General features: G+C 41.9%; 4 protein-coding genes across 5 annotated transcripts in view; 2 read left to right on the top strand and 2 right to left on the bottom strand.

The window, feature by feature from the left end:
* aftpha (aftiphilin a) overlaps positions 1-9711 on the top strand; it is an 18946-nt gene extending 9235 nt beyond the window's left edge. Inside the window, exons 5-10 of one of the 2 annotated variants that reach the window (XM_071529345.1) lie at positions 574-630; positions 2483-2605; positions 3127-3187; positions 5195-5278; positions 7367-7490; positions 9486-9711. In XM_071529345.1, the coding sequence (XP_071385446.1) occupies positions 574-630; positions 2483-2605; positions 3127-3187; positions 5195-5278; positions 7367-7490; positions 9486-9627 (591 nt within the window). In that variant the 3' untranslated portion in view covers positions 9628-9711. The remainder of the gene's footprint in view (positions 1-573; positions 631-2482; positions 2606-3126; positions 3188-5194; positions 5279-7366; positions 7491-9485) is intronic. The other variant, XM_071529347.1, reaches the window with a different exon arrangement.
* Positions 9712-13650: 3939 nt separating this feature from the next.
* Positions 13651-18768, bottom strand: LOC139652314 (SERTA domain-containing protein 2-like). Its single transcript, XM_071529337.1, has one exon. The coding sequence runs from the start codon at positions 18766-18768 to the stop codon at positions 17746-17748; it is 1023 nt and encodes a 340-aa protein (XP_071385438.1). The 3' UTR covers positions 13651-17745.
* A 29628-nt stretch (positions 18769-48396) lies between these two features.
* On the bottom strand, positions 48397-55020 carry rab1aa (RAB1A, member RAS oncogene family a). Its single transcript, XM_071529335.1, has 6 exons — positions 54867-55020; positions 54006-54078; positions 53773-53868; positions 53510-53605; positions 51210-51341; positions 48397-49845 (listed from the first exon to the last, which is right to left on the bottom strand). Exons 1-6 carry the CDS (start codon positions 54878-54880, stop codon positions 49648-49650), a joined length of 609 nt encoding a protein of 202 aa, XP_071385436.1. The 5' UTR covers positions 54881-55020; the 3' UTR covers positions 48397-49647.
* A 3138-nt stretch (positions 55021-58158) lies between these two features.
* Positions 58159-70957, top strand: LOC139652321 (actin-related protein 2-B-like). Its single transcript, XM_071529348.1, has 6 exons — positions 58159-58276; positions 61126-61236; positions 64760-64975; positions 66926-66998; positions 69532-69668; positions 70534-70957. The coding sequence occupies exons 1-6, from the start codon at positions 58229-58231 to the stop codon at positions 70780-70782; spliced, it is 834 nt and encodes a 277-aa protein (XP_071385449.1). The 5' UTR covers positions 58159-58228; the 3' UTR covers positions 70783-70957.
* The last annotated feature ends 1132 nt before the right edge of the window (positions 70958-72089 follow it).

The following is a 72089-nucleotide window of genomic DNA, read 5'->3' as shown; positions in this document are numbered from 1 at the left end:
TTCTTATATTTTTTCCCCGTGTAATGACAGGTTTCTTTGTGCTGCATGTGCTCTCTCAGATGAATCCAGAACAGCGTCAGTCGTACAGTCTGCATCCAATCTGCTTTACGAAACACAGTCAGACTTCATGTCCCTTAACCTTTTTCTTATTCTGTCCATTTATATTTCATGTGTGATCTTTCATTAGTGATGTTCAGTCAGAAACGGGCTGCTTTTACCACCTTTGTTTCTGTGTTTTGGTTTTTAAATTGGTGTTCAGGCAGCATTAAAAAGGTTTTTGAAAGTCTTAAATCTGGCTCTCTGAAATCTGCAGAGACCCTGTATGAAGCCTGTCTGCAGAAATGTGTTTTAAGCCGTGATTTAAAGGTGCATTAAGTAATCTGTGATCTTTATCGACCTCTACTGGTGACTTATGGCAACAACATCGATATAACTTATCTCCTCCATTATTTTCAAATGGTAGATATCTCCGTTTGGAATCAAACTCTTCAAAAACACTTCATAGCATTCAGTTGACAGCAGCAGTGTGTGTGATGGAGCTGAGCTTTCTAACCTGCTGTTTGTCACCTTCAGCTGTTCACAGGACAGAAGAAGCAGCCGGTCATCGTCCCGATGTACGCAGCCAGCCTGGTGAGTCAGAACCTCACCAAGCCCAAACCTTCATCACCGAACCACACCCAGTCAACACATTATCATATGTCATATGTTCCCCGTGTCTTTTAGTGCTCCACAGTCGATTATGCACAATGTTATATAGCGATTTTAGAACCACAATCAATAACCATAGAGCCAATACCACAGCTGGAAATAGTCAAGATATTGATATAAAATGCCAGAAGTGCAGTAAAAGAATTTTCTTCTTAAATCATTCGCTGTGTTTACATGGAGCCTTTTATTCCACTAGTCATCAGAAAGCTGGCCCAATCAGAATAAACCGGCCGTTCAGAATGAAATTGGATTGAGACGGGTGGTGTAACCCTCTTACAATCCGTTCCATGGATAAGATTTCATCATGTAAACGCTCATTCCAATCACTTTCTTTGGTTGGACTATCCATACTCCTTCTGCCCACACTCGCCCATTTGACCTAAGTGATGTTTTTATGTGCTGACTCCGCTGGGCCAGTTTCGGTGTACGCCGGTAACAATCACAAGTAGACTCAAGACTTGATTTTGAGTTTTTGCATTCAAATATATGACAAGACACTAAACACTGACATACTACATATACATACTGTTGGACAATGTTAGACAACACTAATCTATAGTACAATACAAAATCAAACAGATCAAAACAGACAAGCAAAAAAAGATCATTTACAATACAATTCAATCATATAGCCTATTTTCCAAATGTGATCTTATAAAGATCCAGGGTCCATCATCTCCATGGTCATATTCAAAGAGGGCTGAGGCTGCCTGTTCCAGTGACAATAAATCCATGAAGTCTTTTAACCAATTGTCAATACTAAAGCAATTTGATTTATGTAATTTCCAATTCATCATAATAATATGTTAAACTGACAAAAAAGCTAATGTAATGATGCGGTATGTAAGCGTTGACTGTATATTTTCTACCCTTGTGCCTAAGAGGCAGACTAATGGGCATTGGGGTATTTTCACATCCAGAATAGCTGTATGTTATGATAAATCTGTTGCTTCATCAAAAAGAACAGCAGTAAAGAATTAACAGTGCCAAGCGCCTGACGCAGGTCCATTTTTTAAAAACCTAAGTCCATATTAGAGAGCTGGATTCCATATCTTGTGGATGTCAGAGACTTTTGCTCTGATTACATACATTGGAGCATGTGAACACACGCCATGCGATCCTCACAGGGACTCTTCAATCGGAAGGATTTCCTTCAGAATGAATAAATATGGCTCATGTAACCGCAGCTACTGGGACCAATAATCACGATCACAGCATCTAGCAGGATTATCATTTCATCCATAATGTTGCAGCCTAATATCAGTCTGAGAGTTATAACTGACAGCTGATGTGAGTGTTCATCACTTACTGATATCAGCTGTGTTGATTCTTAGGAATAAATGCCCACCACTAGCACTACATTCTGGTCATAAACACATTGAAATGGGCAGTGAATATTTAATGATATTTTATTTTAACCTATTTGTGAAACACGTGTGGTTTTATGGTTTTAGGGAGAATGTGTTTGATGTTACAATTGTTCTAATTTCCCGTGCTTTCTAACTGATGTCAGTCTGCTGCAACATGCTTTGATTCTTATTTCATTTGACATGTCTGTTGTTTTTATGTGCAAATGCGTATTAAGAAAACTTGATCTGGCAGAAACAAATGCTAAAATGCAATGCAAATTTTTATTTTTTTGGTTTCAGTCAAGTCAAATTTATTTATAAAAGCGTTGACTATGGATATGTCTCTCTCCCTCTCTCTCTCTCTCTCTCTCTCTCTCTCTCTCTCTCTCTCTCTCTCTCTCTCTCTCTCTCTCTCTGTCTTTCAGGGGATGCTGGAACCGACCAAAGAGCCCGTGAAGCCGATCTCTGCGGCGGAGATGATAGCTTCTATAGCACAAGCCCCTGCAGCGGGTCCAGAGAAAAGCTCCTGCCCCCCAGACACGGTCCAGGTGGGACTCCTGCTGCTCCTCATGTGACCTTCAGTTCTGTCAGGGTTTCCTGCACTGCTGTGTAGAAGAGCATTGACAAAAGAATATCGCTGCTTTGACTGAAATATACTAAACAAAATACAGACTTTCCTTGAGACCAAAGCAGTGTCAAACAGTCAGATTACCTTTATTGTTAATCTACTAATTTAAGATTTAAACGTTTCCTTTTTATTGTCATTGTACAACAAAATTGTGTTGCAGCTCCCTGAGTTTGATACACGACAAACTAATGGATAATAAACAAGTAATCTAAACAAAAAAACAGAGTGCAAAACACAGTGAGTAAAGTGCATTGTCTAATTAAGAGCAGTTAATTTAAAACTTTAAAAGCAGTACAAAATAGAAATTATTCAAGAACAGTCAGTATCATGTAAACAGTCAGATACATTGTAATATTGTGTAAGTATTAATTATCTCCCTCTCTTCTTCTTCTCTTCCTCTATCTCTCTGTTTGCTCGTGGCTCTTCCTGTCTCTCCAGCAGGAGGTGCTCCCACCCGTCCAGTTTGACTGGAGCAGCAGTGGCCTTACCAACCCCCTGGATGGTAGGACCCCCCCCTCCACCCCCCTCCACCTCCTCCACCCCCCTCCACCTCCTCCACCTGTCTGGTTTCCCCTGTCCTCCTCCTCCTCTCTCTCTCTCTTCCTGTTTCTGCCTCACTCTTCATCTCCTCTCACTAAAACCCGTCCTGCTAACCTTGTTCATATCTCATGAAAAGCTTTAATCAGGGCCGGAGCTTTACCATCTGCTGCCCACCAGCCACAGTGGGTTCAGTCCAACGGTCACCAGCCACTTTCACTATTTTACTAGCCAACTAGTTGTTTAGAATAGAATGAGACTCCAAATGAAGGTTGGTTGTCTGTGGAGAAGACTAACTTACCAAACACAGACAAATATTTCCCAGCATTTGGCTGGAGGCTGCTGGTAATCTCCCTCCCTGACTGAATTTGTAGATGTCAGATTGACATTTGTTGCTTCATAAATATCTTCTTCATTAAAGGAAAAACCCCCCTAAAACACTTTAACACTTAGAAAAAAAGCTGTGTTGTTACATTCCTGTGTTCTTCCTGTGGATAACCGGTCAATCGCAGACGAGGTGACGTCAGGTTTTGGTGTCAGTCCCGCAGAATCAAAGAGCGAGGGCTTCTTTCTAGAGCCGCCATTTTGCACCAAGAGACGTTCAACAATCATAACAGGGAGAAATCCATCGTAGAAGAGGAGAGAGACCAGTTTCTCCACCCACAGGAGCAGGAGAGAGACCAGCATGCAATGCAGCAGAGAGACAGGCTGGGGTCTGAGTCGTGGCTGTGATCGTGGACATTAACCCACAGCTGAACAATTAAGCTATCTATCTGCCCATATGCCCACCTTTGATTGAAAGCAACAAGTTCAATACCCGTTCTCTGCGGGTTGTTGAAAGGCATTCTGGGAAACGTAGGAAATCACTAACTGGCAGGTTGAGGGTAAATGGGTTTAAATGACAACACTTCATCACAAAATAACTCCTGGAATGATCTGAACATCACAGACTGATGAGATCTAGCAGTGGAAGAGGATCAGAGGGGGATTCTTCCTTTAAACCCACAGACTGCTTGAATATTATCAGTCTAGCTGCAGCTAATCTGTCCTGCGGTAATGAAAACCAACAGCTAGTTTGCATGTGGATGTTTGACACTTAAAGCTTCATCCAGGCTCATTGCTCATCAAGCCAAGTATACCCAGCTGCAGCCCGCGGAACGGGGCGGGGCTACAGATCGAACCTGTAATCCCGCTCATTGATGATGTCATTGGTTTAGAGGTGGAAACAGGGCGGGACTACAGATCGCCTGTAATCTAAATTGAGAATCCACTATGGTTGGAAACGAGGGAAGTAGTGGTTTGTTTACTTAGCGGTAGTTATTCAATTTAGTTTCCTACCGTACAAATATTCACAAACACCCTGCTGCATGGAAGAAAAGTCAATAACACCAGCAATTAAAATAAAATGTTTTTATGGTGAAATATATTTATTACCTTTCGTATTTCGAGATAGAGAGAGAGAGACAACATTACTTTTCACTCACTACAGTACTCACTATTCAAATCATCACAATGCACCATCGACAAGTATAGTTAACTTCAAGGCTATCATTACTGGCTCACTAGCTGCTAACGTTAGCTACAGATCGCTAGCTGCTAACGTTAGCTACAGATCGCTAGCTGCTAACGTTAGCTACAGATTGAACCTGTAATCCCGCCCGTTGATGATTTCATTGGTTTAGCGGTCGATCTGTAGCCCCGCCCCGACCTGTAGCCCCGCCCCGATCTGTAGCCCCGCCCCGTTCTGCAGGCTGCAGCTGGGTGCTTCTCCATCAAGCTGTAGAAATCAAACAACTCTTAACACTTTGTTAACATTTCTCTGTTAGTTGCCTCGACTCTCTGACCGCTGACCGGCTGCATGTGTCTCTCCGGTTGGTTTCTCTCTCTCCCTGTCTCTGTTTCTCTCTCTCTCTCCTCTGTGTTTGTTAACCTTGGCCGCCCCCTGGGCCTGCTGACTGTGCTGGCTGTGCAGCGAGTGGCGGCTCCTCTCTGTTAAACCTGGATTTCTTTGGCCCTGTGGAGGACTCGGGCTCCAGCAGCGCCCCCTCCATCCCAGGTCAGCAGCCGCTCACGGGCTTCTCCTCTTCTCCTCTTCTTCTTCTTCTCCTCTTCTTCTCCTCCTCCTCTCCGCCTCGTTGCACCTCCTCTGCTCTTCATCTTAGTATTAACCTCTCGGCTCTGCGGTTCCCACGTAACCCTCTTCTGTGGGACAGTCCAGATCAAATCAGAAACATTGTGACTGTGGTCTGTGTTTAGGAGTGACTTTGTTTTGGTGCCTGGAGCATTTTGAATTCCCTTTAATTCCCATATCTTCATATGTCAGACTGGCCTGCTATCAGACAGAAATATGGCCAGTGTCTGAAATTTGACTTTTTGGCTCACCTTCTAAGGGCTGGAAAACAAAAAAAAAAAAATTAATTCACATACATTTGTCATAGAAATGTGTCGCCCTACGTTTGCAATTCAATTTCGTGTGCAGAATCAGGTACTGTGTGAAACATTCAGTAAAGAGAAAAAAAACAGAATTAGCGTTTTAAGGTGGATCTTTTTAGGCGTGAGCAGCAGCAGCTGGTATTAGTCATTCTGTCAGCCCCCAAAAATTTCAAGAAACCCCCCTGTGCATGTTGAACTGCGGGATGCAGAGATACAATTGCTGGTACAATAAGTTCCTCAGGCTGCCATATTGGTGCTGAAGCTCACTTGGTATGGTTCTGATCTGGCAAATTAGACTTTTGTATTTGTTTCACAGAGCCAAATAGGTCGCAGCTCACAAATTATGTGCACGTTTTGTCTTGGTCTTCATATTTCTCTACATGGGAATGAAGTTGAAGAGTAACTAAGACCCAAATCTGTGTAAAGCCTGACATCTAATGGTGAAAAGCACCAAAGATCAGCCAATAGCAGATGGCAATATCCGTTGCATGCTTTTTACCAGTAGATGATGATTATTTTCTTTTATTTTCGTGTCATGCACACAAAGTGCCCCACCATCATGGGTTTACAAGACACCAAAGTTACAGTTGCAGCGGTCATACATTTCATTACAGTTCATTTCATTACAAAATTACAGATTATTATACAGCTCGGTCTTCAACAAAATATTCTGCCTTCTCTCCCAAGCTTGGCAAATAAAATCTGCTACAAAAAAGATTCCCTTCTTGAAGCACAACTAAATTTTTTCATAATCATCCAGCCCAAAGAAATCAACATAAATAGAGGACATTTTACTAAAAAGTAAATCCCTTATGTCCTCGTAGACAGGACAGTAAAGCAAGAAATTAACCTCATTCTCAATTTCACCTAACTCACATAGCAAACAAAGTCTATCCTCCTCTGCAGTGGCGTTAAACCTGCCGGTCTCTGGGCTAATGGTAATGTTCCTGAACATAACTGTGCACATAGGGATCTTTGTCTTTTGTTTAAATTATACTTCACATAAGGTTCTACACTGTAGCTACTCTTTATGAGACAATAAGTTCGTAATTTTTGTTTATACCATATATCAACAGACCATTTTTCTTTATATATGAGAAACATTTTACTCCTAATCTCCTGAATATCACAAAGTAACCTGTTCTGGAAAATGAATGACAAATCACTGGCCCAGGGATGACCATGCCAAATGTCCCAATTAAATATCTTTTTAGTGAGTCTCAGATCAGACATCTTCACAAGTCTATTCCAAAGCCGAAGCATTTGACCTATATGTAGATGTCAGGCTTCACACAGATTTGGGTTTGTTACTCTTTAAGTTTCAACTGCCGTACCATCCAGACTGAGGAGAAAAAGCAGGAAAGGTTTGCAGAGGTTTAGATGCTACTGTTTGTTTGTATCCAGGGTAACAGGCAGCCAATCAGGAGCCTGATTGACACAGAGCCGTTGTTTTGGTTTGATTTGATTGGAGTTGGAGAGAGTGCATGGTAGCCAGCAGGGACAAAGTCTGAGAACAGATAAAGATCGAAGACCAAAGTATAACCGAGGCGTTCAGATGTCATCGTCTCAAAAGTCACTCCCAGTGTGGCAGTGAGCGTTATTGATTTGTCCACCAAAGATCAATTTGACTCGGTGGGACTCGGTGTGATGGATCTTCTCCCCCGGCCGGGACGTCCTGTGCCTCTGTGATGTTCCTCTCCTCTCCCTCCAGGTGTGGATCCAGAGCTGTACGAGCTGACGACCGCCAAGCTGGACCCCGGCAGCTCCGGCAGCAGAGTGGCGGACGCCTTCGCCCGCCTGATGTCCACCATGGAGAAGACCAGCACCTCCACCAGGTCAGAGGTCAAAGGGCAGGGGGCCGCGGGGTCACAGGCAGACAGACAGGAGAGCTTTTTTTTTAGAGATGATCCTGTTGTTTAAACTAGAAAGCTGCAGCAGAAAGACAATCCAACCTCAGGAACCGTATTAGTGATTTCAAAACGTTTTGCCTGTTGTCATTAATTGTAATTCTTCATTCTTATACATTCAATTAAAGTTCTTCATGATGTTCTGCAGATAAATGTAGTTTAGTTCAAAGTTGAACTGAATGAGTGTGAAGACTAAGTCGTCACAATCCTGGCTCCTGATTGGCCGACAGCAGCGGCTCCTCTAATTCAAATGAGATAAACCTGCTGAGTGGAGGCTTTCCAGTTCAGATGCTGCAAACTGGACCCTGATTTTTTTTATTTTTTTTATTTAACAAAAACATGACCTAAATCACCAGAAGACAAACAAACAATAAACACAAATCAAAACTTAACACACTAAGTCACACTAAAACAAACCAAAATAATAAACACAAACACATACCATATATCATCACAACATATATCAGTAGGCCTAACAAGCTAAATAAGTAACAAAACATTAGAGGAGAAAGAAAAAAAAACAACTAATTTTCAAATTCTACACTTAATGTTTTTTTTTTAGTTAAATACAAACTTCTTACCAGCCTTCCGCTTCAATAAACCTTTCCCACCTTTCTAAATGTTTTTTAACGTCATCATTTGTGTTTGCAATATATCCTTCCAGAATAAAATGACGTTTAATGAACATTCTAAATTGATTGATATTCAAGGAATCCACATCAGCAGCTTTAAAAATAAATCTTTTCCCTCACAAAATAATCAGATTAATAGTATAACTGCTCGTCTCTGTAACATCACCCAATACACCCATCACAGAGAAAAAATCTGTTTGAAAGCGCATGATTTCAGTCATTCTTTAGTGAGGGAGCCAATCAGGAGCGAGTCCAGCTGTGATGCGTTTCCTGGAGTTGATCTGAAACTGACTGGAAAAAAAGGATTGAGTTTTGAAAATGCAATAACTTTCAAGTTAACCACTGAAACACAATAAAATATTAACATCTTCATTAAGCATCTTGGATGATATTTGTACATAAATAGAGGAAAAGTTGAATTCCTCTAACATGGGACCTTTAACATTGAGGTGGTTAGAAGCAGGGAGAGCTGCAGATCTGAGGGTGAACACCAGGTGGAGCTGTTTCCACAGGCACCGGCTCAGTGTCAGCTGGTGGGCGGAGCCAGAGGACAGAGAGGAGAGGGGTGGAGGTGTGGACAGACAGAGAGGAGAGGGGTGGAGGTGTGGACAGACAGAGAGGAGAGGGGTGGAGGTGTGGACAGACGGAGAGGAGAGGAGAGGGGTGGAGGTGTGGACAGACAGAGGAGAGGGGTGGAGGTGTGGACAGACAGAGAGGAGAGGGGTGGAGGTGTGGACAGACACACCTCATCACATTATTGTATCTTCATTTTCTAGATGAATCGCTGAATAGAGATTCATATATTTATTTTTCTTCACATTTCATCATATGTTCTCATTTGTTCTATATTAAATATCTTTATATGTATACGTTTTTATTCATTATATATGTCATATTCTCTATATATTTTCATGTCGTACATATTTTTCACTCATTTTTTTGGTTGGTCTCATTATGTTCTGCTGTTATTTTAGACAGCCTCATGCCTGCATTTCATATAATTTCATATCTTTCATTCATATATTTCTACTTAATCTGTTCTAGGGTTGCAGTTGTGTTCAGTACCCCCCATTTGCTCTATTCTTATTTCCTATATTTTGTTTGCTGTATTGTGTTATTATGGTGCCGCTGCAACAACCCAGTCACCCCATGGGGTTCATTAAGCTTTCATCTTTTCTTATCTTATATATGGATAGAGAGATGAGAGGGAGAGATGTATAGATGTGTTTTTGAGATGTGGTGAGATTTCTAACTTCCTGTTTGTCTTCTTCTTCTTCTGCTGTTGGAGCAGGAAGCCGAGGAAGGAGGAGAACCTGAGCGAGGAGGCGGCCAAGGTGATCGCCGGCCTGCCGGACCTGTCCTTCATGCAGGCCAAGGTGCTGATGTTCCCCGCCACCCTGACGCCGCTGGGCTGCCAGGCCACGCCGGACTGAGGCCCCGCCGGACTGAGGCCCCGCCCCCGGTCCTCTGCTGGCCCCGCCCCCGGTCCTCTACTGGCCCCGCCCCCTGTCCTCTACTGGCCCCGCCCCTTGTCCTCCTCCTCCGACCCACCTCCACCCTGACCCTTTTCCCCTGGTTCCCCTGACTCCGCCCCCTGCCTCCCCTGGCCCCGCCCACCACCTCCTCCTCTCTCTCTCTCTCTCTCTCTCTCTCTCTCTCTGTCCTCTCACTTGATCAAACTATTGTCTTTTTTCTCGCTTCCATGTTGTGGCTTTAGGTTTTTCCCCCCCCTGCCCCGCCCCCTCTTCATAATTTTTTTTATTTGCGCTTTTGTTTTTTCAATTTTAAATGTTTTTTTAATTAAGCGAAGCATTTATCCACCATGGGAAATGGATCAGAAATGGAGGGGGTGGGGGTGGGGGGGGATGCTCAGCCAGCGACCTGCACATGTAGTGGAATAACTTCAGATAATTTATAGAGCTGTTAATTTATAGAAGAAGGTTTAGCAGAGGAGTGCTGTTCATATTTAGAAGAATCATGTATATAATCAGGGACAAAAACTTCATTTTCCCGCTGTTTGTTGTTTTTGTTTTTTTAAATTCTGGTTAGTTTTGTAGGAAGATTCTCTGGCTGTGTGGGACTGAGTCTGTCTGTCTGTGAAGGAAGCCGACGTTCTCTGAGCGAATCAAAGTCAAGTGGAATATATGACGCGTATAAATAAATACATTTATATGCATATATAATATAATATATATATATATATATATATATCGACTTGAAACCACACTGCCTGCAAAATCCAGCTGAATGTTTCCCTGTTGTGTTCATGGCCTTAGTTTTTACTGGTTTCCCTCGATCCACAGTAGAGCGTAGATTTTATCCCGAACCTTTGATTTTTTTTTTTTTTTTTAACCCTCGGCTACAAAGCGCTGTCCTTGCTGTATGTTTGTTCATCTTGTAATTTAACTGTAGCGTTTTCTTCTTCTTCTGTTTTTTTTTTAAAATCTAGAAATATATCTCCTCCCTCATCCCTGCAGTCCATCCATCTCATTAGAATGAACGATGGCCGTGTTTCGTCTTCAGGTTGAGAAACTGAGAAACACCAAGCGAACGCTGCTGTGCACCGACTGGCCAAAATACCTGGAGCAGCTGATTTCCATAAAACATAAAGAGCTGTCACATACTTGTTGGGTGAAACCTGCAGCCTGTTCTTCTTCTTCATCTCATATCTCCGCTGTTTTGTGACTTTCACTTCACGTGACACTTTTAGATTATGGCTTGTTTTTTGTGATGAGCATGACAATTAATCATAGTCATAATAATAATTTATGAGTGAGGTTGTCAGTGGACCTCTGCTCCATATGGATTCCAGTGAGTGAGAAGTGGAAAACTGAACAAAAAAAAAAAAGATGATTGAAATTGAGCATGACATGTTTGTGACTGATTGGATTATTGCCCAAATATGATCATCTTTGTTGTTTAGTTGCAGGAGAATCCATACTGAGCAGAGGAACAACTCAAAGACTTTCTGTTTCAGTTGAAGATTGTACTCAGGTACTACTGACATGATGGCAACATTTGATTCACAAATTATTATTTAACAATATGATTACCAGTCAATTATGATTAATTGTCATGCTTATCCAAAAAACAAGCCACAATCTAAAAGTTGCACCTGAATTGAAAGTCACAAAACAGCAAATATAATCCCATGAAGAACAGGCTGCAGGTTTTGCTGAACAAACATGTGACAGCTCTTTATGTTTTCTGGAAACTGCTGTTCCAGTTATTTTGGCCAGTGAGTGTAGATCAGTGTGTGATCGGTCTGTCAGTTTTCTCTCCAGCTAACTAACCGTCATATACCAAGTTCTGTTCTAAACATGTCTGGCTGGTTGGTGAAATGGTGAAAATGTGTTTGAAAATGTTTTGGGGAATTCACAGATTTAAAAACAAAGTTTCCTGCCTTGTTTGTGTTCAATATCTAGTTCTTGTTTTTTTTTCCCTCACTGTTCTTCTTGTGGATGGGTGGATGTGTGGAGGGTGGGGTGGAGGGTGGGGTGGGGGTGGGGTGGGACATCTTGGGTAAAACCACTGAAACTCTGAAGGTCGACTCACATTACAAGGGAATTAAGGGACCAATATTTCTGCTTCCAGGGTGAGGGTTTCGTACACTGTTCCTGATATGAAGTGCTTTCTGTTCCGCCTCATTCTCTGACTTTTATGTTTTGCGATTTTGTTTTTTTTGTTTTTGTTTTTTTTTGGTTAAACTACTGTCAGCCCCGTCTCCCAGGAGGATTTTGCACATTGTAAAGATGAAATGGATGTAATCATAGTTCACTGTGGCTTTAGACTGTGTACAGTTAAACTATGGACTGTAAAATGTACGGGAAAATTCCTATGGAAAAAAACTGAATCACTTGAAGAGCCTGTCAAAAGGTTAACGTGCATGCCCGGGTTCTTTTGAGACTATAAGTGTGTAAATTTTACTTTTAGTGTACACAAGAAATTAAAATAATTTAAGAGAAAAGCTGTGTTCTGCCTCCTTCTTATGCGGAGTTCTGTAGATTCACAAAGTTTCCTTTAGCGCCGCACTGGGCAACTTCGCACTCTGGCGCCCCCAAGTGGCAGCGAGAGATAACTGTTAAAGTTTGAAGTACTTCATTACCCAGAAATCAAGTAACATCAATAAACTTCACACTCTTCGGACGTAAATGTCTAAGGGTGAATGTTTCCTCTAAGCCCTTACACCTTGAGTTTCCCTTTTAAATTTCCCCTTAGGCAGCTTCAAAGACAGAAAAAACATTTTTTTCCATACAATACTTCAATGTCTCATCCATATTGTGTCTCTGCTGTTCCAACACTTCACTGAAGCTCCAGCTGCTGATACTGAGAGAAATATTCAAACCAAGACGCTGCTCCATTACATCAAATGGAAAAAATCTAGATGTTTGTGCTTCATTTTATCTACATTTCCCCGTAGCTCAGCCTGACATGTTTGGTGTTTGGAAACTTTAGGATCTTGACTAGAATTTAAAATAAAGTTCTGTGGATTTGAACAAAGCTCGACCACAAAACACGCGTTTGAAATGATCGACCCGCCCGCGGGACAGAGAGGGTGGAAGCGTTACAATAAATGTCCAGGACTTAGTTTCCACTTCAAGGCCTCTTGGCTGTCAACTGAAATCTGAGGAAAAGAGATGTCACTATGAAAAAGTTACTTAAATTTTGCCCTCTCTATCAACTATTCTTCACAGCATGTTCAAGAAATTATTTTCACAAGCTCACAGCCTGTCCACGAGACTCATGAAAATATTTATTACAAGCCTCCTGGGTCCAAACAGGGAAATTGAAGAAGAGGTGGAGGTCACATGACTTGGACTCGAGTCACAGTTTTAATTGCTTGAGACTTGAAGCATGAAGAGAAGACTTGAGACTTGACTTGGGTTCTGGTGACTTGGGACTTGACTCTGACTTGTACTCTGATGACTTGAAAAGGTTTCTAAAGTCTTGACTTGAGATCTTGTGTTTGTGTAAATGACTTAGATTGAAAGTGATGAGATTTGTTCCAGCAGACGACTGAATTTAAATTCTGTTTTCTGAATTTGTATGGAATGATTGAATTTATTGAAGTTGAAACTGATTATAGAAATCAAACTCATGATGCTCTTACCAAGTTTTTATCCTATTAAAACCATATTGTATTGAAAAGTCCGAGATACTTAGTTTTCTTTACAATATTAAATTGATACTGGACTCTTGATTTGTTCTGACTTGACTTGCTGTTCTACATTTAGACTTGAGACTTGACATTAATGACATGGACTGGACTTGGAAATCTACATTTAGACTTGGGACTTGTGCCTCAAGACTTGAGACTGACTTGGGACTCAAGTGACTTGACTTGGTCACACCACCTGTCTTCAAGTCGTTCAGCTTCACTTCCCAGATGTGCGACTTCTTTCTCCACAGAGAAAGAATAAAAGAAAGAAATGAGACAGAGGACAAAGATGTGACCATTTCCATTTATTGTAGAAAATAAACTTACTAAAGTGTAACCCCATCAGAGCAGAATCCTCATTTCAGACATTCAAATATACTTTCAGAAAAAATGAAAAATGTAATATATTGCATAGGACAAGGCACAGATTGAAGGTCGGGCATGAAGCTCAGTTCAGGACAGATGAGTCCAGCTGACTGAGGACCGAGGACACACTGATGTCCGCTGCAAAAAACGACAACAACAAGAACAACAACAACCCCCCCGCAGCTACAATGACGCTATGAACCACAAACAAAGAAGATGAACATTTGGTTTAATCAGAAATGGCCGCTCTGCTTTCTCCATTCAAACAATCACCCAGAGTTCACCCAGATTAAGTATAAAAAGCTTCTCGATTTGTATTTTTACTCCATGAAGATAATAAATTTAACAGAGTGGAAACTTGGCTCCGTGTCAGAGAGCCTCGGTCTGGACCAACATCCTGGACTCAGTTTTTCAAAACTCTTCTGATAGGATTTCAGTAATCAGATTGGATTAAATCTGAAAATTGGGTTTTCCGAAACTGATAAATGAGATTCTGATCATTCTGGTTGGCTAATCCAATCCTGACTTTATTTTGGCTATCGCTGCTCATGCTAACTACCCAGTTCTTCTTCTTCTGTTTATTCCAAACAAACTAGAAACACAAAATCACTGTTGGATCACTGTTGAGTCAGAGCAGAGAGAGGAGCAGGATGGATATTTAAAAAACGTTGAGGATTATTACTTTAATGAAGCTGAAATGTTTGTGTGTTTTTCAGAACTCAAAGTCAGATCAGCAGCTTTCAGGATGATCTTGATCCACTGAAGGATTCAGAGACAGAAGAAGCTTCATATAGAACCAAGACACTGAAGTCTGAACATCATTAATATAGATTAACAATATGATTTAATGTTTACATTTTATTAAATGAACAAAGTCTCATACCAGCTGCTGACCTGCTCTGCTGAACTTTTAGTTTTAAAGATCATTGAATTAATGAAAGAAAACAGTTTGCACAGAAATTAGAAGTTTGGTTCTGAATTATTTTTGCCTCCAATGAGAATTTTGTCTTTTAGTTCTTATGCATAGTAAACTTGTGCAGATAATTGAATAAAAGTAACACACAAACTGTCTTTTACTCTTCTCCATCCTGTTCCCTCGTGTCTTTTTGTCCAACAAGCTGCTGGATCATCATCTGTCCAGCAGGTGGAGTGACAGAGGTTCATTTAAAGTGGATCTGGATCAGAATGATGGTTTTGAAAAACTGAGTCCATTTGATGAGTTAGTTCAAGAATCATCAAAACCTCGTAGTGTTTATCCACTCTCTCTCTCTCTCTCTCTCTCTCTCTCTCTCTCTCACACACACACACACACACACACACACACACACAGGCTGTGGCATAGGTTGAATTGAGGGCGTTTGCATTGCTGAAATGCTAAAATATATTACACAGTATAAAATCCAATCATTTATTAAATGACGAACATTTCATAAAGGAGACTTCCACCAAAAATGACTTTTGAGTTGCCATTCTGCAAAAGTCGACATTTTCCTAAAAGTTTCCCAAAGCTTGTTTGTTGTCTGATGAGGTTTGACTTTGAGTTTTGAAGACGGAGGAAAACGATCCTTCAACATTCTGCGTTCGCACAACAACAACAACAACAACAACAACCTAAAGGTCAGTCCTGGCAGTTCTGCCCTGCAACAGAATACATCTGATGTTCTGTACAAACAAAATATTAGTGTCAGAGTCACAATAAATATTTTGTACACTAGAGCTGAGAGATAATAAATAAGTTTGTCAGAAACAGACAGACAGACAGACAGAGGGTGTCTGGTGAGAGTGAAGGAACAGCAAGAGGGAAACTCCCTGCTGTCAGGTGAAAACACTTCTGACTCAAAGTGAAGGTTCACTTCATCAGTTACATGCCCAGTTGAAAATACCGTAAGCATTGTTCATTCGTTCCTGAACAACAGACTTTTTCTAGATGTGTGGTTTTCACCTGGCAGGATGTAGTTTTAGATCTACAAACATTTTTCAGAGGCAGAAATAATCTGATTGGTTGAGATAAACCTCAGGGGGCGGAGCCAAAGAACCACAAATTTTCTGTCTATAACATTAAACTGAAGCTCAGTGAAAAAGACAAGAGGTAAGAGAGGAGGAAGTTAATATTATGAAGCCTAGCGCTCTGCTGCTAACTGAAAAAATACAATCTACCATACTAAGTTACCTAGGTTAGCTAGTTAGCTAGCTGACCTTCAAGTTCAAACTAGCCATACTGGCCTATACCTATCTAGTTAAAGAGTAACTAAACCCCACCCAAATCTTTAGTGAAGCCTGACACCTAATGGTGAAAAGTAGGGTACAACAGGTGGTGACATCACCTGGCACAAAGACCAGCCAATAACAGATGAGCAGTGCAGTACCCTACTTTTCACCATTAGGCGTCAGGCTTCACCAAAGATTTGGGTTTGGAGTTTAGTTACTCTTTAAGCTAGTTAGCTAGCTGCTGAGCTTCCAACAGTGTGAATGGAAAAAGTCATTGGCATTTATATTTTTATTTTCACCAGAGTGCCTTCTTTGCTAGTTAGCCAGTTAGCTAACTTGCGTTCTGAAAAACTGTGGTTCTTTGGCTCCGCCCACTGAGGTTTAACTCAACCAATCAGATTATTTCTGCCTCAGACAAACGTTTGTAAAACAACAATCTGATTTTTACCCGACGACAGAGAAACTGTACCAACTACAGTGTTCAGTAACAAAGTCGATGTGTTCAGATGCAAAGTGCTACACAGCAACATGATGCTGGATTCATATTGAATCAATAACAAGCGAAAAGTTTGACTTGCTGTGACTCGTGTTGCCCTGACTTCTCACTGAGGAAATGCAAAAGTAACCGTGTTTGAAAGAAGAAATGTTATTCCTTGAAACAATGGAAGATTTGAAGAGTTTCATTTCAAAATGCAATATCCACCAGAGTGACACTGACAGCACACATCTTAACTTTTTAAAAGATAGTTAAGTTCTTTGCTGACAAAATGAAAACCCTTCTGCAGACTGGATCCTCGAGGTTTTCAAGATCCTGAATGATGAACTTCAGGTAATGATCAAAATGGTAAATAGTATTTTGGAATGAAACCCATAATGTTCATATTGCTGGCTGATGAGCAGAACGTGACGTTTGACAGGTGGAAAAAGGCACTGAATTGTCTTTTTTTTTTTTTTAAATGCATTTGAGATTTTCTCTCATTTGGAAAAACATGCAGACAGTAGAAAAGTCTCTGGTGATGCGTTACGTTTCTTACAATTCTCGGACAGCGGTAGAAAACTGGCTGGGTCCTTACAGAGGCTTTATCAACCTGTGTGTTAACCTGTGGAAAAGTACTGAAGCATAATAATACTTTATGCAATGAATCTACCTAATACATAATCTACATACAAGGCTGTACCAACAAAATAAAGTTACGTTTGTACTTCCACTGTGTTTTTACACCTTTGTAAGAACATTAATTATAAGGTAGATTTTATTAAAAGCTAGCACAGTATTATTGTGTGCTTCCAGTACTTTTCCATAAGTTTACACCGTGGTTAAAGGTGCTGCGTGTTATTTTTTAAACATCAATATATCATCGTCAAATTAATTGTGCTCCCTTGGTATAATTACCGTAAACCAATGAAAGCATGGTGGAGACGACTGTTCTCCTCTGTCTCACTCCAGCAGTATTGTTAGTTCTAGTGTTTCTCCACATTAAGACTACATTTCCCATCAGCCCCGTTGCTTCCTCCGTTTGCTCTGGAAGAACAGAACCTCTTCCTGTTGTTGTGCCGTAAAGCGATCCAGCAGATTTCCCTCCAGATCCACCAGGTGGAGAAACAATGGAGGATGCAGAGTAGAGGCTGATAGAGGCTGACACTGATGGTCTGGTTTGTTTACGGTAATTATACTAACGTCTCAAATTGAATGTGTTGATGATTTATTGATGTTAAAACGCCACACCTAGCACCTTTACCACCTGCAGTAAGGCCGCTGTAAAGTCCATTATTACCTTAAACTGTACAAAACAACAGATCTAGAAAAGTCTCCCGTCCCTCAGCTGCCCACCAGCACCTCCATGATGTGGTCCAGCTCAGCCAGGTCCATTTTGAAAGGCTGGTTCTGGGCGCTCCCCGCCCCCGCCCCGCCGTAGCCCGACATGGACCTGACCAGCTCGTCCGCCATCACCACGGGGGCCATCTTGGACGGCGGCGCTCCGGGGGGCGGAGGGCAGGGGCCGAAGTCGTACATGGAGGTGTCGATGTCCGTGAAGAGGACGTCGTCCAGCGCAAAGTCAGTCAGGAAGCCGCCCGGCGAGGACGAGGACGAGTCTGTGACGCAGGGAGGAGGAGGAGGAGGAGCCGGAAGTTTCTCCAACCGGATCTCCTCCTCCTGCGAGCCCCGCCCCTCCTCCTTCATGACCACGTCTGCAAACAGAACCCGCGCCGCCGGAGGAGGCGATGAAGGCGGACCGGAGGACGAAGAAGAGGCGGAGGAGGAGGAGGGACACAGCTCCTCGATCTCCTCCAGGGCCGAGGAGAAGCTGTCTTTGGGCGACGGCGAGGGCGAGGGCGGCGGCCTGGGGGAGTGGGTCAGGTGGGTCAGGTGGTGGTGCGGGGAGGAGGAGGAGGAGGAGGAGGGCGGCAGGGTGAAGAACAGCGGCAGGTCCTCCTCCAGCAGCGAGGCGGGAGTCAGGCAGGAGTCCAGCGCCGAGAGGACGCCGAAGGACGGAGGAGGCGGGGGAGGCTGCCGGTGGCTCTGGTCCTCCCGGGCGGCGGCGGCGGCGGCGGCGGCGGGCGCGGCGGACGGTACGGAGAAGAAGAGCGCGCCGACCGCTCCTTCCTGCCTGAAGTCGTCGTGGATGCGGCGGACCACGTTGTTGATGAGGACGCGGCGCTGCAGGCCGAGGTCGGCGCCGGTCCGCGGGCCGTACAGCTTCATCAGAGACATGTTGAGGACCGTCTGCCGCTGCAGGGTGTAGGACGCCTGCCCCGCCCCCCCGACTCCCAGAAGCCCCCTGTCCTCCTCCAGACCATCCTCGTCCTCGTCCAGTTTCCGCTTCACCCCGTTACCCAACATGTATCTGAAACAGAGACAGGGGAAGGTCAGGGAGACGACACCTGGAGAGAATGAAGCTTTAACAGGAGAGCAGAGACACTTTGATCCATGGTGCAACTCTGCTGTCTGCAACTGAGTTTCACTGAAAAGTTGCGTCCAACCTGGTTGCATCAAGTTGAAACTGTTTGAACTTTTTTTTTTTTTTTAAACATATCTGAATTGAACTTTCAAAAGGTTCTGGTATACATAATACAAGATCATCATATAATATACAAAATATAAACCCGCCCTCCCCTTTCCCAACCCCCTGGTCTCTCCTACTCACCCTCCCAATCCACCCCACCACCCAGTCCTACCCCCAGTCCCATCCCAGTAGGCTACAACTGTCCACTGTTTGAACTTTTGACAACTAATGGAATTGTATTCAATTCCGGACACTCGGTCACTCGCGTAATTTCCGGTGTTTACCGGCATTTTTATACAGAGTTCCCAACCGAAAGCTAAGTGACGTAAATTCATACACATTTCAGAAGCTAGGTATCAAATTTCATAAATATCTATACACATTTAAGCATATAAAACACTAAGTTACGAACTTAGTCACGAACAAGAAGCGGGAAGCCTTAAATCCCACTTTGGGGCGACAGTTACTTCATGTAGAGAATCTGTATCGGCTGATAAATGGAAAAATAAGAGCTTTGAGTACAGAGCCTGCACTTCTTACAAGTATCTGTAACATTATGAAGGTACAGGAAGGGTTAATAAAGGGTTAATATCGAGTATATGAATACACCGACACGGACGAAAGTAAGTGTCCGGAATTGGATACGAATTTTGAATCTCAAAAATAGGTGCGCTATCATCCATTTGCAGGGACTGGAAGAAAGTTAAAGGTAAAAGTGATATTAAACTTTAAAAAAGACAGATGGAGGATTGTTAATTTATGAGAAACTTCAGCGAAAACAGTACAGGATGAAATATATTGGTTTATGATTGTGATTTTGTGGTCATTTGCTGTCCGGAATTGGATACCCTGATGTTAAGTTCATGCAACAGCCAATCAAAATGCTTTAATGTGCTGGATTACTAACTCTTTAACCTGATGTCAACACAAAGTAAAACTTTCAACCGTTTAAACTATAGTAGAGCGTGTTGTTGCGTGTAGATTTGATTGCATTTGAAAAGCTTCATGTAACAGTAAAGTTGCATGAACCTCATGCAACTCACCAACTGTACCAACTACGCGTGTTTCAATTTCACTATGTAACACACAGATAAACATTACAGATAAGAAAGTGAACAACAGGATACCAGGAGTTGAAAAAAGCCCCGTCAGGAAAACTACGTGTGTGAGTGAGTTACGGAAAAAATCTTGATGGGGAAACTTCTAAGAGTCAAACTGAAACATCAATGAGAGCGAAACCTTCAAGAAGAAACCGACTCAGACAGAAACATCACAGAGCAGGTTTGAGGTCGGCAGACAGTCAGAGAGGCAGGCGAGTGACGGGAAGGTCGCTGGTTTGAATCCCTGGTCGACAGGGGGAATCTGTGAGGGGAACAGCTGCTGTAAAAACACCTCTGAGCAAGACGTGTGACCCCCGACTGCTGCAGAGAAGATCAGATCTGACCAGACCTCCAGAGTGAAGGAGTGAAGCTGTGTGAATGTGGAGCGTGTTGCTGACAGAGAGTCACGTTTTCCTGGATTCACACACGTGTTGAAATGAGAGTGAACCTCGTTTCTCTGTTTCACACGTTTCCATTTCCCTTCATCACCGGACCGACGACTCGTCAGGAGACTCGCCGCACCAGAGACCAGACAGAGACACTCGGGTTTCCTGGAGGCCGAGTGGCTTCCTCACAAACACTGATGAGAAATGAGAGTTGAGGAGGGAGCGTGCTGCCCTTGGTGTGTGTGTGAGTGTGTGTGTAAGTGTGTGTGTGTGTGTGTGTGTGTGTGGGTTAACGGTCAGCTGACCCGCTCCCATGTGAGGTGGAGTCAGCTGACTGGGTGTGAGGCCGCCTCCCTCCTGACTCCCTCAGAACAACACAACACAGGAAACACACCACTTCCGTCCTAACTACCAACCCCCCCCCCCTCCCCTTTCAAACAGCCTAACTTGCCCTCCATCTGCCCCCCCCCCCCACCCACACACACACACACACACACCCCCACCCTGGGGTGTCAGGCCAGCACTCATAAAACGTCCCCATGCTCTACACTACCAGCCAACAGTTTGGACACACCACATTTTTCTTTATTTTTTACTATTTTCCACATTTTAGAATAACAGTAAAGACTCAAAACTATGAAATAACACAAATGGAATTATGCAGCGTCCAAAAAAGTGTTAAACAAATCAAAACTATCTTATATTTTAGATTCTTTAAAGTAGCCGCCCTTTGCCTTGATGGAAAGGCAAAGGCTTTGGAAAGAAATTCATACATTGGATCAACTTCACTATTTATATTTGTCTAAGAAACTAATTTCAAGCATTTAAGCAGAAGCCTTTAGATCAAAATGGCTTTAAGAGAATGAAGAACACAGAACATTCAGTCAGGTGGTCCAGACCGTCTGGTGGTTTTTGTTTCTGCTGATCTCAACTAAAATCTAGAGGTGACCGAGCCTCTTGAGTCTTGGCTCCAAGTCGAGCTGCAACTAACTAATTATTTTCATTATCAATTAATCTATTGATTATTTTTAAATTATTCAATTAATAATTTAGTCTTTAAAATGCCAAAAATAATGACAAATGCCCAAAGTGATTCTTCAGATTTCTTCCTCAGTCTGACCAGCAGCCAAAGCCCAAAGTACTCATTTCATAATGAGATGAAATGCAGCAAATCTGTGAAGCCGGAACCAGCAAATGTTTGGTATTTTTACTTGATAAATGACTATAACGATTCATAAATTATCAGAATTATAATCAATTAATTTTCTGTCGATCGACTAATGGTTTCGGCACTAGCTCAAACATGCTGCGTGTTAGATCGGTAGATTCAGTTTCCCATTTTAAATCACTTATTAAAACCCCATTTATTTAAATTGCCATTTTATTAATTTTACAATTTTATAATCATGTTTCAACTGACTGCACTGCTTGCCCGCACTTTATGTTCTCTGCTCTTTTCTCTCTTCTCTTGCCTTGTCTGTTTTTAATTTCTGCTTGTTTTTAACGTTCTGAAAAGTGCCACAGAAATAAAGTTTTACTTACTAATTAAACTCTGATCTGTATAAATCTCGCTGTATGTCCTATACAGCATGATTTATACATTTAATATTTGTCAGCAGCCTGTTTTTAAATGTTATGCTTCATTTCAGTAGCTGATATTCATATCAGTTGATAGCTAATGTTCATATCTCTTGTTTATATCCCCTGTCATGTGTTTTCCTGGTATTAATATCACCTGACACTTCCTTCATCAGGAAATTTGTTATTTGGTCAGTTGTTGCTTCAGAGATAAACCAGCAGCAGCTTCATATTAAACATGTTGGAAAAAGAAGGACAATGGCAACAATAATGCATAAATTACCATGATACTTCGATATATAATTCCATGCAAATTCATTAGGAAGGTCAGAGGTCAGAGGTCAGGAGAACAGGGGGATCCTGATGTCAAATGACAAGACTTTTCTCTGACTTTCCACAGCTAAAGAGAACGGTTTGTTGATGTTGTTTTGCAGTCTCCAGCTGGCTGAAAACCATCTGACGAAATGAAAATGTGAAACAATTTGGAAAATGGATTTTAAAATACAACAAGTGACCCATCTGTAAAATCCCCAACTTCCCTACAGAGTTTATGAAATTCCCTGACTTTCCCTGTCTGGAAAACACTTCTCAAAAACACTACAGGTGCAGGTTGTGTGTTATTGATCTGTTCTGTTTACTGCTGCTGTGTTGAGAAGGCTCAGGGCTTGAGGGGTGAAAATAAAAAATAAAGCTGAAACATGTCTGTCCTCTGTCCCAGCAGCCCCGGGTCCAGGAGTTTCCCAGCAGCCCCGGGGCCAGGAGTAAACGTCCCGCTCATTTTCTCCAGAGACAATTTAGAAAATCCCAAGATGAAGAACCAAGCAGCTACCAGCTGAACTGAAAAACAGATGGACCAGCTCTGATGACAAGGAAAGCCGGGAGCCAGAACACAGTGGAGCTGGACTGGACTGGACTGGACTGGGCTGGGCTGAACTGAACTGAACTGAACTGAACTGAACTGAACTGAACTGAACTGAACTGAACTGAACTGAACTGAGCTGAGCTGAACTGAACTGAACTCAAATGAACTGAACTGAACTGAACTGAACTGAACTGAACTGAACTGAGCTGAGCTGAACTGAACTGAACTGAACTGAACTGAACTGAACTGAACTGAGCTGGGCTGGGCTGGGCTGGGCTGGGCTGGGCTGGGCTGGGCTGGGCTGGGCTGAACTGAACTGAACTGAACTGGGCTGGAGTGAACTGAAGTGAACTGAGCTGGGCTGGGCTGGGCTGAAGTGAACTGAACTGAACTGGGCTGGGCTGGGCTGGGCTGGGCTGGGCTGGGCTGAAGTGAACTGAAGTGAACTGAGCTGGGCTGGGCTGGGCTGGCCTGAACTGAACTGAACTGAACTGAACTGAACTGAAGTGGGCTGGGCTGGGCTGGGCTGGGCTGGGCTGGGCTGAACTGAACTGAACTGAACTGAACTGAACTGAACTGGGCTGGGCTGGGCTGGGCTGGGCTGGGCTGGGCTGGGCTGGACTGAACTGAACTGGGCTGAGCTGAACTGAACCCGAGCCCGTCAAAATAAGAGCATGAGGAGGGGACCGTTTCCTCCGGAGCCCGTCAAAATAAGAGCGTGAGGAGGGGACCGTTTCCTCTGGAGCCCGTCAAAATAAGAGCGTGAGGAGGGGACCGTTTCCTCCGGAGCCCGTCAAAATAAGAGCGTGAGGAAGGGGCCATTTCCTCTGGAGCCCATCAAAATAAGAGCGTCAGACTCCACAGGGTTCGACTCCAACCAAAAACCACAGCAGCTGGCTGGACTGGCTGAAGGTGTTAAGCAGCTTTGTTGCTTCTTGGCTGTAATCCAGCAGCTGATCTACAGGAGGAGAGCAAGAAGAAACAACAAGACTGCTGCTGCTGAGAGAGAGAGAGAGACTTCAAACTGTTGGTTTTAACCTAATGTCCAACTACACTACCAGTCACAAGTCTGGACACACCACATTTTTCTTTATTTTTACTATTTTCCACATTTTAGAATAACAGTAAAGACATCAAAACTATGAAATAACACAAATGGAATTATGCAGCGGCCAGAAAAAGTGTTAAACAAATCAAAACTATCTTATATTTAGCAAAGCCGCCCTTTGCCTTGATGGAAAGGCAAAGGCTTTGGAAAGAAATTCATACATAGAATCAACTTCACTATTTATATTTGTCTAAGAAACTAATTTCAAGCATTTAAGCAGAAGCCTTTAGATCAAAATGGCTTTAAGAGAATGAAGAACACAGAACATTCAGTCAGGTGTCCAGACTGTGGGCTGGTGTGTGTGTGTGTGTGTGTGTGTGTGTGTCTCTGTGTGTGTGTGTGTGTGTGTGTGTGTGTGTATCTGCCAGTGAAACTCTACCAGCAGAAAGATCGACTGCCAAAATGAATGAAGCACAGAGTTGAGCTGTGGACTGTTACAGTGTGTTTACTGACTGGTGTGAGTCTGTTTTATGGCTCAGTCTGCTGGATAACAGTGTCGCTGTGAGCAGGGATTCATTGATACTAGAATTTATAACCTCTTCTTCTCCCTCTCCTTGTCTCCTCTCCTCTCTCCTCTCCTCCTCTCCTCTCCCCTCTCCTTGTCTCCTCTCCTCCATGGTGGGACACACAAACTTCTTTGCATTTAGCTTTTTTATCTACTGTCCTATTTACTCACTTATTTACTCATTTATCTACCCAATCATGTGTACTTATTTATATACTCATTTATTTACTTTCTTATTTACTCATTTATCTAGCAATTTATTTACTCTTCGTTTACCTACCTACCCATCTATCCATCTATCACCTATTTATTCATTCTGTTCCTTTTTATTCTCTTTTTTCTTCTTGTTATTTTACATCTCTTCTGTCTGTCTGGAAAGTCTTTGCTTATGAAATAATCAATAACTGGTTCAGTAGGAGGCGGAGTGTGAAGCAGCTGCTGTGGTGTTTGGCTCTGCATGCTGTAGAGTCAGCCTGACTCCTGCTGCACTGCATGCAGGGAGGCACACACACACACACACACACACACACACACACACACACATACACACACACAGAGAAAGCGCATGCACTGGTGGGGCAAGCTCTGCACCGGTCTGTTACCATGACGAAGACGGTCAGCTGGGAACAAGGAGGAGGAAGGGAGGAGGAAGATGAAGGACAGAGGTAGGTGTGTGTGTGTGTGTGTGTGTGTGTGTGTGTGTGTGTGTGTGTTGGGAGGGTGGAGAGAGAACAAACTGTTTCTGCTGTCGGGCTGCCAGCTCTGCTGCAGCGTGGAGGAGTTATGCAGCTCCACGTGGGGGACGGAGTGTGTGTGTGTGTGTGTGTGTGTGGTATATATGTGTGTGTGTGTGTGTGTGTGTGTGTGTGTGTTCTGCATACGGTCGACGATATGTTCTGCTGTAGCGACGAAAACGCAAACGGAGGCCGAGTAATGAATCTATTTCGCTTTACAGCCATTTAGCCGCCACGCTTCTCCAGGGCAACTTGGGATGTGTGTGTGTGTGTGTGTTGGGTGTGTGTGTGTGTGTTGGGTGTGTGTGTGTGTGTTGGGTGTGCATGTGTGTGGGGGAGTGCTCAAGGACACTTGGACAGGACAGGCAGCTGTCGGGAGGGGGGAGGAGGGGGTTGAACCTGTGACCTCTCCATTACTTGGCCAACAGGCTGAAAGTGCTGAAAATGCCGATAGTGCCTGTTATTAACACACACACACACACACACACACACACACACACACACACATGAACCCTTCCTATAGCATTATTCATCATCCCTCCCTCCCCCCCTCCCTCCCTCCTCCACCGGCGCTCACCCATTCTTCTCACACATGTCAGGCCGGGTGAAGGGGTGACGGGTGAGAGATGGAGGAACAGATAGAGGGATAAAGAGAGAGAGAGAGAGAGAGAGAGAGAGAATAGAGCAGACTGACAGAAGAAAAGCGAGACAAAGAAAGAAAGAAAGAAAGAAAAAAGAAAGAAAGGAGGGGAGGGAGGAGAGGCGGCAGCAGGGTTGTGGTTGGGAAAAAAAAAAAAAGCAGGAAATAAGGCGAATGAACGGGAGCAGAGCATCATGGGGGATCGGCTGCCCCCCCCCCCCTCCTATCTTTCCTTTCTTTCTACTGTCAACTGTCCACTGAGGCAGAAATGCTAAAAATAGTCTTAGAAAATCTGGATTTCTGACAAAAACATGAAAAATACTGATAGAGATGTGGGAGTCGGAGGAGTCGGGAGGAGGTGAAGACGGGGCTTATGGGGGATATGGGTGTGTGGGGGGGGGGGGGGGGTGTAGGGGGGTGGGGGGTGTAGAGAGAGGCAGCTGTGTATAGGCTCTGGACTCTGAAGCCACATACCTTTCCATTGAGCAAACAACAAGAGCCGGTGTCGAGTTTCAGCAGCAGCAGCAGCTCCGCCTGGCCGCTCTGCTCAGCCCCGAGCGCTGAGCTGTGCTGCACCGGGCTCCGGCTCCGGGGTCCAGACCCAGACCCGGTGTCCACCTCTGGACCACATGACCATCTAGACCATGTGACCTTAGGAAAGCGCCTTCCCCCTGCCTCAACTTCCTGCATCTTCCACAACGCACCAATTTGTTACCTCCGCCAAGCAGGTTATGTTTTCTGTGCCATTTGTTTGTTTGTTTGTTTGTTTGTCTGTTAGCAGGATTACGGAAAAACTACTGGCCCGATTTTCATGAAACTTGGTGGAAGGGTGTAGCATGGGTCGAGGAAGAACCCATTACATTTTGGATCCGACTCACGAACAAGCAATAATAGCACGAACCTTGGCGGAGGTCTGCGCCCTTCTAGTTTCTAAAGTTTCTAGTTTAGGAGCCTCCTCATTCTCTCTCCCGTAGTCATTGGCTACAGTCTTTATTGGATATAGCACATATGGAGATGTCTGTAGCAAGAATGCATAATGCCAAACAATCAACCATCAGTGCCTGGGCTTCCTTTACTGACAAAGTGAAAGATCTTCTGTGCACACGCATTAGGTCACAGACCCTATATGATTATTGTTATGCAAATATTCTGATCTACTAAGGCCAATTGTAATGTGGATGGGGTGCCGCCAGGGGTGGGGGGTGGGGGGTGGGGGTTAATTGTTGTGTATTTGTTGTGTATGTTGTTGCTAACCATATCAAACAATAAAAAATGTTGATAACAAAAAAAAAAAGGTTTATAGTTTAGGCCGTTTAGCTGACGCTCGGATCCAGAGGGAGAGAGTCTGGATTATCGCTGCACTTCTACTCTCAACATGGAAAGTTCTGCAATCAAAACCTCCATCATATCAGTGCAGTCAATTAAAACACAATTCAGAGTCATATACATTAGAGCTGCAACGATTAATCGATTAATCGCTTAGTTGTCAACTATTAAATTAATCGCCAACTATTTTCATAATCGATTAATCGGTTTGAGTAATTTTTTAAGAAAAATAAGTCAAAATTCTCTGATTCCAGCTTCTTAAATGTGAATATTTTCTGGTTTCTTTCCTCCTCTATGACAGTAAACTGAATATCTTTGGGTTGTGGACAAAACAAGACATTTGAGGACGTCATCTTGGGCTTTGGGAAACACTGATCCACATTTTTCACCATTTTCTGACATTTTATAGACCGAACAACTAATCGATTAATCGAGAAAATAATCGACAGATTAATCGACAATGAAAATAATCGTTAGTTGCAGCCCTAATATACATACAGTATGCCACCAGACAGGCAACAGAAGGCCGGTTTTCACTTCCCAAGGCAAACACTAATTTCCTTAAACACACAGCAGCATATAGAGCAACGAAAACATGGAATTCTTCACCACTGTTACTGACTAAATTAACACAGAAATCGATGTTTAAAAAGCAAATAAGGAAACACCGAGAAACATCATATTTGTAGGATAATATGCATATGCGGATTTGTAGTTTTTGCTGGTAACTTTGAGAGAGTCATCAGTGTAAGTTTTACTCATACATATTCATGTTATTTTTCTAATATATGTCTTATGTTTATGTTTGCCATTTGTGTTGACTGTAATGTTTAATGTATGTTTTTAAATGTGGACCCCAGGAAGACTAGCTGTGCTTTGGGGCAAAGCTAATGGGGATCCTAACAAATAAACAAATAAACAAACTCACAGAGACCGAGCAGGACCCGGCTCACTGTCTTCTACACAGGATGCGTTCACACCAAGCAGGTCTGGAGCGGTTTTGCTCAAACCGACTTTGCAAACATCTTTCTTTAAATATTCACATCTATCAGCAAATAATGAAGCGAGAACAGACCCAACAGCCACAGAGTGAAGCTCGCTTGTTGCCGAGTCAGAGGCTAAAACTGAGGATGAAAGGTCAAAGGCTCTGAAGGAGCGTTCACACCAAGCAGCCAGGTGTGGAGCGGTTCATCCAAACTCTGGTGGCACCAAATAACAGCACCGAGACACCTGGAAACGTCTCAGCGCTCTAACACAGGGGTTCTCAACCTGGGGTCCGGGGACCAACAGGGGTCTGTTAACTTTTTAGCAATTTTAGTGCAAGTCAATGGGAAATGAAACAGTTACTCAAAATCACGTGAAATAGTCCATATACTATACTCCAGTGGTTCTCAACGGGGGGTCCGGGGACCACCAGGGGTCCTTGAGGGGGTTCCAGGGGGTCCCCAGCAAATTGATGAATTGTTAAACTTCACCATTATTTCATTTACAAGAAGTTAACACAATTAGAGAATGTAGAAGAATGAGTATTTTGATCATAGTTTCTCTGTTATCTCTCTACATACAACACAGATAGTCATGGGATTCTGGACAAAATCATATCAAACAATAAAAATATTCTCAGATTTGGGTCCAAGAGACAAAATCTCATCAAATGGGGGTCCATGGCCCTAATGTGGACTAAATTAGTGGTCTTTGACAAAGGTTGAGAATCACTGCTGTAACAAGAATCCACACCGACTTCTCTGAATTACAGCAAAGAGCACAGACCAGTCCATCATGTTTAACTAAACTTACAGACTGGACTCAGATTTGTTTTGACTCTCTAACCTGCAGGATGACAGGTTACAACTCTGTCCAATAAACAAGCTACTCGTGAGTCATGTGACTTTTGTTTACAAGTCCTCGTTCACTTGTAATTGGTCAGTGTGAAGCTAAACAAACCGAATACAAAAATACAACAAAGCCAGCTTTTCCACTCTGGTTCAGACCAAAGAAAACAAACTGGAGCTTTAAGGACTCTCGTCTTGTCTCGGCCGCAGCAGGGATCGAACCTGTGACTCGTCTGTTACGGGACAGTCTCTCTCACGTCTCACCACCAGCCCACACTGCTGGTGGTGATGAATGAGTTTTGACACGCATGGTGACGGTCCAGATACACACAGCTCAGCGTGTTACCGTCATATTGAGGGGGATTTTCAGAAAGCAGCTGGCTTTACAAGACTTCTCTTGCTCAGCAGGCTTCGGTGTTTAGTCATCCTGAGGAGAGCAAGCTGGGGTTTCTTTTTTTTTTTTTTTGAGCATCTATAGTTCCTGCAGTGCAGATTTTGCCGGAGCGCCTCTGGATCCTCCTGCTGCTGCTGCAACGCTGCACAGGAAAAACACCTGAGATCCATCCAGACCAGATTCAGGGATGGTTCACAGGGAAAGAAACACAGCAGCGGACTTCAGGTTTTCATCCCGACCAAACACCACAGAAGAAGATTTCACCTTCAAGCCAGACAGGAGGAGCTGACCGGTGAAGTCAGCTGCTGTGGTGTTTGGTTGGAGTGAAAACCTGCAGACTCTCGGTGGAGCTCTCTCTCTCTCTCACTCTCTCTCTCTCTCTCTCTTTCTGGAAATATTAAAAAAAGTCTTTATTTATCAGGCTGCTGCATCTCGCAAAGTTAAAAGAAAATTCCACCCTTTCACCTCGGATCATCGGTCTGGGAAGTTCAAAGCATTCCAGCAGTTATTTAGTGATGAATTGTTGTCATTTACTTTTTTCTGTGAACCCACACACTACTGCAGTGAGTGATTTCCTACATTTCCCAGAATGCCTTTCAACAACTCCCAGAGAAGAGCTGGGAACTTGTTGCCTTCAGCAGTGGGTTATTATATAATTATCGTTGATGTTTTGGATCGCTGAAACATTTTGACATCAGAGTTTTTGTCTCTGAGAAATCGGCACCAGCCTCCTGTTAGCATTTGTTAGCCGTGCTAGTGCAAGTCAATGGGATGTGAAACCACTGCTTTCAAAATCCCATTCAAGTGTTTTGAGACAGTTCTGTTATGTATTGTTATAATTACTACAGCTGTGGAAGTGTATGGAATGGGTTGCAAGTGATTTTAAGAGTTATGGCTTCATACCCGTTGACTTGTGCTAGCATTGCTAACAAATCAGTAATCAACTATGCAGTCACTAATTCTACTCGGACTGATTTTATTTTTTTCCTTTATTAGGCTAACTGTATATTGATTTTGTGTTGATGTTCAGATCTCTATTTACTTGACTTGTGTGTATACACATATACATATATATATATATATATATATATATATATATATATTTTGACACTGATACTTCCACTAGCTACTGATAATGCTCTTACTAACTACTGATGATACTGATGAATTTATACTATTTTTTTTTATTTACACGAACTATTTTAGTTGAACTGATCTTATCTATTGCTTGTCTACTGTTATACACTTTATGTAACTCCCTCCTTCTATTAGCTCGGGCTGGGAAATATATCGATATCGTGATATGAGACTAGATATCATCTTAGATTTTGTATATCGTAATATGGTGATATGGCATAAGTGTCTTTTCCTGGTTTTAAAGGCTGCATTACAGTAAAGTGATGTCATTTTCTGAACTTACCAGACTGTTCTAAAACAGGGAAGGAAACCCTGTCTTTGCATTTTATTCTGATCACAGTCTTGTTTTAATAAAAGTGCTTGTGACATCTCACATGTGGCTTTGACTTACAACTGAACATTTAGCCCACTTTGTAGAAAATACAGAGATATATATCGTGTATCGCCATTCAGCCTAAAAATACAGAGATATGATTTTTGGTCCATATCGCCCAGCCCTACTATTAGCCAATGTATGTCTATCTAATGTCTAATGTCCAATGCTTGTTCTTTATACTACCTGCCCAGGGACTACGGATGAAAACTAGCCTTCTTGGCTAATTCTGGCATATTTTTTTTAATGTGCACTGTCCCTGTCAAATAAACTAATGAATGAATGAAATGCTAACAGGAGGTGGCTGCCGATTTCACAGAAACACAAGCTCACACACAAGTAAAAGCGTTTGGCTCATTCTAAGAGGCTTGATTAGTGATTAATCGGAGAGGCTTATAAAATCACTGAACCTTCCCTTTAAGGATGCACTATGGACAGTCCCTCTGAACCTCGGTCACTGGCTCAGGTGAAGCCAGTTTGTCCTGAAACAGCTAGATGAGGCAGTGTGTCCATATTTGGCAGCCAGCTCCACTGCTTTCGCCTGCTGTGTGGAGCCGCTGCTGCTTCCTCAACCAGAACGATCTAAACAGAACCAACTACCTGGTTCAATACCTGTAAAATAAACTTAAAAATAAAGCTAATCAGTACTAGTCATCGGCCCAGTCCGTGTGTGTGTCTGGGTTTATCCCGCGGTACACGGAGGCGACAGACCTTCCACATCTTATTCTCGCCTGGTAACATTTCTATCAAAGTGAACAAAGTGACTGCAGCTCCCATCATGTCTCCAGTCAGTGCGAGCCAAAAGTTAAAGCAGTCCCTGGTCTTACATAATGCACACAAAGTGCCAATTGTACTGGGAGCCACATGAATGTCCGTCAGTTCTCAGTCAACTAAGTTGCTTTGGCTCCGCCTGCTCGACTTTAAACTGCCGAACCACATTCTTCCCCCCGGAGAGGCAAGGAAACCCTTTAAACGTCGGCCTGACAGCAGTCAGACCCTGCCGCATATGAAGCTGGGTGACCTTTGACCCCCCGGCCGCTGATCACCGTCTGCCAAACAACCACTATCAACAGAAAGCGGTCATTCTTTCACCAAAGCATTAATCTGCTGCTTTTTCTTCTCCTTACAAGGCCTTTCTTTATGTAACTGACACCAGTTTGCTGCTGCTTACTATAATGTGCACTTTGAATCATTTTAACATACTTTTTTTTACATATATATTTATACTTTTCACACTTTTAAACGTTACTTTTTCTGTTCTTGTGTCCCTTTCTGATGTTGGTTATACTGTCTCAGTCTTTTTCAAAACCTTTAACTGTTTCCTTTAACCAAGACTATGAAGCAGTCTGGGTTACATTTGTGCTTTATAAATCAAATTTGATTTAATAAAAATGTATGTCAGGCTTAAAAGGGTAGGTAAACTATTCTTTACAAATTAAAAGCTGGGTATATTAAAGGTATATTATATTTGATACTATAGGAGATCAAAATACCATAAAGTACAATAAGGTCACTATAAACCTACTATTAAGTATTGAAGACACACTTTAAGGCCCTGTAGGAATATTATAGGAATTTTATAGTTATACCATAGGAGATAAACAAACCATTAAGTACAAACAGGCCACTAAACCCACAGCTGAGCACCACAAATACACTACAGGAAAATTAAAGGTATATTCTAGTGATTTTTCATCTCACATATTTTCTCCCCCATGTTTTGCTCATTTGAAGGTTAGCGGACAGCAGCATGTGTAATTTCCCCTGTGGGTGAACCGGTGACCCCGGTCTGAGGCTGTCAGAGCAGCTGGCTCCTCCAGACCTCCAGACCAGCGGATCATGGCTGCTCTCACCACCTGCCACCAGGCACCCGAGCCCGGCTACACCCTCCGCAGCAGACCGGGGGGTGGGGGGGTGGGGAGGTGGGGGGGTATTCCCACTACATTTCTATATAAAAAAAACCGTATGCATTCTGCTAATGGAGAAGCTCCTGTGTGGTAAACATGCAGAGGAATAAGTGTGGAGGCAGCGAGTTGTACCATTGCAGTGTGAAGCAGCGCTGCATTGAAACAACACAGAACAGCCTTCTGCTCCGCTCGGGAACAAGTTAGAAGAAGCTCCATGCTGCGTCCAGCCGTTTCAACCGGGCGACCCAGCGAGATAAAAAAATAAGTTGTGTGTGGCGGGTGTCGGATCCGTCACTCACCACATGTAGTCCCGTCCGGGGTGTCCGCTGCGGCATGGGTGTCGACGGGAGGCCAGAAGCAGCGCGGCCGGCCGGCGGCAGGGCATGAAGCGGCTGTCCGGCTGTCTGCTCCGCTCTGCCCGCTGCCCGCTGCAAGGCGCACAGCTTCACACAATGGCGAGCGAGTGGAGGAGGAGGAGATGTGTCACCGAGGAGCCGCGTCAAGCTACACACGATGACTACCACGACTTCCCGTCTCAGCTTTCAAAGTAAAACCGGTAAAATTAAAAGTCCCTGATAAAACCCATATTGTGGAAAATATGCAGACTGGAGACTTAAAAATATCTGATTGGTTGAGTTAAACTTCAGTGAGTGGAGCCAAAGAACAACAGTTTTCAGAGCACAAGTTAGCCAGTAGGCCTAACTGGCAAACTTTAATGAGGAACTCTGGTCAAAATAAAAATGGCAATAACTTCTTTTCATTAATGCCATTCATGACATTGGAAGGTCAGCAGCTAGCTAATTAGCTTACCTAGATAGCTATAGGTTAGTATGGCTAGTTTGAACTTGAAGGTCAGCAGCTAGCTAACTAGCTTACCTAGATAGCTATAGATTAGTATGGCTAGTTTGAACTTGAAGGTCAGCTAGCTAATCTAGTAATGGATAGATTTAGTATGGATAGATTGTATTTTTTCAGTAAGTAGCAGAGCGCCAGGCTTCATCATAATATTATTACTTTTTCATTCAGCTTTAAACTAACGTTACTTAGCCAGTAAAGCTGTGGTTCTTCGGCTCCAGCGCCGCCTCTGATAAATGTTAGCAGGACTAAAGCAATAGCCTATGATGCAGTGTTTTGTTTTCAGTACGGCTACACAGTATGAAAGTGAAAATAAAGAATATGTTGAAGGAAAGAGGAATCTGCAGTACATGAAAATACAGTGTTCCTATAAGTAGTTTTTCCAAACATGACAAATAACACGTTTTATATTTTGAAGGCAGAATCCCCTAACTTCCGGTACAGTTGTGTCACACTCTGGCTAACTTGACGCAGCTCCCGGAGTGACGTTCAGAGCAGCAGCCTGGAGCACACTGTCAGGAAACAAGGTGCATTGTTGTACCATTTGTCACTGGCTGGGAGAGAATTAAATTAAATTACATTAAATTAAATGTTTAATGTTTAATGTTTAAATTAATGTTAATTAAATGTTTAATGTTAAATACATTTTTATTTTTGTTTCATTGTAATCTGTTGTATTTTAAGTTGTAGACTAACAACATACAACAATGTATTCAAACAAAATACTAGTCAAAATCAGATAAAAGAGAGAGAACAAACGAAAATGTTTTTTTATTTAAGTGCTCCAAAAATCATTTGTCCAACACCAAAACAAACAGTTAACAGGCCAAAATATTTAAAACTTGACTAACCAAAGTAAAGACTCCTTACTGAGCCACAACATCCTTCATTATCAGTTTAAACTCAGCCAGAGAGATGAGCTATTTCTCAAAAAGGTTCCTAATTATTCTGTGTCTTCTACAGTCATTAAGACTTCCTAATCCACAGCTGACGTTCCTTTAAAACTCATCTAAAACACTCTTGAGAGACAGTTATGAAAAGTGATGTTTCCTTCAAACAGTATTTTTAAGGATAAAGGGCGATAATGTTTATCCAGACGGCTGGAGACAGAGCGGCAGACACTTCGGGCTCCAGACGCCTGAGCCGCTCCACTATCTCTGGAAGAACTGTCCGGACGATTTCACGCAAACTCTTGAAATGTCGCAAAAACAAAATGCAAATTAGCCGCGTTTCCATCGGCAGCTGAGCGGAGGTGAATAAACAGATTTCACTTCCACTGGAAAGACCTTCAAGAACCGAAGAGTGTCGGTTTCAGCTCGTTGTTGTTCTCTGGTTTCGGCTCATGTCGGCTCATGTTTCGTGCTTTCTGAAGATGAAAACAAAGTATTTCTGGAAGGTTGTTGCGATCGGATATTTTATAAACAAACATCACAACATCATTACTTATTCAACAAATGTGTTTTCGATTTCCTGCCTCCTTGTGAGCGTAAACACTTTATGAGTTAGTACTGGTGAAGTTTTTCAGCCATTTTCATTCAATACATCATAAGTTTCCATAAAAATACATGGATGCAAACCCAGCTATAGTGTGACAGTTGCTGGTGCTTGGGAAACTGAATTGGAGCTAGAATTAAGACGTTTGCAGTCGTAATGCGACCCCTAAAGCCCCGTTCACACTACAGGCTTTCATGCTCAATTCTGAATTTCAGCTCATATCCGATTAGTTTGGATGATTCATATCTACTGCAGGATGAAACCCAACTCTGACTCCACTCTGAACCGACGACAGTGTTGAAAAGTCGCAGAGAAACAACAAACAAAAGTCGTCACATCCAATTTTGCCGCTCCGGTTCCCCTGCGGGCTCGTCCTCCAGCTAACCTGCAGTGGACTCCGGTCTTCAATATTCATTTCACTCAAAGTTGTTTTCAGCACATTTCGACTCCAGTATGAACCTTCTAGTTTTGACCGAATTGAGGCGTTTCCTCAAATACCAAACAAGTCGACCGTTTGTCTTTCTTTCCATCTTTGCGTCTCGTTGTTCTCCGTGCTAACGCTCAGCCAAGCCGCCAAAATTACGCCGGTTGTTTCAGGTGAACGACGTGATTTGACTTTGAGTGTTTTGAGCGTTCAAATACGAGTCGCAGCAGCATGCAGGTCGCGTGTCTCGAGATCCGAGAATTGGAAGCTGTGAAAATGCGACTCCATGCAGCTTTTTACTTTTCACACTGATGAGAAAACATCAGATCTGAGTCAGAATTGGGAACCTTTCAGCTGCAGTGTGAACGGAGCCTTAGTGTTCCCAGTGAGCATTTTTCCGTTGAAAAGACGTTTAAAAAATGACAATGTGAACGTTTTTTCACCGACTATTTGAAGACGTTGATTGAACATTCACATTTAGACCATATTTCACCGGGATATTACACCGGTGAAATATGGTCTAAATGTGAACGCATGTGCGTTACAGCTGTAAGCGCAATTTCTTATTTTACATTAAAGTATAGACGTGCTCCCATTACCATGTCCTGAAGCTTCTTGCACACAGCCTGTATAGTTCCATATTTATGACATTTTAAATGAAACATTAAATGCATTGAAATTACGTCTTCATGTAGACCACATTTCACCTACCAGTGCAATATGACTTTGGAGAAATACCTTCACACTGATCAATATTGTCTCTCTTTCAAGCTACAACTGAACAAATTATGAAATGATTAAACAAATTTGTGTTTTCTGACACGTTGATGTTGTAACCGCATTGTAGCTGGTTGAAAAGAGGGAGAAAAGAGTCTTAGATGTTATGGACACCTCGTCGGGCATTATCCCTTACATATTGCACTGGATGCCAGTTTACTGTTATTGTTTTAATGTTTTGCCTTTGCTATTTACACCACAGCAATGTACCAAGCTAAATTCCTCGTATGTGCATAGGTACCAGGCAAAAATAAATCTGAATCTGAATCTGGTGCAGCATGAGGTCACCACTCAAGATACACTGTTTTCCAGGAAGTAAAAGTAATGAGATTTTGATATAAAATTACAACGAAATAAAAGTTTTGTAAATTATTAGGTGAATATTATGACAAACTAACAACGTGAAAAAGTCACTTCTGATTTTAGCCTGGACTGTGCGGTCCGTCCCGCTCACACACACACACACATGGGTCTGAGCCTAAAAGGTTCAACAGTGAACCGGTTTCTCTGACAGTGTGGGCTGCTGCTGCCTCACTTCCACAGGACCCGCCTCTCCCTCTCCCTCTCCCTCTCCCCCCCTCTCTCTCTCTCCCTCTCTCTCATAGTAAATACCCTTCTGCTCTAACCAGGAGAAAATGTCTCATCATTATTAGTTTATCATGGATCTATTACAGAGTTTAGAGAGCCGGCTCGGCTCAGTGGAGCTGCTGCGGTGTTTCCAGCCCAGCAGTCTGTTTATCCATCCGTCTGTTTTCTTCTTCTCTAACTTCTCCTGCTGAGCGAACGACCGCAACTATGTGAAGCATTCAAGCTATTCAACACTGGACATCTTAGTCATATATCCCAGCAGCGAGGCATTCACTGTCAGCTGCACAGATTAAACTAACCATTAAATCTACTGGAGCTAACTCAGAGGGAAGGAGACACGGCTGGGGAAGCTAAGCTAGCTTGGTTAGCACTGTTTGACTCCAGTCACACAGATCAATATCCAAAGGTGGAAGTAGCAAAATATACTGGAATTATGTCGTTTTTTGTGTACTTTTTTTTCTTTTTTGAGTCAGGAATTTTACATTTACCTACACGTTTTGACTGAAGTAGCCGCTTCGTTTCAAATCACATCCATTAGCATACAGAATGAAAAAATGCTAGTCCCTCCCTCAGAAACCGGTCAGTGGTAAAGTAAATTTACATCAAACCTGTGTTAGTATGTGAAGGAAACATTAAATTAATTAACTGTAACATGAAATGCTCAAATCAATCCAAGACAGGTGCTTAACATCCATCTAGCTACAGTATCTTATGTTAGCATGGTTGTTACTAGCTAGTTTGCTAGCTGGAAAGCGAACTCAGTGAAACAACGTTATTGAATCATGTGGATTGGCTTTTTCTTATTATTTGATCATCGATTGAATAATAACATGAATTTGAGAATCGTGTTTTTAGAAAACTCAATACGGTCTATAGCAGTGGTTCTCAACGTGGGGTCCCGGGGACCACCAGGGGTCCTTGAGGGGGTTCCAGGGGGTCCCCAGCAAATTGATGAATTGTTAAACTTCACCGTTACTTAATTTACAAGAAGTTAACACAATTAGAGAATGTAGAAGAATGACTGTTTTGATCATAGTTTCACTGTTATCTCTCTTCCTACAGTATACTGTATGTAGATAGTTTTCTGGACAAAATCATATCTAACAACAAAAATATTCTCAGATTTGGGTCAAAGACTTTGAGACAAAAACTCATCAAATGGGGGTCCGTGGCTCTAATGTGGACTAAATTAGGGGTCCATGATATGAAAAAGGTTGAGAATCACTGGTCTATAGCAACAAGTATCTACTGAACTCTCCTCTTGTCCCTTTTGCATGGGATTTGAAATTTAAACGACCTACTTTTTACTTTTACGTAAGCAGATTCTAACACGTGTGTAATTTTACTTCTAAAGTAGAATTTCAGCCGCACTTCCACTCGAGTGGGATATTTTGGTACTTTTTTTTTTTTTTTTTCCACCTCTGGGAATATCAGTGTACAAATGTATGTAAATCTGGCAGCGGCTCGTCTCGTCGCTCTGTCCCGGGCCGAGTCAGAGCGGCCGAAGGAAAGTCGAACCGGTTAGACGAGTTCGACGAAACACACTTTTCTTTTTCCTCCTTCTACCAGACACCGACACGCCACTTCCTCCGGCTAGAGTTCATTCAACTTTCATAAGCAACACAGCGGAGGCACCTCAGCAGAAAACACACCCACGCACCTGAGAGTGAGAGTGTGTGTGTGTGAATGAATGAATGTGTGTGTGTGTGTGTGTGTGTGGGGAAGGGCCTTGTTGGAAAGAGTGATGCGATGATCCCGGTGCATCTGCTCAGTAATGTGCTGGTTAGGCCTGAGTTAGGCAGAGCGTGACATAATTGCTACCAGATGGCGAGAATAAAAAGCAGCAGAGTTTCCAGCAGCAGCAGCTGATCCCATTCAGATGAACAGGCGAGTAACAATCCCATCGGGGGGGGGGGGGGGGGGGGGGGGGGGATGGGCTCCGAGCTTCATACCAACACACAACACTGGATTATTGATCGCAGCCTTGAGGGGGGGGGAGGCACTTTATTTCATTTTGTTTTCGTTTTAGCCATTTAGCACACTTGTTTATCCAGCTATGTTCAGACTTCAGGCAAAAGTGGCCCACATCTGATTTTTTTTTTTTTGCTCATATGTGACTCAGATCTGTTTTTTTTTTGTGAACAGCACAAATCACATGGAATCTGATCTTTTCAATTCTGATTTGGGTCACTTTCGTATGTGGTCCTAAATCAGATACAGGTCTGATTTTTTTGCAATGCGACCTCAGTCTGAACAGTCATATCGGAATTCATGCGACTTCGCTCGAGATCGACATTCGTCACAAATCAGTGGAGGGACAGTGAGGCGTCAGACCTCGGGGTGACACAACCCAACTCCTACGCACTTTCTCAGGGAGACCGGTCTCCTGAACTGAGTGTCTTGCCGGGAGAGTCTTGTGGGGAGACGCTGACAGATGAAGTTAAAAGAAGCCCTTGACATCCTGAAATTTTGGATGAAATCTGTTCCAGTGAAGCCATTCACGTCACGATCCACCACTCCTGGCTCCGACTCCGCATCCACACACACCTCCGGACAGACGTAGCAGCCATCGCTCCACAAAAAGCCATAATTAAAAATGTGTCTCTCTTTCTCCTCATCCTCGTCCTCGTTATCATCTGCTCACGAATTCGCCGGCTTCCGCTGCACATCGACTTATAAATGAAACCGTAAACGCCGACTTCAGTGGCCTCCATGTTTACTTCTGTACGACAGCAAGCTGCGTGTGACGTCTTTGTTGTTGTTCTTTTGTGCATGCGGGTCAGTTCAGGACTGTGACCGGTTCACACTGGAATCTGATATTGGCCACATTTAAAAAATAATGTGAACAGCCAAACAAAAAAATCAGATCTGAGCAATAAATCCGAATTGAGCACTAAGGCTTCCTGCACAGTGAGTGAGCAGCTAGCTAGCTACAGGACACCTAGCATCTGTTCACACTGCAGCTCAAAGTTTCCCCAAGTATGTTTTCCCCCTCATGTGACTCAGATCTGATGTTTTCTAATCAGTGTGAACAGCAAAAAGCTGCATGGAGTCGCAGTTTTTCAATTCTGATCTGTACCGCATGGATCTGAGCTACAAGATCAGATCCTGAGGCATCCTGAGGCCTACATGCGATTTGTATTTGAACGCTCAAATCAGAGTTTGGCAGCGTTGCCATGACAATAAGAAAATCTTACATAATTCATCTGAGATGGTAGTACATAATACTAATATTAGTACATAATTCTGCCAGTTTGGCTGAACCAGTGAGAAACAATGATTGAAAGAAAAACAAAAAAAAGCCGACTTGTATTTGAGGAGACGTTCTCAGTTCAGTCAAAACTAGGAGACTCATACTGTAACCTGTTGGTACAAAAACAGATGTGACGTCTTTTGTTGTTGTCACTCTGCTTTTCACATCGCTGCTAGTTCATATTATACCAGATATAGGTTACATCCTACAACAAAAATATGAACAGTCATCAAAAAAAATCCAGACATGAGCAGCAATTCAGAAATGAGCCTGAAGGCCTGCAGTGTGAACGGAGCCTTTGGCAGGACACACTGCTGCTGCTGCTGGATCGACCTTTGACCTTCTGATTATGGGACTAACACTGGGCCGCCACAACACAGTCTTCCACTACAAGAAACTGCATTAGTTTGTAATGTTGGAGAAAATGTTGTCTGCTGGGAGCGTGAAGCTGTGAGCTCTCCAGGACGGGCTTCTCTTAACTATCTAGCAATTTTAGTGCAAGTCAATGGGAAATGAAACAATTACTCAAAATCACGTGAAATAATCCATACACTATACTCCAGTGGTTCTCAACGTGGGGTCCGGGGACCACCAGGGGCCCTTGAGGGGGTTCCCAGCAAATTGATGAATTGTTAAACTTTACCATTATTTCATTTACAAGAAGTTAACACAATTAGAGAATGTAGAAGAATGACTGTTTTGATCAGTTTCTCTGTTATCTCTCTACCTACAATACAGACAGTCATGGAATTCTGGACAAAATCATATCTAACAAAAAAAATATTCCCAGATTTGGGTCAGAGAGACAAAATCTCATCAAACTGGGGGTCTGTGGCTCTAATGTGGACTAAATTAGGGGTCCTTGATATGACAAATATACTCCATATACTACAATAGCTGTAGCAGTTAAAAGAATAAATAACAGGACTGAGTGGAAGATCTTGCTTGGTGCTGAAGCTGAGCGGAGCGATGAGGACAGACAGGAGGCAGGATGGATGTGACTGCAGCCAGCAGGGAGAGGAGGAGATCCACCGATGCCTTCAGGTGCTCCTCGTAAACTCCTACTTCACAGATTGGAAGTCATAAGAATAAGAAATGCACTTCGTAAAAAAAGTTGTTTTTTGGTGGCTGATGTTTTACTTTAGGAATCAAGCAGCACAGAACTGCTTAGTGCTGCAGACATGTAATTGATGTCTTAATTAATTTATTAAAAACAAAATGTGTGAACTAAAAGTTAAACAAAAAGTGAAAATAGAAACATACCACAGTACTAGTTATTTATGTCGTATAGTAATAAACTGCGTCTCAACCACTCAGGTCTTATAGAAACCTCATACTTTCCCAGTCGTATTTCCCACTTTGTTGCTCACTCTTGATCGCTCAGCTTGTAATTTCAGGATTTCCAACAGTTGAAGGCAGAGATGACAAAGTGATGTTTGTTTTGTATTTTTTTTATGAAACTAGTGTATTAGTATGGAAGCCATTTTCCACCAGTGTGATGAAAAAAACGGTCCTGTAATGAGAAACTTTCTCAAAATAATGAGTTAGTGTCTCAAAATGAGTTATCTCAAAATAATGACTTAGTATCTCAAAATAATTATTATAATTATTTTGAGATACTAACTCATTGTTTTGAGAAAGTTTCTCATTATTTTGAGATATTAACTCATTATTTTGAGATATTAACTCATTATTTTGAGAAAGTTTCTCATTATTTTGAGATACTAACTCATTATTTTGAGATATTAACTCATTATTTTGAGATATTAACTCATTATTTTGAGAAAGTTTCTCATTATTTTGAGATATTAACTCATCATTTTGAGAAGGTTTCTCATTATTTTGAGATACTAACTCATTATTTTGAGATACTAACTCATTATTTTGAGATACTAACTCATTTTTTTGAGAAAGTTTCTCATTATTTTGAGATACTAACTCATTATTTTGAGATACTAACTCATTATTTTGAGATACTAACTCATTTTTTTGAGAAAGTTTCTCATTATTTTGAGATATTAACTCATTACTTTTAGAAAGTTTCTCATTATTTTGAGATATTAACTCATTGTTTTGAGAAAGTTTCTCATTATTTTGAGATATTAACTCATTATTTTGAGAAAGTTTCTCATTATTTTGAGATATTAACTCATTATTTTGAGAAAGTTTCTCATTATTTTGACATTAACTCATTGTTTTGAGAAAGTTTCTCATTATTTTGAGATACTAAGTCATTATTTTGAGAAGGTTTCTCATTATTTTGAGATACTAAGTCATTATTTTGAGAAAGTTTCTCATTATTTTGAGATACTAAGTCATTATTTTGAGATACTAAGTCATTATTTTGAGATACTAAGTCATTATTTTGAGATACTAAGTTATTATTTTGAGAAAATTTCTCATTATAATGACTTACAGAACCTTTTTTTTTTCATCACACTGGCGGAAATGGGCTTCCATATATTTGAAATTGACCAATCCAGCCAAAATCTCTGCGGTGCCTCGTCTAAAGAACATCCAAAACAGTCCAGAGAGACGCAGTTTCCCCTCAGTCTTAAATTATTCTCTTGACAATTTGTTATTGCTCGTGTCTGATATTTGCTTTGAAATATTTCTGGAAGCAGAATTCAGACGCCGGCCTTGGAACGCTGATATACGGCCGGTTTTCCATTTGCAGCTCTGCTAATATACACAGAGAGAGAGAGAGAGAGAGCATCTGATCCCAGGACAGCTACAGCAGGTCAGGCTGGGTTGTGGAGCGCCGGGTCGCCACGTTACACACAGCGTCCGCTTCACATAAACACATTGTATGTATAAACACAGGCGGACAGGAGGGGCTCGAACCTGTGACTCTCCTCTCCACCAGGCCTTTTACCTCTGGAGCTGTCTGACGCTTCTTTCAGACAGGATACAGTTTCTTCCCATGGGCGTTAAACCTATGGTATTTTTAATGGATAATTCTTGTTTATGTAATTAAGGACATTTCAGAGATAAATGAAGGGGTTTGGTTTCGTAGTGAAGGTGAAAAGTAAGTTGAGCTTCATTGACAGTTTTGTGGACGCAGCACTCGGCTCCATGCAGGGAAATGTGTTGATTCACAGCAGCACAAATCACTGGAAATAAAGTGTGAGAGAGAGAAGGGGGCGGAGCTAAAACATCCTGTATGAAAGTAGCAACACTCATCATGATCCACAGTGTGATCCTGCTGCGTACGCCACACACATGACAATGACTTTGACTTTTTGCAGCAGCAGTCTGACCTGGTTAGACTGCTGACACATCAGGTGGAGCAGGAAAACAAACAAACAAACAAACAAACAAACAGGAAGCCACATCTAGTGCAGAGAAGACGTCCCTGCAGCAGGACAGTCGACTGAACACCAACCGACCACACCGGCACACAGTGCGGCTGCATTAGCACAGCTGGTGAGTCAGGGGGCGGAGCTAGGGACTGTGGGGCTCTGGGGGGGCACTACACAGAAAAACCCAAGCTCCACCCACACTGTTTGATTGACAGGTGATCTGTGGGAAGTGCAGTGCAGAAACACCACAGTAATGAGGCCGAGGGACAAAGATGAGAGATCAAATTTAGAAAAAAACTTGCAGATTACCACTTTAATTTCTAGATTTTTTGAATTTTTTGGTCTGTGTTCAGTTTAATATGATCGTCCACTAGAGCACATCACTGTACAGATGAAGGTCATTCCTCACTACAACTAATATCACAATATTTAGAATGACAGTGGGTCTACAACTATATAAAATGTATGTAAACAGTCTTTCCAATACAACTTTGTGTGATTCCCAAATTTTTTCCCTAACACCTGGAAAATATTGAATTCATTCCTAAGGCTTTTCTTCATGTCAACACAGAAAGATGCTACATAGGGCTGTGCAAAAAAATCAATACAGCTGAGTATTGCAATATTTTTTTCCATGATACTGTATCGATTTTCCGGCCCCTCGTATCGATACATTAAAACAAATTATTCATGTTTCAAACGGATTTAAAATGTCCTTAAATTTCCCTCGAATCCCTTTGAATTAAATAGTTTTGACTCAATTTGTCCGCTGAGTTATCAATATAATGTGATGTACATATTAGACTACCCAGGTAGTATTTTCAGCTCTATTTTTAAATTTTCAGAAATGAAGTAGAGTATTGCAATGTATCGTGATATGTATCGTATCGTGAGGTCCTTGCCAATACCCAGCCTTACTGCTACATCACACAGTGTGAACACAGCAGGGATGAAACCCCGACCAAGTCATACAGAGATCAACCTCCACACACACACACACACACACACACACACGAAACAGTAGTGCTGACTTGTTTGTGGGCAGAGTGAGCGCTCTGGGGGAACGCAGACACATGCAGGTGAAGTGAAGCTGGAGAGTCGACAGAAAGGTTTTTCCCTCTGACTGATCTTCAGCTCGTCTGCAGAGGAAAACACCTGCTGGCTGCTGAGGAGAAACTGTGTGTTCAGGTGCCATCAGATATACCAGAAAAACACATTTTCACAACACCACCCACCAAAGTCGGGTGATTAAGTTGGAAAATCAGAGACATTTTTCTGACAAGTTCTGACACAACACTGACCTTTAACATTTTCAACAAGGCAAAAAATAAAGTTTTGTGTGAGTCAACAGTAAGAAAACAAACAGATGCTCCTTTATTCTAAGTTTCTAGTTCAGACTAACCCAACATTTGTTTGAATGAAGTTCGTCTTATTAGCTTGAGGACGGGCGGCCATGTTTGTTTATTTTTAGTCTTCCAGGTTTGATTTTCAGACAAAAACAGCACAGGAACGCAACGCTGTTCAGCAGCTGACTGGGAAGTCCCGGGTGCCGGACTTTCCCAGCAGCACCTGAACGCACCAAAAGACCCAGGCTTGAAGTCATGACAGAACAGCGGTTTCCAAACCTGAGGTCCAGGGCACCTCCAGGAGTCCTTGACAGGGTTCCAGAGGGTCCCATTGCAAAATGAGGACTAGTTTAATTTCACTCACTAAAAGTTAGAATAATGAGACACGGGATAAAAGCTTTTCACTCTGCTGGTGTTATTTCCACTTACAAAGGCAAACAGCAGCGATTACTTTTAGTGTTTTAAAGGTCATCAGTAGAGTTTATTTGTCATTTTGACAAAAAGTACAATCATAAATTCTAGTAAGTGATGTACAATCCACATGTACCACGACAGTTTGGTCAGGACAGCAGATCATGTGATAAGATATGAAGGTGACACTGTAACTTTCACTGCATTCACTGCCACTGTGCAGTAAGTCAGTGTGTTAACGCACTGAGCCGAGCTGCAGACAGCATGCAGCTCACTCACCCCGGGTCTCACACACACACTGACACACACACACACACACACACACACACACACACACACACACACACACACACACACACACACACACACACAGCTGTGGCCTCTGCTCCACACTTGGCCTTTGTTCAGCTGGACTTCAGGCGGACAAATGGGAGCCGTCTGGACGCGCGACAAGACCTCTCACTCTGCTGCGACAGCGCTGCACCGTCCTGCCGGCGTAACTCTGCCGCTCCGTTCGAAGGGTCGTGAACCGCTGCTTTACACCACAACACCAGTATCAGCTGCTGCAGCATGTGAAGTGTGCAGACTGATTGGCAGAAGTGAACTTCACACATGGACCTCTAACTCCCCCCTCCCACCCCCCCGCCTTCCAGCAGCCTTCCCAGCTGTCACAACCCCCCCCCTCCTCCCCCCGCCCCTCCCATCGCCCAGCAACCGAGAACAAATGGAGCCTCAAACAGACCCAGCAGCTACTCAGACGCCCCCCCCCCACCCCACCCCCCCTCTTACGACATCATCATAACCCCCCTCCCCCCTCCCTCACTCCTCCAGAAGCTCATACCAAAACATCTCCTCTCTCTCTCTCTCTCTCTCTCTCTCTCTCTCTCTCTGTCTGTCAGCTGGTGGCTCAATGTGTGTTTTGTTTTGCAGCTGAAAGCAAATTGGGGGTTCTGCCTAGAGAGAGGGAGTGTGTGTGTGTGTGTGTGTGTGTGTGTGTGTGAGAGAGGGGGTGGAGTGAGCCAAACAGAGCGCCGACCTCACACTGCCTGTTTTTTCTCTTCTTTTTTTTACTACACTTGCTTAACATAATTAGAGCGAGCTGGGGGGAGTGTTGTGTCTGTGTGTCTGCTGGCAGGTCTGGACTGCAGACACTCAGACGGGACGGGTGTCAGCAGCACCTCAGGGGGACGGGCCGGCCGGGAAGTTAAACTCATAATCCAGGACAGTTCCTTATAAATAAATCTCTTGTTTTGCTACTATCACCGACTGATATAACACCGACTAAACCTCTTTCCAGTCCAGTGTCTGAAAATAACTTTTCTTCTGGTCAACTCCACAAAATCACCTGCAAGGAATACTTTTTATTTATTGGCCAAAATTAATATACATATCTGATAGAATTATGTCACCATACCAGTTTTCAATGCTGTTTTGTGTATAGACACAGGAACTGTCTTAACTTGCTTACTCAGACACAACAGATGAAGCTTATAAGTCATCATGAAGTGCAACAATTCAAATTACAAGAGAACATTTTGTAGTGTTATGGTTATCGACTCAAAGGTTACCAGCCAGTGTAGCAGGTAATCTTTATATAATTTTCTGCCAAAGACAAACTTTACCAGTGTTTGGTGCATTGCAGGTGGGAAATTTCAGATGTGTTTTACATTTCCAGTTTGTTTGGAATCAACAGAAGAAGAAGAACAGGGTAGTTAGTTATGAGCAGTGAGAGCCACCATGGCTGAACAGACAAAGAAAAGAGAAACTCAAACTGCATCAACAGAAAATCCAAGCTCCGCCCACACTGTTTGATTGACAGGTGATCTGCGGGAAGAGCAGTGGAGAAACACCACAGTGAGGCTGAGGGACAAAGATGGAGGCTGAATAAGAAAAGCAAAAATCTCTCAGATTAACACTTTAAATCTACAATAACTGATATCCACATTACTTTCAGTGGGTTCATGTGAACTTGATTTTTCTCAATAAAGAGGAAAACAGAACCAAGAATACTTTCTAAACCTTTTGTAATTTGTGGAACATATAGTTTGTGTACATATAGGAGTATAAAAAAGTTTTTAGGGCAAACTGTAGCAGGACTGATGCTGCTGTATTCCTGCTTTGACCCCTGTAGTGTCTTTTGAATCAGTGGTTCTCAACGGGGGGTCCGGGGACCACCAGGGGTCCTTGAGGGGCTTCCAGGAGTCCCCAGCAAATTGATGAATTGTTAAACTTCACCATTATTTAATTTATAAGAAGTTAACACAATTAGAGAATGTAGAAGAATGACTGTTTTGATCATAGTTTCTCTGTTATCTCTCTGCCTACAATACAGACAGTCATGGGATTCTGGACAAAATCATATCTAACAATAAAAATATTCTCAGATTTGAGTCGAATGGGGGTCCGTGGCCCTTATGTGGACTAAATTAGGGTCCTTGATATGAAAAAGGTTGAGAATCCCTTCTAAAAACACTTTTACATATATATATAAAAAAAGCCTTTATCATGATTTGATTTTAATGTTGATTTTATGTCCTCTTTTATATCTTTTCCTTATATTTTTCTTTTTTTAAATTCTGCTTTCTGATCTTTCTTTGTGTTTTTTTATTATTGTTTTACTGCTGTATTTTGTACTTGTTTTGTGAAGCACTTTGTAACACTGTTAAGAAAGTTCCTATACAAATTAAGTTTATTACTGTTATTATTGAAGCCAGTAGGCCAGCACTGCCCTCCACTGGCAGAAAGCTGTAACTGCCAGTCAGCAAGTTTGCTTGTTTACTTGGACTAAACTGTACATAATGTTAAAATGTGAGGTGCTTAAGGTAGTGAAGCTTAACTTATTGCTGATGACACTAATAGCAGGAGGAAAAGGTGCGTCTAGAGCCTGGAACAGTGACACTGTGTTGAGGTAAAAAGGCTCAGTGAAAACACGAGGCGTGATGTGAAACAGCTCCTTCACTGGAGACTGGAGAATCTAGGCCAAAGATCATCATTCCTCACAGCTTATGGAAGTGGAACAGAACAAGGCCGGTGGAGCAGAGAACACAACTGAGACTGCAGGACGAGTGTGAAGAAAGTGAGCAGAAGCAGCAGGGGGGAAATAAATAAAAAAAAATACCATGACGACCAGCGGTTATCAAAGATCTCCTTCATTGTTTAATAGTAGACATTGTGCCACAAAAATGTCATGTCCGCAGCCACAAATCACGTGCCGAGATTACGAATTCCAGCTATTTATCATGTCATTCGTTTCACTTGCTTCTCTACACAATTTGCAAATCACTTCTTACATTTATGTATAAATATATACAGTTTATAGATTATTCTCGTAGCTTGGATGATTTTTTTTCTTTTTGTCGTTGTGCTGTTGGTTGAGAAACATTAGCAGAGGAATACACATCGCCGACGTCACGTCTCCCAATGTAGCACATGCTTATGTCGTATCATTAATACCAGCAGAGCACACACATAGCCAAATATATACAGGAATGTTAACTACTGCTATCATACAAAGTCAAATCTCTAAGAAATAAGAGCAAGTCACTACTGTGGGCATAGGGGGAATATGCCGACAACACAGTGCACCGAAGGCATAATATCATGTAAAACTCCTGCCACAAAGGCACTGGCACATCGTTTGGGGGCGACATGTGAAGTCGGGGCGCGGGACGTTTCCTCGACTGTTTGGGTTCTGACGGCGAGCAGAAAGCCGCTCGCTTCATGACTGCATTCCAGATGCACTGAGAAGAGCGTGTAATCAGGTCTGCTAACATGCATGATGCTGGTTTAAGCATGTGCTTCATTTGAAGTGCTTACTAATTCATCTGAGGAGATTCGGGCCGAAGTCATGCTGTTATCCACAGCCAAATAAAGACAACTTTGTGGTTTTGTTTTTTTTGTTTTTTTTAGAAAAGTGACTCATCTACCAAACCTGAAGGAAAGAGTTGGGCAAAAAAAAAAAAAAAACCAAAGAAGAAAAGCAGTATACTTGTGTTTTCTTTCATCGGTTAACATCACACGCTGTTAAAAATTGTATACATTTTGAGCCTTGTTTTCCAGTATGTGTGTTTTGGTTAAGTATGCAAAACAGAAACAGCCCAGTGGGTTCTGTGGGGTTGGATGGGCTTACCGTCCTATTGCTGACTTTGTTTGAAAGGGTGGGGGGGGAAGGGGGGGGGGGGTGTTGGAGCTGCACACACAATTACAAACCGGTCCACTCAAAGTCTTCCTCACCTCTCTCTCCCTCTCTCTCTCTTTCTTTCCCCTCTCTCTCTCTCTCTCTCTCTCTCTCTCTCTCTCTGTGTTGTCTATCCCTGTGGAGCATGGTAACGTAGAGCCTGGTTGTGGGTCTGGTGGTTTGGGGTTCAGGCTGCGGCTCGCGGCCTCAGCAGCAGCCTCCGGACGAGGTGTTGACCGGCTTGCTCTGGATCTTGACGTTGGACTTCTCGGCGGAGCCGGCCGTGGCCCCGGGGCCCATCCTCTTCTTGATCTCGGCCGCCATGGTCATGAAGGCTTGCTCCACGTTGGTGGCGCTCTTGGCGCTGGTCTCCAGGAAGGGGATGCCTAAGTTGTCAGCAAATTCCTGGAGGAGAAACGGGGGCAAAGGGAGAAGTCAAACAGCTGTTATGAAAAAAGGGGGAGGAAGAAATGAGAGTGTGACGGACATCCAGGGTGGGAAATGAACACCGGCCGCTAGACAAATACTGGTCATATTTGGGTGTGGCTGGTGAGTTTTTGGCTGGACCGCACTAGTAGGGCCGGCCCTATAAACGCGAATGTCTGTCACTGACTGAGTGATGAAGTTACACCATTGGTCGGCCGTGGCACGAGGCACATCATAGGATCACAGAGCCAGAAATTTAAGTTTTGTTTTCGGCAGTGGGGCTGGATCAGGAGGATCAATGCGGGCCGTGGGCCGTGGGCCGTGGGCGCGGTGGAGAGGAGACGGGACGCGCTGGAACGGAGATCAGTATGGATGTATGGACTATTATTCTGTATATTAACAGTCTACAGCGGAGTTAGTTACACCATTGGTCGGCCGTGGCACACCCATACACGGTCCAGCCATACACTACGTTTTGACCTAGTCTTGTTATTATTCTACAGACCACTTTGGCAGGTAACCACCCATCACTTGGAGGTGCTATTCTGTTCTAAAACTACAGTGTGCATCCTGGGGGCTCAGTGGGCTAAGACTGCATATGACTTCCGACATGGAAAAGTGCAACAGAGCAGTCGGTCAAGTCCCAGTCGGAAACTTGAACCGCCCAAGTTTTCCAACATAAACGTGCTGACTCACAGCAGTGTGGCGGTGCACATGGTGAAAAGTAAACTGAATTCCCTTTGCATTAATTTGTAGTTAATAAAACTTGATTTTACCTGATATGTAGTTTTTGTGTTAGGAAAACGTGTTGAAACAACTTTGTACTTTCAATTTGTAACGCAATTCAGTTGACTTGTGCTTCATTACTTGATAGAAGTCTTTGCTGTATGAACTCGCCTGCTAACATTACTAGAGCGTTGTCAGATAGCTGCCGTTAACGTTAGTGTGTAAAGGCTGTTGCATCCGTGTTTTCCCCAGCAGACGCACTGGAACGCATTCCATCGGAAGTTTGTAATACGAACTCAGAACTAGCGACTACCGACTTAGGTGCGTACCATGTGACACGCAACACTGTGGGCTCCAATCCGGCCCAGAACCACGTCACATGTCATCCCCCTCTCTCTCTCCCAATCTTTCCTGTCTCTCTCTCTCCTCTAATGAAGGCGAAAATGCCCAAAAAGAAATCGTACAAAAATAAATCCAGTGGGCGGGGAAAAATGTTAAAGTGGCTGCTATGTTTTTAAATTCATCCACCACAGGGCCAGAGGATATACAAGTACATTTCCTGCACTGGGCATAAAAACACAAAACCAAACAAAGCGGCTGTGGTTCAGTCCACTCACCTTAGCTGTGGTGTAGTCCACAACCTTCTTTGTCGTGAGGTCGCACTTGTTTCCTACTAACAGCTTGTTGACGTTCTCGCTGGCGTAGCGGTCGATCTCCTGTAGCCACTGCTTCACATTATTGAAGGACTCCTGAGGCCGGGCGGCAGCAGGGAGACAGGTGTTAATACATGGCCTTGCTCCTACATACATTTTAGATTTATTAGCTCCATATGAGCCTAGCCGCTGCCTGCGTTCCTCAGGTTTGACCCTCCTGAATGTTCCAAAAGCCCGCCTTGTCACAAAAGCAGATCGGGCTTTTGCTGTTAGAGCCCCGCAGCTGAGGAACTCCCTCCCTGAGGATCTTAGGCTAGCAAATTCACTGCATTCTTTTAATCTTCTTCTTTCTTAAAACCCACTTTTACAGGAAGGCTTTTTCATAGTATTTATAGCATTTCTGTCTGTTTTCATTCATTTTTATCACTTTTATTTTATTGCTTTTATTATAAACTTTGTCTTATTTGGTGTCTATGCTTCATGTTTTATTTATTTTTATCGTATTTATGTTGGACTCCTGAGTATGTTGTACTCTTTTATGATGTTTTGTAATGCACTTTGTAACTTTGTTTCGAAAAGTGCTATACAAATAAAGATTATTATGATACAACACAGTAAGAGACTGTTTCAGGAACTCATGCAGAGGTTTACCTGATGAGCATCCAGGTCGGATCAAAACATTAGCACTTTAAAAACAGCTAAGCATATGAGTACTTTAGCAATTTTTTCTAAGAATTTATATAAACATCATTATGTCATTTGGTAGAGGCTTTTATCAAAAGAGTTTTACACCTACTGTGAGTGTGTTCATTACTTTTATGCGTGGCCTCTGTGTGAATGGAACCTCTAACCTTGGCAGTGTTACTGCAATCGCAACCCATTGGTTTCATATTTCTTGTCTGGTTTCACTTTTCTTTTATGTCTATTTTTATCCTAGTTTGTAATCCTGTCTGTCTCCTTATATTATTATTTTACTTTATCTTTACTTCATGTCTGGCTTCATTTTTAATCTACTCTGGTTTTCTGTTCTATGTACTCTCTCAGTGTATTTATCTTAATTGGAAATTTAATTTGGAAAGCACTTTGTAACAGTTGTTTCAAAAAGTGCTATATAAATGAAGTGTATTATTACTATTGTTGGCTTCATTTTTAATCTACTGTTTTCTGTTATATGTACTCACTTATTGTATACTGAACAAAAATAAAAACACAACATGCAACAATTTAAAAGATTTGACTTACAGTTACATGTTACAGTTAATCTAAGAAAATGATTCCATTGAAAGAAATTATTGGCAAATGAGAAATGCTCACTAACATATTTGTGTGCAAGAATTTTGAGAAATAAGCTTTTCGTGGATGGGACGTTTTATTTTAGCTAATGAAACATGGGACCGTTTATAGTTTTGTTCAGTTTATTTATCTTAATTGGAAATTTAATTTGGAAAGCACTTTGTAACAGTTGTTTTAAAAAGTGCTACATAAATAAAATGTATTATTATTACTACACAGCACTAGGGCTGAACGATTTTGAAAAAATATCTAATTGCGATTATTTTGACTGAAATTGCAATTGCGATATGATTTGCGATATTAGAGGGAATGATTATTTTTACATCATTATTCTCATTTTCATTGAAAAATGTATTAAAATGATTATGGTGTGATTTTTGCGGGGATCTGTACCAAACAAAGATGTTTTCTTAAGTCTGTAGAATATGATGTGTAGGCCAGGACATCTCTGCAGCACCACAATATTTACTTTAAAATGCTATTTTGACACATTTCACCTTTAACAAATATTGCGCCTCCTGCGATTTGAAAATTGCAGTAGGCCATATTGAGATTTCGATAAAATTTCGATTAATTGTTCAGCCCTATACTGAACAAAAATATAAACACAACATGCAACAATTTCAAAGATTTTACTTAGTTACAGTTCATTTAAGAAAATCATTCCATTGAAAGAAATTCTTGCCAAATTAGAAATGCTCACTAACAGGGATGTCAACATATTTGCTCACAAGAATTGAGAGAAATACGCTTTTCATGGCTGGGACGTTTTATTTTAGCTAATGAAACATGGGACCATTTATATTTTTGTTCAGTATATTTATCTTAATTGGAAATTTAATTGGGAAAGCACTTTGTAACAGTTGTTTTAAAAAGTGCTACATAAATAAAGTTTATATTACTATTACTACACAGCACCATGAAGTGAATGAAACCCACATACTTTGTCCTGGAGGGAGAGAAGCACTGACCTGATCTGTCACATCGTAAACTACTATAATGCCGTGCGCTCCTCTGTAGTAACTGGATGTGATGGTGCGGAACCGCTCCTGACCAGCCGTGTCCCACTGGGGAAGCAAAGAGTGAACCGGTCAGTGGAAAACAAGAGCAAAAGCTGAAAATGTAAATATGATCCAGGAGTATATGGCTGGAGTAAATGTCTTATCTCCACTGGAGGGGGATAGCAGGAATGCTGTTAAGTGTTTACAGCGCTGTAACACTAGGATGTACTCACAATCTGAAGTTTTATGGTCTTCCCATCCAGCTCTATGGTCCTGATCTTGAAGTCCACACCGATGGTACTAATATAGCTCTCTGTGTATGTGTCATCCTACAACACACACACACACACACACACACACACACACAGGTGGGTCCACGTGGTAGATATGATATGTCTGAGGTTATTAATCATCACAGTGCTGATGGGGAAAATTGTGTAATAGTGGCTTAGAAACAGGTACTTACTGCAAACCGTAGAAGGAGACAAGACTTTCCCACACCAGAATCACCAATCAGGAGCAGTTTGAATAAATAGTCACTGTGAGGATGGAGGGAAAAAACACCTCAGGTTAAAGTTGTTGACAAGGTAAACAGTACAACCTGCTCTGTCAGGAAACTAACACCACAACACGTCTAAGTTACATAACATTACAGTGAGCAGTCGTATATTATTGATGCCAGCTACACCACTGAACGGCATATATGGCGAGCTACAGTGCAATAATGCTGAGACTAACATTGCCTAACTCCACATCAGGAGGTAACTGAGTCATTTCCTATTCGTGGTAGGTAAATGACATTCAAATGAAACGTAACGTTAACAGGATCAATGGAGACACTTCAGTTCTCTTAAAACGGGGCAGTTTGCTGAAAAGCTGAATCTGTGTGTATCTGTAGTTCATATATTTTAACTGAGAAACTCCCTGAATAAAATCCCGTAAGACTTGAGTGTTTCGAAGTAAAGCTACGTAGCTATTCTTAGCTAGCTAGCTACTAACGTTACTTCCAACCCATGATGTACCGTTTACGTAAGTCAGCTAACAAACAATATTGATGACGTACACATAATTAGTCGTTTAAAACTGTGTAATATCAGACACAAAATACAAACAGACGTTAAGTAATAAACAACGCTGCTGTCATTTCCAGTGCGTACCCTACCAAAGCCCTTAGCTCGCTAGCACAGAAGACAAAGCAGCTGACGTTCATTTTGTATACAAGTCCGGCTAGCTAGCTAACGTTAGCTACCCGGCTAGTGACTGCTAGCTAGCTAAGCAAAGCTGACAGCTCAACCAAGCTGTCATCGTCATCAAAAGTGACACTTACTATTCAGGATTCATCGTTGACTACACACGATAAACTGTTATTACTGTAGATACCGCTGTTTGTCGTCGCAGGTTAACCTTTAGAGCTCGCCTTGTAGTCAAGAAAAGACACCGTTTTTTTGTCAAGAACTAGCTAAACTGGTTGTCGCAGCCAGAACAGCATAATCGAATCAAATATGGCTGCCGGTATTACCCGGAAATACCGGAACATGTGGCTCATGGGTGTTGTAGTCCAACTGCACAAGGCGTGATGTGAAACGTTGCTGGTTTCGATGATGATGGCATCCACAGTTGGAATAAAGATAGATATTCTATTAAAAAGTGACTAAATCACCAGCAATGGCCTTAAATACATTTCCCATATACTTTAGATATTGATATGTTGGGGGGAAATGCCCAAAAGTATTTGCAACTTATTATATAAATCCTATTAAAGTTAAATTAAAGTTTTTATCCTATTAAAACCATATTGCATTGAAAAGTCCTAGATATTTAGTTTTCTGTAAGATATTAAATTGATACTGGACTCTTGATTTGTTCTGACTTGACTTGCTGCTCTACATTTAGACTTGAGACTTGACATTAATGACATGGACTAGACTTGGACTTGACTTGAGACTTGTACCTCACGACTTGAGACTGACCTGGGACTTGACGAAAGTTGACTTGGTCACACCTCTGGATACATTTCAATTAATTTTCAAAGACAGAGTGATCGTCCGACTTGGGACTTGACCTTAATGAGTTGGATTTGACTTGGACTTGACTTGCTGTTCTACACTTAGACTTGGGACTTGACAATAATGACTTGGATTTGACTTGGACTTGACTTGGTGTTCTACATTTAGAACACAGTGTTGATCAGATGAGGAACGCTGCATGGGCTTCACTGGAGCTGCTCATTGGAAACATGGGTAGTCCATATGTAGAGGGAAAAGGATAAAACAAAATTCCTAAAAAATCCTAGGCACTCTCCTCTATATATAGTTTAAAAAACGTTATTATTCTTGGCTATTTCATGTTAAAATGCTAGAAATACACCAACAACGTGTTGGTGTATTTCCAACCTCACCAGGCCTTCTTTTTTCTTCTTTCTTTTCTTTTTTCTTCTTTGCTCCTCTAATCTATATTCAGACCTGAGACTGACTTGGGACTCGGGCAAAGGTGACTCAGTCACTCCTCTGATGGAACGATTAAACCAACTGGAGCCAGATGTTCTGAATCAATAATAATAAACTGATGGTACAGAGTGCATCACATCAGGTGATTCCTAATTATCCTCTAATACATTTTAGAATACCGTAGGAAATAAAAATTACCATAAAGTACAATATGGCCACTATAAATTTACTAATGAACACACTAGAGTCCCTTTAGGAATATTATAGGAGGTTTATAGTGATTTAAAGCAGTGATTCTCAACCCTTTTCATATCAAGGACCCCTGGTTTAGTCCACATCAGAGCCACAGACCCCCATTTGATGAGATTTTGTCTCTCGGACCCAAATCTGAGAATATTTGTTATTGTCAGATATGATTTAGTCCAGAATTCCATGACTATCTGTATTGTAGGTAGAGAGATAACAGAGAAACTACGATCAAAACAGTCATTTTTCTACATTCTCTAATTGTGTTAACTTCTTGTAAATGAAATAATGTTGAAGTTTAACAATTCATCAGTTTGCTGGGGACCCCCTGGAACCCCTTCAAGGACCCCTGGTGGTCCCCGGACCCCACGTTGAGAACCACTGATTTAAAGGGTAGGGATCCCAAAGCTTTTTCATATCATGAACCCCCAAATAGATCCACATCAGAACACAGATTTCATAAGAATTAACATTTTGCCTTGTGGAATCCCATCTCAGTCTTAGTTTTTATTCAAGTTTTGGTGTTACAAACAGCACTAAATAAATAAAAAAAAAACCCTGAAAAGAACAAACAAGAATTATTTAGAACCCACAAAAACGTCATAAATAAAAATAAGTAAATAAAATAAAATAATTCATAAAGAAATAAATAAAGTACATACAGTCAGGACAGCATTTTTATTATTAGATATGAGTTGGTACAGAATCATATATTCTGCAGGTGAGGTGATAGCAGCAGGGTGGAGAGTGAAACCTGAGAGCAAACAGTCATATTTAAACATCCTCTCACTGTGCTAACCTGCAGGGAGTGAAGTAATAGTGAAATTAAACTGTTGATCATTTTGCCCCACTTTGGGAAACCACTGATTTAAGGTCAATTTGTGTTTTTTAGGGAGTGATGAGGTCAATAGGTTCTGATTTTAGGGTGTTGAATGGGGTGTCTGTGTGTTTCTTTCAGATTAATATATATATATATATATAAAATGATCCATGTAAATATGTGTTTGAGTCATGGCAGTGTGTGTAGCACTTCTCTCTCTTTCTCTGTGTAACAGGTCTATCTGTAACATCCAGGAAGTCACACCGTGCTGCTGACTTCCGCCTCCACCAAGACAGCGGAGCCGGCAAACTGCATCACGTCAGACAGATTTAGCACGGTTAATAACGGAAGTTAAACGAAATCGCCTTCAAAGTAAAATCATAAAAATGTCACTTGAAAGCAAAAAGAATAATATTGTAGAAGAAGAAGAATGGTATTGAGGGAAAAAATCTAACTATAACTGCTGTGCCACCTGTATGGGTTAAAAATTGTTTAGCACATTTTATGAATACTTATTTCTTTGATTTTCATTGCCAACTTGCATAGGCCTATGTGGCTATAATATAGGGCTGGACGATATGGTTGAAATCAATATCATGATAATCTTAAGGATTTTTCTTTATATCAATATATATCACGATATGGTTCATGTATGCAAAATCACGTTAAATAATCACATGAATGTTCATCTCATTGAACTGAATGGTAATGTTAGGTGTGGTGTCAAACAAAACTGAAACTTTCAAATAATATTCCTACCATACCTCATTTTATGAGAGTTTTTAAGTAAAATTTGCTTGTCATCATCAATTTAGACAGCAGAAATGTGTGTCACGATATTAAAATATCTTCATATCATCACGATATGATTCCACTGAAAGACGATAAATGATAATATTGAATTATCACCCAGCCCTACTATAATATATCCTGCGAAAACGTCTGTGTGTATTTTCGCTTACTACATATTTCTCCTTAAACATATTCTTTCTTTACGGTGTTTAACGTTTACACTTCGGCACTTTGCATCCTTCTAAAAAAAAAAAGGTTGCAACACACGTTCGTCAATAAGGGTTTTATTTTGAAAAGTGAAACCGGAAGTGTTATTTTTTTTATTCCGACGAGCTTGACACTTGTGTGCAGGCAGGGGGAGGCTGCTGGTTTCGGGGCTGAAAAATGGACAGTCAAGGAAGGAAAGTAGTGGTTTGCGACAATGGAACCGGGGTAAGTTTGCCTCCAGCCGGCTCTGTATAATCTGATCCCGGGTCGTTCTGGGTTTTCGGCGGCGCGGTCCGACAGAGGAGAGGGCGATAAGAAACAGGAAGTAACGTTAGCCCTCTCCATCGTTAGCTAGCCGGCTAACGCCTAGCTAGACTGGGTGGGTTGTCTGAGGAATGTGTGACTGTCAGCTGGACGCTCATTCATCTGGTACAGGACTGCATCTGCGTTTTGATGTTAGCACAGCGAGCTGTTAGCCTAGCTGCTGTTTAATGACAGCGGTTTAACGCAAGGGGAAAGTCGTTCACAAGGCATCTAGTTCTGAATTGGGTAGCTAGTTAGCAAACTGACTAACGTGTGTGCATGGATAATCATCATGCAACAAACAACAGTTATAATCGCTTTAGTGGCTGGACAGCAAGCCAACAGCTCTAATAAAGCAGCTAAACTTTTGAATTCATGCAGTGAACGAAGTTGTTTTCTGAACCAGCTGAACTAAGCTAACTAGCTAGCTGTAGATTCCCGTATATTTCAGCTAAGCCTCAGAGTTCAGATGTTATCTAAGTATTGCAGCACACCGGACGGACACGGTTTGGTTGAAGCCTTGTTGAAATCACAAATATCAAATGTTGCTCCTTCTCATTTCACCAAACCAAACGGCCCCGCCCTCCACAAACTCCTCTGAACACAAACCAAAGGACTTCACTCTCTCATTAGCATCGCAGTATTTGGAAATACAGATATAATTTGCAAACATCTCTGTAAGTTTTCCAATGCACTAACAGTATGACGAGTAAATTAAAGCTACCTAAATTGCCCTGTAGATGGGTTGAAACCGTGGAGGAAACAGTGCGCATGCGTGAGATGTGTGAGTGCGGAAGCTGAAACTATTCTTCCATGTAAGGAAACCAAGGAAACTAGTCAGATCTGCGGCTGCAGCGCTTTGAGCAGATTTCAGTCTGAGTCTGAATGGACTCCATCTTCTCCTACATGGGTTCATTTTAATTTAGAAACAAAAGAGAAAGTTTCTTTACTAAAGAGAAGTGTTTCTTCTGAACCAACTCTGTCAGGGACTTCTGTTGACTTCTGTTTTAGCTAAAAATGAACCTAGAGACTGTAAAATCCCTCTTACACTGAATGCATGGTACAACAGCTTGCCTTAGACACCCAGTCTTTTGAAAGGTATTTCAGAGTGGGACAACCTGCTGTCCTATCCTGTGTTGTGTTATGTGTTGGCCTGTGTTTCACTGCTTCATTACTGCTCACTGAGGCAGGAATGTAGCTGTAGGAAATGTCAAATTTTATTTGTAAAGCGCATTTCAAACAAAAAGCAACACAATGTGCTTCATAAGGCCAAGAGCAATACATGTATAATAAGAACATGCATGTAATCAGACATAAAAACATACATACATACACACATAGGGCTGTGCAAGAAAATTGATACAGCTGAGTATTGCAATATTTTTTTCCATGATACTGTAGCGATTTTCCAGCCCCTCATATCAATACATTATAAAAAAGTATTCATGTTTTAAACAGATTTAAAATGTCCTTAAATTTCCCTCAAATCCCTTTGAATTAAATAGTTTGACTCAATTTGTCCGCTGAGTTATCAATATAATGATGTACATATTAGACTACCCAGGTGGGACACAGCAAGCTGTATTTTCAGCTCTATTTTTAAATTTTCAGTAAATTATGTAGAGTATCGCAGTGTATCGTGATACGTATCGTATCGCGAGGTCCTTGCCAATACCCAGCCTTATACACACATGCAGAGGACTTAGAGAATTGAAAGTGTGTATAAATTCAGGTAAACAGACAGCAGACATGAGTGTGTTAAGTCAGCAGACAGAGTTAAAAACAGCAGTAAACAGAAATGTTTCAGCGCTCTCTCCTGACACAACAGGTTTAGATTTTTAGGCAGATTCTTAACATAATTTCCCCGTCATGCTGCAGGCCGGGCCGGGCTGAGAGAGACCGTCGGTCTGCATCTCTCCCTGTCTCTCCCTGTCTCTCCCTGTCTCTCCCTGTCTCCTCCTGTCTCCCCCTGTCTCTTCCTGTCTCCCCCTGTCTCCTCCTGTCTCTCCCCGTCTCTCCCTGTCTCTCCTCCTGCCCTGTCTCTCCCTGTCTCTCCCTGTCTCTCCCTGTCTCCTCCTGTCTCTCCCTGTCTCTCCCTGTCTCTCCTCCTGCCCTGTCTCTCCCCGTCTCTCCCTGTCTCTCCCCCTGCCCTGTCTCTCCCTGTCTCTCCTCCTGCCCTGTCTCTCCCCGTCTCTCCCTGTCTCTCCTCCTGCCCTGTCTCCCCCTGTCTCTCCCTGTCTCTCCCTGTCTCCCCCTGTCTCCTCCTGTCTCTCCCCGCCTCTCCCTGTCTCTCCTCCTGCCCTGTCTCTCCTCCTGCCCTGTCTCTCCCTGTCTCCTCCTGTCTCTCCTCTTGTCTCTCCCTGTCTCTCCTCCCGCCCTGTCTCTCCCTGTCTCTCCCTGTCTCTCCTCCTGCCCTGTCTCTCCCTGTCTCCCCCTCTCTATTGTGAAAATGTGGCTTTGTTGTTTGTGTCACTTAGAGGCCACCGTAGCTCAGGGGGCGAGAGGGGTTTGTGGGTGGAGGAGCTGTACCAGAGATCTGTGTAGGAGGAAAAAAAATCCTATCAGTGTTGTTGTTATTCCTCCTAGTTGCTGATAGAAGTCATACCAGATCACTTACTGTCCGTTTTCATTTTCAGCAGTTCAGTTTTTTAATTCTGTTGAAGTGCTGTGGGTCTCTGCTGGCTGGAAACAGATCTCAGTTCAGTCGATGTGCTGCAGTCTAACAGATTGACTTGTTTTCTTCCTCCTTTTGTCCTCCAATCCAATCCCAGTTTGTCAAGTGTGGCTATGCAGGCTCCAACTTCCCGGAGCACATCTTCCCGGCGCTGGTTGGCCGGCCGATCATCCGCTCCACGGCTAAAGTCGGCAACATCGAAATCAAGGTGAGTCGGCCGCCTCGCTCCTCACTGACACTGAGACACTGAGACACTGAGACACTGAGACACTGAGACACTGAGACACTGAGACACTGTTGTCTGTCCTGGAGCAGACAGGCTGTCTTCATAGCACCTTCACAGCTCTCTTTCCTTTTAAAATGTAGATTTTTTTCCTTCAAATTGCTATAAAATAATACAATAAATAAGAATAGCTTTCATTTTAGACATTTATTTACCCTCTCATCCAGAGCAACTTAGACAGAGAGCAACGGTAGAAACAAATGATCCAGTCAGTTTCTATTTTTTTTATATAAAACCTTTTTTTTGTCGTAACTTTTAATTTGCAAGCCATGAACCAAACATTGCTTTTTCACTGACCAGTTCTCATTTTCACTTTTACATTATGGAAATAAATTCAAGATTCAATGATTTATTGCCTTGTCAACAAAGTTGATAGGAATTTGCCTCAGTGCAACTCTTAAGATGATAGACCATAGACAAAAAAAACATAAAATACATAAAGAAACAATGAGGAAAATAGGCCTGATGATGCCACACTCTCCTCACTCTAACATCACTCTGAAAACAGCTTGAATGTTTTGGTCCTCACCACTCCACATGAAGCAGCCAAAGAAACTGAGAGTTAGGACAGTTAACTGCTAAAATAAAGGAAACACCAACCAAAAGTTTCACAACGTGTTTGCCACAAAGCTTCAGAGTTTCTTGGCATGAACTCTGTCTGGAGCTCTACTGGAGAAATATCAGACATTTAGCTGATGCTCTGTTCTAGTGCAGTAGGGCTAACTAAATAAAATAAATAACAGAAGAATCTAATTTCCACCACATGGTACACAGCGAGTGCCGTCCGGAGAGTGCCGTCCCCAACTTGCTGTTATTTATTTGAATTTTATTTGATAGGGACGATGCAATTTAACATAGTTCCAATGCAGAGCATGAAACTGATGTGCTGCACAGAGAGTTTATAGCTATTGCTAATTTTCAACTCTTGTCCCTAGTTGGGCTTTTACATGTACAGTGTAATTAAAATATACAGCTTTCAGTATCATGAAACCACAATACACTACAGATATGGAAATACAATAAAATACACATACCACAATACATCAATACACATACTCCATACACCAATAGTAATTTAGAGTACAATTAGCTAAAAATGAGTACAGCTCTGGTTTGTTTTTAGCCAGCACTTTACCTTTGTTGTAAAAGATTTTATATCTGGAATTAATTTGATTTCAGTTGGTAATGTGTTCCAGAGTTGACAGCCCTTTAAGGAGAAAGCTGATTGTCCAAATTTAGATCTACGATGTGATATTTTACAGTTGCCATTCAGCATGCTCCTAGTTACTCTGTTACTGTCTTGTCTTTGGATATATCTGGAGAGAGGCTCTGGGGCTCGACTGTTGATACAGTGATGTGTTTACACCCAAACACATCATTTCTATCACTTCAATTCTAAGTAAAATTGATTTCTTGACCCTGCCAACTTCCCATTTAGGATTTGAAATCAACTCTCTATCTCTGTGTTAGTTTCATAGTTCTGGCTAAAAAAAACGATAATAGGCAAATGGCAGAAATCCCAGATCCAGATCACTGCCAAAATCGAATCAGTTGTTCCTTGGCACCAGGCCGATCTTTCCACCAGATTTCATGGGAACCCATTCATAAGTTTTTGAGAGACCCTGCTGACAGACAGACAGACTAACAGGATGAAAACAAAACCTCCTTGGCAGTCCCTGAAGTGAGAAAGCAGGGCAGCAAACTGAACCAGAACACACCCTGCCTGCTGCAACTCCCTCATTTACTCAGGTGTTTCCTTCAGTCCAGTTAGCCCCAGATTTCCCACAATGCTGCTGTTATCAAGCTGTTAAACAGTAACCACACCTCACGATAACATCTCTGCATTTCATCACAGGATAGGTGGGTTGGGCACGCAACACACACACACACACACACACACACACACACACACACTACGCACTCGCTTCATATCTGAATGTGGTCACCTCTGTCCACTTCTCTCCCTCTCCTCTGATTGGTCTAGAATAACAGGAAGAAGGTAAGTGTGGATGCGATGTGTTTGACTTTACAGTTTCTTGAGTTGCTGCTGTACGGTTTAAACTGTGACATCATGGTTGTTTGTCATCTCACCAAGAATGTGAGAGTGTGTTTCTGCATATTGTTTTTTTATTCTGACTAACTTTGAATACTCTTAAAGGTGCTGTGTGTATCATTTTAACATCAATAAATCATTAACACATTCATTTTCACTTAACGAGAAAATTGTCAGCCTCTATCAGCCTCTACTCTGCATTTTACATTGTGAGCCGCTGGTTCGGATTTGGAGGGAAATCTGCTGGAGTGCTTTACGGCACAAAACAGGAAGCGTTTCACTTTGCAAGTAACCCACAACTCTTCTATTTATTTATTTTTTTATTTTCAACAATATGTTTATTGAGTTTTCAACTTTTTATAAAAGTAAAAAAACAAAAAAAAACAAAAATCAAACCATTATGTATGCATACTTTCAAATATCAAATATTATAAAAAATAAACATATACATGATATATACATTGATACATACATATTAATGAACAAACAATATTAGAATGATACAATAGAATGATAAAAATGAATAAATAAATAAGTTAATTAACTCCCATTACATAATTGGTAAAATAATAATAGTAATGACAACCCACAACTCTTCTAGTTCCACTCTTCTAACTGCAGAGTTTCAACTTGCTTACCAACTAGTCTACCTGGTCAGAATGTGTATTTGCTGTTACGGAGCAAACGGAGCAATGTCAAAACCCTGGTTTCAGCTCTTCTTTATTGGTTTATTTATTTATTTATTCCTTTATTAGTGCAAAGATACCCGGGTTCATTTCAGTGTTTACCAAGTCTTTAGCAGCTGTGGTTAACGCATCGTCATGTGATGACTGAGGAGAGAGCTAACTGGACTAACCAATCAGAATGATGCAACGGCTCCATGTGACTTTGAATCGACTTTGAATCGACTCTTGCCTTGATAGTGCGGCATGCTGAGTGACACTTTCAGGGAGAATGTAGTGTATGCTGTGATGGTAGGTGTTAGTCTGTGACCTGTGAACTCTGACCCAGCTCTGTCTGGCCCCGCCCCCTCTGTACAGCACAGGTTTGTCAGATTTCAACAGAACAACCCTCCCCTGTTTTACTCTATAGAAGGTGACATCACCTGGCACAAAGACCAGCCAGTAGCAGATGTCCAGTTCAGTACCCTACTTTTTAGCACTAGGTGTCAGGCTTCACTACAGATTTGGGTTTGGGGTTTAGCTAATCCTTAAGCTTAACAAAATATGAGAAACGAAATCACAAGGTTTTATAAATGTACAATCATAGCAAAACATTAAAACAGATCAATAAAACAACCAAGTTTGAAAGGAAAAGCACTTAGTGAGAACAAACCAGCGCTTTAGGGGAATACAGAGAGGGAAAGATGACCTGCTGACCTTTGACCCCTCGCAGGACCTGATGGTGGGGGACGAGGCCAGCGAGCTGCGCTCCATGCTGGAGGTGAACTACCCCATGGAGAACGGCATCGTCAGGAACTGGGACGACATGAAGCACCTGTGGGACTACACCTTCGGCCCGGAGAAGCTCAACATCGCCTCCCGAGACTGTAAGATCCTGCTGACCGAGCCGCCCATGAACCCCACCAAGAACCGCGAGAAGATCATCGAGGTTGGTGTCTGGAAACGAGTAGTTTCAGTTTCAGCTTATTTTCATTTCAGATGGTTCTTTGGCCTGAGAGAAATCTGTGGCCCATGTTGGAACCAGAGTGCAAGATTTGCTCCTCTGGTAGTAGGAGGAGGAACAGCAAAATTTAGATACTAATGCTAATGCTAACTAAACAGTAAGTAACCCTAAGTCAGTGATTCTCAACCTTTTTCATATCAAGGACCCCTAATTTAGTCCATATTAGACCCATGGACCCCAGTTTGATGAGATTTTGTCTCTTGGACTCAAATCTGAGAATATTTTTATTATTATAATATTGTCAGATATGATTTGGTCCAGAATCCCATGACTATCTGTATTGTAGGTAGAGAGATAACAGAGAAACTATGATCAAAACAGTCATTCTTCTACATTCTCTAATTGTGTTAACTTCTTATAAGTTCTTGTTTTTTTTTTTGACCAAATTTTTATTAATTTTCAACAAAAAACTGCAGACATACTATCAGTTAAAAAGGTAAACATAACATAGCAGAAATATGACATGCAAAGAGGTTGAAAACAAAATAATGTTAAAGTTTAACAGTTCATTAGTTTGCTGGGGACCCCTACGAACCCCTTCAAGGACCCCTGGTGGTCCCCGGACCCCACGTTGAGAACCACTGCCTTATGTCATAGGGGCAATGCAGAGCTGTGACAAGCTGTGACGAGTCAAGCCAAGTCAGTCTCAGATCTTGAGGTGCAAGTCTCAAGTCAAGACCCAAGTCTACATGTAGATTAGTATAAATGTGTATTCCACTGATTAACATCTTCATCCAGAGAGGAGGAACTGACCAGTGAAATCAGCTGCTGTAGTGTTTGGTTGGAATGAAAACCTGCAGACTCTCAGGCCTCGATGGCACCATGCAGGATCCAGACTTAGTATTTTTTTCTGTAGCTTCGATTAAAAACCTCATTCAATATCTCAAAAGTTGTCAAATAAATTGACTAGATTTATACGGAGCATTACATCGGACGTGGCCTGTTTACACACTAGCACTGTAGCTCGTGTGTCTCGTCTGTCCCGCACATCTTGAACCTGAATGTTATCTGGGTCTTCTTGGACTGCGGCTTCTTTAAATGATTTATCGGTGAAAAACAGCGATGCTTTATGAATGATTCAGGCTCTGCTGGGCTTGATCTCACCTCCAGCTGCTTTTCTTTGGTCCGAACCGGAGAGGAAAAGTGTACTTTGTTGCATTTTTGTAATTTGGTTAATTTAGGTTCGTAGTGCCAAATTACAAGAGAACCTTGTAAACAAAAGTCACATGACTCACAAGTATGAAGTTGTGGTTCTCTGACCATTTTTGTCACCGCTGTTTCTGATTTAACCTACGTTACGGTTACTTCTTCAGTCGTCATGTGCACTTACTGGCATGGAGTGTAAATATAACAATGGGAAGTGAGTAATAATAAATAATAATAAAGAATTTTATTTATATAGCACACTTTAAAATACAACGAAATCTCAAGGTGCTTCACAGAAAGAGTAAAACAGTCATAGTGCAACGTTAAGGCTGGTCAATTTACACAAAAGAAATCATGTGATTATAGGCATATACCAAAATAAGGGTTAAAATAAGATGAATAAAATTAGAGACAAAAATTTAGAGACCCAAAGAGTATACATAAAGAGAGACCCAAAGACTGTACATAAATGTGTATGCAGCGACTTGTTCAACTGTTTCTATAGATTATTTTTTACTTCCAACTTCATCCTTTTTAAGGTCCACACCCTACAAAACTCTCTCCTGCCTCTCTACTCTCAACTGACCAATAAAGCAGAAATGCCAAGAAATTATCTTAAAAGTAAATATAGTACTATTTATTTAATATATGTTATATTTTTATTTTTTCCCCCTGATGCCTTGTGACCGCAGTTCAAACTTGACCGATTCTTCCTGTTCCTCCTGTCAGGTGATGTTTGAGACGTACCAGTTCTCAGGAGTCTACATCGCCATCCAGGCCGTCCTCACGCTCTACGCTCAAGGTACGTTAAATATTTCTTTATTTCCTCCACCAGCCACAGTGGAAGGTACATCCCAAAATCCCAACAGCCACTTTCACTGTTTTACCGGCCACCTGGAAGTGTAGAATACATTTTCTTTACAAAGTACAAAGTACAAATCTGTGTTCCAAAATTGTTTTTCTTTTTTTAACTCCCCCTTTTTTTGGTGTTAGAACAGAACTAGAACAACACCTTTCTCCCATCCCAAACTCCCAGAAAGAGACAAAAAAGAAAACATACACATACAAAAAACTAAATAAAACACATACACAAAAAGTGAATAAAATGAAATAAAATAGTACAAGCACGTTTTGTCCCATATTAAAGTCATACTGAGCAGGATTTCCCCCTTGAAATATCATAAACTCATCCAAAAAAAAAAAAGATCCTACTCAATCATGACTTATGGCCCATCGGCAGTGTGTGACAGTGTGTGTGTCTGCTGCCTCCTGCCTGAATTTTCTTAACCGGACTCAAGACCGAGACCGAGACCGAGACCGGACAGCGTCGGTGCCTCGCCCCCCCTGTTGAGCCACACGGGAGCACACCGTATCATCTCTTCACTGTTTTCTGTTGGAACAGTTCAGCTCCAGTGCGACTCGCTGATGGGAGACATGTGTCTGTTTTGCGCTGACTAGACACATTTATCGGCCCCACAGAGGCTTCCTATGTGAACGGGCTCAGTGTTTATGTGTTGAACTAAACACAGCTGCAGGATGTGTGACCCTTTCACTGGAGGGACGAGGGAGGAATGAGGAGTAGATTTCATAGGTTTCAATATAGTTTTGTTAACCCTCATCCTACCAACATATTTAACATACATGGACTACTGACTGGGGTCCCTGGGGACCCCAAGAATAAACTACTGTAAGAAACAACCATCATAGCAAAATGTTGACTTATTTCTTCTCAAAACATTATTAGTTATGTAATTAATGTCATCTGAAAAAAAAAAGATTATTATTATTTTAAGAAAGTTAGTTAATTAAATGTATTGTATTTGTGACTTTGAACATCATCTGACCTTAGGAAGAGCAGTATTTAGGGTCACAGAGCACATGAGGAAATCTGTATCTGCTGCATCTGTGTCTGTCTCCTCCAAAATGACTGACAGAGTGCCCCTACCCCCCCCTGATAGTGTGTGAGACTTTAAATTAGGACCCATGGCAAACATGAACTCAATAAATAGTTCCATCTATTAAAACTGCATAGGTGGAATTGGGTGCTTTTGACTGGGGTCCCCCAGGACCCCAATACACTGGTATTTTTAAAAAGCACTAATTAAAACAGAAACAGAAAACAATGATATGAAGTCATTAGGAACAAACTGATTGACAAAGTCATGAAAAATTGGAATGATAGAATAAAGCACCTGTGAGACATGACAAAAAGTATAGCTCTGGGGTCTGTGGGTACCCCAGAAGTAGGATGAGGGTTAAATGAAGGTACTGAGAAAAAGTAGCTAAAACTACCGTATATTAGAAGACTTCAAAAATACCACTGATTAGGATGTTAACATTCATCCATCCACCTCTGTCCTGAGGCTGAGGTAACGGCACCGTAAAGCCTCTCAGAAGAAGAAGCAGACGGAGAACCCAGCTGATCTGACGCTGAGGTTCGCCGCGTTTTTGGACGGGTCTCGTCTGCTGCATACGGAGCCTGGGAGCGGCCACTGGGAGAGAAAAAAAAGTTATAATGAGTCCATGATTTACTGTAACGTGCATCACGTTTTAGTTCATTTGTGCGCACAAGATTCATTCCCTCGATTTCGTTAAACTGTGCAGTTTAGGAAAAAATGCAACTTAAAAGGAACCTTTTAGGTATTGCAGATAGGCCTACTAAGGATTTGGTATGCTAATATCCATTGTCTGTTTACACTGAATAGGCACCCAGGACAGGCCACATTTAAACATAATCACCAATATGTGCACTGACTCTTTATAAGCTTGTGAAAAGCGCATGTATTATATATCAAGAGCATGGTATCACTATTTCAAGGGCACGTTTTGGCAATTTGTGAATTGTATCTCGTTGTATCTTGTTGTATCTCGTACGCACGAATAAACCAAAACGCACCAAAAAGAGAAAATGAGAGCTCAAATTGCATATCGTGCACGTTACAGTAAATCGTGGCCACGACAGAAATTATTTTTCTCCCGATGGCCACTCCCTGGCTCCGTAGCTGCACCTTTATCTGCTGTTTCTATTCTTTTGTTACTACTTTCCACCATTATTGTTGTTGCACACCGCTAACCAGACCCATGAGACACGCTCACAGCAAACTGTTTACACCCCAAAAACATCCCAACATCTCTGAAAAGCCAATTTTAGGCAAACGGGGATTTAGGCCTGAAGACACAGAATCACAGAAAGACCCAGACTGATAATATGTCATTTATCCTATTTCTTTTTCATTATCTCAGTGTGTAAAAAGGTTCATGATTCAGCTTTGAGATGATCCCGCAGTCTGCAGGTGTGTGTTGTGACGAGCGCTGTGTGTGTTTTGTGTTTTCAGGACTGCTGACCGGAGTGGTGGTGGACTCCGGCGACGGCGTCACTCACATCTGTCCCGTGTACGAAGGTTTCTCCCTGCCCCACCTGACCCGACGCCTGGACATCGCAGGCCGGGACATCACACGCTACCTCATCAAGGTACCGGGAACATAAGGGAACATGGAAATAAAGTCATAAAATAAAGTCATTATGGCAAAATAAGCCCCAGCAGGGTGATTCACAGTCCCCTTTGCCAAGAGTTCTTCTGTTTTATAAACTTGTTGTGCAGATGTTGGTGCTCACAAACATCCTCTGTGAACAGCAGGTGGGGGGAGAAATGTACAGAGTCATGCTTGAAGCTGATTGGCTTTTGCTTTACTGCGTCAGGCAGTTTCTTCTCAAGTTGAATAATTTCAACTGGAGAGAACGCAACTTCACCTCAGCTCAAGTTGGGTCCATCTCACTGTGTTCGCCTTCTTCGTCCCACTTTGCAGGCATTCATGCCCCCTAGGGCTGCAACATAATGTTTGTTTTCATTACAGATTAAGCCATCGATTATTTTTTCAATTCATTGATTAATCGTTTAGTCTATAAAATGTCTAAAATGATGACAAATGCCTATCACCAGTTCCCAGAGCCCAAAGTGATGTTACAATTGTTTACTTAGTCTGAACAGCAGCCAAAAAACTATTAATTTTATAATGATATGAAACGGAGAAAAGCAGAAAATCTTAGTATTTGTGAAGCTGCAACCAACAAATGTTTGGCATTTTTACTTCATAAATGATAAACGATTAATCGATTATCAAAATTATAATCTATTAATTTTCTGTCGATCGACTAATCGATTAATTGACTAGTCGTTTCATCGTTTTTTCACGTTCTGTCTGAACATATGATAAGAAAGACAGATTCACATCCCTAGTGGACAGATTCCTCCTCACAGCACCATCAGTCCATATGTTTTCATCCTGAGAGCTCCTTGGGTCTCACTTCCCTCTGTCCTCACTCTCTGTCCTGCCAGCTGCTGCTGCTGAGGGGCTACGCCTTCAACCACTCCGCCGACTTCGAGACGGTGAGGATGATGAAGGAGAAGCTCTGCTACGTCGGCTACAACATCGAGCAGGAGCAGAAGCTGGCTCTGGAGACCACCGTGCTGGTGGAGTCTTATACGGTCAGTCTGCCATTCACAGCATCATCATTATTGTTAGACACTAGCAGAGGTGAGACCAAGTCAACTTTGCTTGAGTCCCGAGTCAGTCTCAAGTCTTGAGGCACAGGTCTTAAGTCTAAATGTAGATTACCAAGTCAAGTCCAAGTCATTAATGTCAAGTCTCAAGTCTAAATGTAGAACAGCAAGTCAAGTCAGAACAAATCAAGAGTCCAGTATCAATTTAATATCTTAAAGAAAACTAAATATCTAGGACTTTTCAATGCAATATGGTTTTAATAGGATAAAAACTTGGTAAGAGCATCATGAGTTTGATTTCTATAATCAGTTTCAACTTCAATAAATTCAATCATTCCATACAAATTCAGAAAACAGCATTTAAATTCAGTCGTCTGCTGGAACAAATCTCATCACTTTCAATCTAAGTCATTTACACAAACACAAGATCTCAAGTCAAGACTTTAGAAACCTTTTCAAGTCATCAGAGTACAAGTCAGAGTCAAGTCCCAAGTCACCAGAACCCAAGTCAAGTCAAGTCTCAAGTCTTCTCTTCACGCATCAAGTCAAGTCTCAAGCAACAATTAAAATTGTGACTCGAGTCTCCACCGGATTTTTATTTATATGAAAATGTGGATTATTAAAGTTTTCTCTGTTCCTCGTTCACAAAGTGCAGCTGAACTCCCTGTGGAGGAGGGAGGCTCGGCTTGTTTTCTTGTTCCTCTGGACGTCCGTCTCTCTCACTCTCTCACCCAGTCTTTCTCTCTCTCTCTTCCTCATGCTCACAGTAGCAGGTCAGTAAACCTGAGCGTGTGGTTTGTAGTTTACAGACATAAAGGACAACAGGATTTCTGGGTGTTGGCCCTGAGAATTCAAATTGTTTCCTCTCGCTGCCGTTTGGGGCCGCCAGCGTTCAAACATGTAACAGTCCAATTTAAAGGATAGAAAAAATTAAAACATAGTGAAACATTCAAATACTGAGTTTGAGTTTATTAGTATTCACAGTTAACAACTGAATAGAAGCAGAATTTACATTAATAAGAAATAGAAATATATCTATACATGATTGTACATCATAAAAATGTAAAACTATACATATCTATATACACACATGCACCCATACATTCATACTCATACATACGCATTTACAAAATACAACCATACACTTACATACAACCATGCATACATTTTAAAATCCCATAAAAAAACAACAATATACAACACAAAACAAACAAAAACAGACCCCAAAGACCAAAAGCTATCCATCTTTTACAGTCAAATACAAAAATTAAATAATATAATAATAATAATAATAATCAAATAATAAATACAGTCAAAAATAGGATCACTGAATATGATCATAACAATATCAAATAACTTAATATTTTTATGTCAGAACAGTACGGAGAAAA

Source organism: Centroberyx affinis, unplaced genomic scaffold (assembly GCF_046629955.1).
Source record: "Centroberyx affinis isolate AG114_WGS23_722 - 3 ecotype Tasmania unplaced genomic scaffold, CSIRO-AGI_Caff_v1 ptg001779l_1, whole genome shotgun sequence".
In the NCBI taxonomy this organism is placed as follows: Eukaryota; Metazoa; Chordata; class Actinopteri; order Beryciformes; family Berycidae; genus Centroberyx; species Centroberyx affinis.
The sequence above is the reverse complement of the archived record's forward strand: the minus strand, read 5'-3'. Positions and strand labels throughout refer to the sequence as shown.

Coding starts and splice junctions, on each gene's coding strand:
- LOC139652321 (XM_071529348.1), top strand. CDS start 58,229: ATGGACAGTCAAGGAAGGAAAGTAGTGGTTTGCGACAATGGAACCGGG. Junction 58,277..61,125: donor TTTGCGACAATGGAACCGGG/GTAAGTTTGCCT, acceptor ATCCAATCCCAG/TTTGTCAAGTGTGGCTATGC. Junction 61,237..64,759: donor TCGGCAACATCGAAATCAAG/GTGAGTCGGCCG, acceptor GACCCCTCGCAG/GACCTGATGGTGGGGGACGA.
- LOC139652314 (XM_071529337.1), bottom strand. CDS start 18,768: ATGTTGGGTAACGGGGTGAAGCGGAAACTGGACGAGGACGAGGATGGT.
- rab1aa (XM_071529335.1), bottom strand. Junction 51,342..53,509: donor TTTACGATGTGACAGATCAG/GTCAGTGCTTCT, acceptor GCCCGGCCTCAG/GAGTCCTTCAATAATGTGAA. Junction 49,846..51,209: donor TGGACTACACCACAGCTAAG/GTGAGTGGACTG, acceptor TTTCTCCTCCAG/GAATTTGCTGACAACTTAGG.